At 43.7% G+C, this 64,557-nt stretch overlaps 1 protein-coding gene and 1 long non-coding RNA gene across 2 annotated transcripts; one reads left to right on the plus strand and one right to left on the minus strand.

The window, feature by feature from the left end:
• Nucleotides 1-17,906: 17,906 nt before the first annotated feature.
• Nucleotides 17,907-38,676, minus strand: ZNF202 (zinc finger protein 202). Its single transcript, XM_061440653.1, has 7 exons — nt 38,589-38,676; nt 23,430-23,924; nt 22,559-22,769; nt 22,116-22,204; nt 21,070-21,199; nt 20,411-20,530; nt 17,907-19,707 (listed from the first exon to the last, which is right to left on the minus strand). Exons 2-7 carry the CDS (start codon nt 23,829-23,831, stop codon nt 18,713-18,715), a joined length of 1,947 nt encoding a protein of 648 aa, XP_061296637.1. The 5' UTR covers nt 23,832-23,924; nt 38,589-38,676; the 3' UTR covers nt 17,907-18,712.
• On the plus strand, nt 23,880-36,235 carry LOC133261884 (uncharacterized). Its single transcript, XR_009741162.1, has 2 exons — nt 23,880-23,967; nt 35,935-36,235. It is a non-coding gene; the product is annotated as an uncharacterized LOC133261884 (long non-coding RNA).
• Nucleotides 38,677-64,557: the final 25,881 nt, after the last annotated feature.

A 64,557-nucleotide genomic window follows, 5' to 3' on the forward strand; every position in this document is an offset into this window, starting at 1 on the left:
CATATAGAAGCATTAAATAAATGTTGGCCGCTAGTGTTGGTTTCATTACAATCAATGTTACTATTATAAGATTGAGTCACATAAAAGTGCTGATATTTGAATGTTTTTATCTATAAAAGGACAATTTCTTTTTCTTTCTGCCATACCACTTGGCTTGTGCAATCTTCATTCCAGGTCCTCAGCAGTGAGGGCATGGAGTCCTAACTCCTGAACTACCAGGGAAGTGCAAGGACAATTTCTCATAATAAACCTCATACTAGTCAGTTTACACAGACAGATAACCAGGAATAAGAGTGACAGTATTATTTGTCATTTATTCTATGATGCTATTTGATACTTTAAGCAAGTCACATGGATTAGATCCATTAGACAGAGGAGAGGAGAAAGGCTCAGAGAGTTAACCTGGTCTGGTTCCTGCCCAGCTGGGATCTGCTGTCTAAATCAGACATTGATCCCTAGTCAAGAGAACCAATAGTGATGAGGATTATATTAGATAATGCATTAAAGTATACTTAGTTATGGACAGAAAGAAGGAGAAATACATCTTGTGGGACAGTTGGAGTACCATGGTAGATTCCTGTTAAAAATGGGAGAGGTCCATCTTCATCATCATCTTCATCATCATAACGATAGACAATATTTACTGAGGGTTTATTTTTTCCAGATGTGTGTATAAGTACTTTGCATTTATCAATTCACAATCTCATACAATAACTGAGAAAGAGAATATGATGGCTCCCATTTTACAGATGAGAAAACTGAGGCACAGAGGGGTCACACTGCCAATGAGGGGCAACCGAGGATTTGAGTCCCACTTCAGAATGATTCCTTCATTTGAAGTGCTCAGCAGAAGAGATGATTTTAAACACACACACACACAAACACATTTGAAGAAGGAGCAGAGAGATGAAAGGGATATACAGGCAATTCCAGGCATGTGGCCTTTGACCTAAGAGATCTCTTGTGGTAAGCTAGTTTTCAATTTATGGATACTTTATATGGCATCACTAACGAGCCTAAATAAGGACTCCAGAGGACAGGAAAGGAGTCAGAAGCCCTGCAAAGGTCTCAACTGGAAACCCAAGCACAGGGCTCCTCAGACCCACTTTGCAGTCACCTCCAGGAAGCATGCTTTGCTGCGACAGGTCCATGGGCCACTGGGCTGAGCTGTTCTTTGGGGAGAGGGTGGAGAGCTGGGCGCTTCCCGGTCCCAAGCGTAATGGATACAGGAAGGAAAATTAGAGAACAGGGATGAGGGACGTGATTGAGGTGGGGAACAGGACCCTTTTTAAAGTCTTTATTGAATTTGTCACAATATTGCTTGTTTTATGTTTTGGTTTTTGGCTGCAAAGCATGTGGAATCCTAGCTCCTCCACCAGGGATGGAACCTACACTCCCTGCATCGAAATGTGAAGGCGTAACTGCTGGACCACCAGGGAAGTTCCCACATCATTTTATCTTTCTGGGCCCATTTCTTCTTTTGTGAAATGTAAGGCTTTTTGTTTGTTTGTTTAGCGTCTCCGAAGCCTTTTGTGACTCTATCATCCTGTGATTCCGTAGCTTTGATAGAGCGGGCTGGTTACACTCCGGTGCCAATCATATCATGGGCTGTCCTGTGTCCCAGCCATGACTGTGGTCCTCTTTACTCCCCATGCCTTCATAAAGGCTGCCTAAGTTTAATCATGCTGAGTACTAGTCACTGCGATCCTATGCTGGGTTAGAGCATGGGCTCACTAAGTCATGTCAGTTGTGTCCGACTCTTTTGTGACCCACCAGGCTCCTCTGTCCATGGAATTCTTCAGGTAAGAATACTGGAGTGGGTTGCCATTTCCTTCTCCAGGGGATCTTCCAGACCCTGGAATTCCAGCCTTAAAACAGCCCTGAGAGACAGATGTTACCTTGACTTTACGGACAGGGAATTCTGAGGCTCAGTAAGTGACTCTGCCGAGACTACATAGCTAGCAATGTACTTTGGAAATCAATCCTGAATATTTATTAGAAGGACTGATGCTGAAGCTGAAGCTCCAATACTTTGGCCACCTGATGCGAAGAGCCGAATGATTAGAAAAGACTCTAATGCTGGGAAAGATTGAAGGCAGGAGGAGAAGGGGATGACAGAGGACGAGAGGGTTGGATGGCATCATCAACTCGATGGACATGAGTTTGAGCAAGCTCCCGGAGTTGGTGATGGACAGGGAAGCCTGGTGTGCTGCAGTCCATGGGGTCTCAGAGAGTCGGACATAACTGAGTGACTGAACAATAACAACCATGTACTTTTGGGAATTCAAATTGAGGCTTGCCTTGAAAATTTTGGTGTGTTTTTTTTTTTTTTTCCCCTGAAATCCAGTGATCTTTATTTCTGTGAGGCCCCACCAGGGTTGTCATGCGAGCACAACTGGGGCACTGCAGCTCAAGGTAGGAGATTTCTTCTCTCCCAGCTCAGAGCTTAGGGCCTCCACCCACCCCTCAGGGAGAGGGGATTTGGCTACCCCTCACCAGCCTGGGGGAGCTCAGTTGTTTATTAACAGCTTCTGTGTTTTCTGTGGGTTTCTCCTGGCCCCCAGGCCAGCACCGATTTTCTTTGGGAATGGTGGTGATGGCAAAGCAGTGTCTGAAGTGGAAGGAAGGCATAGGTTTGGCCCTGTAAACCACAGAGACCCCTGGAAGCCGCTCAGACAGCACTGACCCTGAGGCTGAGCTCTTTCTCAACTGCTGCCTGGAGTGGGCATTAAATAAAGCTTTGTATGCAAAGAAGTCACAAAGAATCACAACAGGTTACTTTTTTTTTTTTTTTAAACAACATAGCATTTGCATGTCACAGCAGTTGCTGTAACAGAAGAACAATCCATTATTAGCTCTGCTCTTCCAGTAGCTTTTTCTACTTGGAGGCCCCCTGCCCACTTCCCCAGGAGGCTGGCTGGAAAGCTCAGTTAGGGGGTGGAGGCACTTGCCCCATTGGGCAGAGCTGACATTCAGCCAAGGGGGTGGGAGAGTTCAAGCTGGTACCCTCTGAAATCTTGAAATCACTCACTCATTCATTCATTCATTTAAAAATGGCTCCTTGCTCCTATTCTCTCAGGGTCTGAATTAGGTACTAGAAAAGCTGGTGATGTACAAAGAGAGGCACAGTCCGTGCTTTCAGAAAACCAATATTATAGCAGGGAGATAGAAAGAAGTCAAGTAGACAAATAAATACATGTAACAATTAATACATATTATAAGGACATATATGTCTTGTAATTATAGTACATATTATAACAAAGAAATACATATTAATATTATACATGTAATTTGTTAGAGAAAATAAATTATAAGATGAGGCAAGAGGTGACAGAAATGCGATTAAGTAGGGTGTCAGGAGAGGTCTCCCTGAGGAAATGACAACTGGACAGACTTGGATGTAGTCGAGGAACGGCTGAGGAAACTCTCCCCCATGCCGGGAAGAGTGGTCCAGGAGAGGAACAGGAAGAACACGGCCTGCAGGTGGGGATGGGAACAGCAAGTTCGAAGAACAACAGGAAGCCAAGCTCGGAACAATTAAGGAATGAAGTTGGAGACACATTATGGACTATGGGAAGGGTTTGGGATTTTGTTTTAAATATGATGGGAGACTACTGGAACATGTGGAGAAGAGAAAGGAAATACGTGATGAGGTTTGTGTTGAAAATAGTCTCTGTGGTTATTTAGATTGCAAGAGGTCTGGGGAAAAGCTGGGAGACCGATTGTAACAGTTCAGGCAAGAAGTAACGGAGGCTTGGATGAGATGATGGTGGTCAAGGTGGACAGAAGTCACAGGAGTCAGAATTTTAAAAAACGATAGAAACTGTAACATTTGCTGGTAGATTGGCTGTAGGATATGAGAAAAGAGAGGTCAAGGATGACCCTGAGTTTCTTAGACTGAGTGAATGGGTAGTATATTCTACTAGGATTGGGAACATTTGGGGGAACAGCTGGTTTGGGGAGGGGAGCAGAATAGAGGTCAGGTTGGGGTGTGTTAGGACTGAGATCCCTGTTAGACATTCAACTAGCTATTCTATTCTAACGTTGGCTGTTTAGAGGGGAGACTACAATGGAGATTTAAGCTTGGGAATTATCAGTGCATCAGAGGTTTTAAAGCTGGAGGGCTGGATTATATCATTCAGGATATAGATAGATACAAGAATAGATACAGACAGAGAGAGGTCCAAGGACTGAGCCTCAGGCACTCTGATGCTCAGGAGGTGTATGAAGCTGACTATATGGAAGAGAAGACTGAAAAGAAGTAGCCAGTAGAGCAGGAGGAGATGAAGGAGTATCGTTTCCAGGAGGAAGGGCTCCGCTGTGTCAAGTGCTACTGCAATAGCATAAAGAACTGAGACATCATTGCTGGATCTGGCAGCCTACCTAAGGGTATTTTCAGAGGATGGTGAGGGAAAAAGCCAGATTGAACAGAGTTTAAGAGAGGAATTCTTTTTGATGGTGGTGATATTTTTAGTGAGTTGTTAGAGAGGGTTTTTTATTTTTAAATCTATCTTTCTCTAGTTCTAGGGCTTGAAAAGTAGTAGGCTGAGTAATGCCCACCCAAGGAGATCAAACCCGAAGCTCTGAAACTTGTGTTACTTTATTTGGAAAAAGAGTGAATACTATTTTATATGGTAACGTGACTAAATTGGGCTTCTCCAGTAGCTCAGCGGGTTAAGACTCTGCCTGCGATTCAGGAGACACAGGAGATGGAGGTTTGATCTCTGGGTCAGGAAGATCCCCTGGAGAAGGAATGACAACCCGCTCTAGTATTCTTGCCTGGGAAATTCCATGGGAGAGGAGCTTGGTGGGCGACAGTCCATGGAGTCGCAGGGTCAGACACGACTAAACACATGTGACTAAATTAAGTAGCTCATAATAAGGAGATTATCAGGATGATCCGAGTGGGTCTTTGTAAGATGGAAGTTTTAAACTTACAGTGTGGAATTATGGTCTCCATAACTAAGAGGTGATGGATTTCTGTTGTTTTAAGCCATCAAGTTTGTGATAAGTCCCATTTGTCGGTTTACGTAAGGTGGTTTCCCAGTGCTGCTTGCTTTCTGCTCAAAGTCGACTTTGATCAGCGATTCTCAGTCATCTGCCCGATTTGTCTGCATGTGGATCTGACCTGACTGGAAATGGCAAGCACGCCAGTCTCCCTCTCTACCTCCCCACCGCCAGCTGACAGTGACCACTCTAATCTCTCTGAATGTGCTGACTTTTCAGTGTATTGTGGGGAGGCAGCTGAGGCAGTAGGTGGAGAACAGGGCTAGGAGTCAGAACCCCATATAGCACAGCAGTTAAGAGAACAGGTTCTGCGGTCACCCTGTCAGGATTCAGATACTGGCTCCACCACTCACTTCTGGGGGTCTGTGGACAGTTATTTAATCTCTCTGGTTAAGGTCAGCTATTTACCAATTTGCCTTAACTCTATTCTTTGCTAGCATTAAATGAATGTTCACTGTCACTCAGCTTTATTTCCTTCAGAAAAAAAAATAAAGAATTGGACTAGACTAGATGAATGCCTTGGAGAAGGCAATGGCAACCTACTCCAGTACTCTTGCCTGGAAAATCCCACGGATGGAGGAGCCGGTAGGCTGCAGTCCATGGGGTCGATAAGAGTCAAACACGACTGAGCGACTTCACTTTCACTTTTCACTTTTATGCACTGGAGAAGGAAATGGCAACCCACTCCAGTGTTCTTGCCTGGAGAATCCCAGGGACTGAGGAGCCTGGTGGGCTGCCGTCTATGGGGTCTCACAGAGTCGGGCACGACTGAAGCGACTTAGCAGCAGCAGCAGCAGCAGCAGATGAATGCCTAGGTGGCGCTAGTGGTAAAGAACTTGCTTGCCAATGCAGGAGATATAAGAGACTCGGGTTCCATCCCTGGGTCAGGAAGATCCCCTGGAGTAGGTAATAGTAACCCACTCCAGTATTCTTGCCTGGAAACGTCCAGATAGTGGATCCCAGCGGGCTCCAGTCCATGGGGCCTCAAAGAGTCAGAACAACTGAGCGACTAAGCAGATGACGTGAGATGATTGCTACGCCTTTCAAACCCAGGATTCCATAGTTCCAGTAGGAAGCAAGGAAATTTTGCTTCACTTGTTTGGTTCAAACTGTTTCCTCCTTTTCCTTGAAGCTTTTGCTAATCTACATCCCCAAAGACAGACTTCATCCCTCCTCCTGGGCCTTGTACAGTGGTGAACCCATTAAGTAATGGACTAGACCTTGGACTATATAACCAGATCTGTCTAGGTTCTTTCTCTGCCACATGCTTATTACACACACTTGGACAAGTTACTGAGTTCTCTAAGTCTCAGCTTCCTGATCTGTAAACTGGGATTAGTAATTGCACAACCCTCTTCCCAGGTGGCGCTAGTGGTAAAGAACCCACCTGCCAATGCAGGAAACATAAGAGACCTGGGTTCTACATCTGGGTCAGGAAGATCCTCTGGAGGAGGGCATGGCAACCTACTCCAGCATTCTTGCCTGGAGAATCCCACAGACAAAGAAGCCTGACGGACTACAGTCCATAGGGTTGTAGAGAGTCAAGACATGACTGAAGTGACTTAGCATGCTCATATTGTGATGACTTTAATCATCATCAAAACCACAATGAGATCACCTCATACCTATCAGAATGTATATTATTAAAAAGACAAGAAATAACAAGTGCTGGCAAGGATGTGGAGAAAAGGGAACACAATACAACTTTATTTAACCATAAAAAAACCTACCATTTGCAACAACATGGATGAAACTTGAGGACATTACGCTAAGTGAAATAAGTCCAACAAAGACGCATGCCACGTGATACCAGTTATGGCGTGGATGTGGCATGCGTGCTCAGTCATGTCCAACTCTTTGCAATCCCATGGACTGTAGCCTGCCAGGTTCCTCGGCCCATGGAATTCTTCAGGCAAGAATACTGGAGCAGGTTGTCATTTCCTCCTACAGGGAATCTTCTTGACCCAGGGATCAAACATGAGTCTCTTGCATCTTCTGCATTCTCAGGCAGATCCTTTACCACTGAGCCACCTGGGAAGCCTGTGGTCAAAGAGAAAAAAACTTCCAATTACAAGAGGACTAAGTTCTGGGGGGTCTAATACACAGCATGGTGACTGTAGTTAATAAGACTGTATTGTATACTTGAAAGTTGCTAACAGAATAGATCCTAAAAGTTCTCAACACACACACACACTAGATAACTCTGTTAGATGATGGGTGTGCTAACTAATTTATTGTGGTAATCCTTTGGTAATATATACATATATTGAATCTTTACCTTGTATACCTTAAATTTATGCAATGTTATATGTCAATTATGTCTCAATAGGACTGGGGAAAAGAATTACTGTGATGACTGAGATAATACACATATTGACAAAATGCCTTGCATCTAATAAACATTCAGTGATGTTAATTATTGATTTCTTTTTGTTTATTGATGAATAACTTATATTTGATGAAGTACACAAATCTTTTATAGCTTAGTAAAATTTTACATCTATATATACCTGAGTATACAGCCTTGATCAAGATGCAGAATATTTCTAGTACAACAGATGGCTCATTTTCATCCCCTTCCTCTCAATATTACTCTGCTCCCCCAAATAACCAATATTCTGACTTTCACCCTAATGGATTAGTTTTCCTGTTCTTGAACATCACATAAATGTAATCATATAGTATATGCTCTTTGAGGTTTAGCTTCTTTCAGTCAACATTATATTTAGTGAGATTCATCCTTGTTGCTATAGGTAGCAGTTATTTTATTCTTCTTTGCTGTGTAATATTCCAATTATTGCATATGTTGTACACATATTATGCTATATTTATATTTTGTACTCTTGCTGGATGGGGCTTCCCAGGTGGCACTAGTGGTAAAAAAAAAAAAAAAAGTTGCCTGCCAATACAGAAACATAAGAGATGCAAATTCGATCCCTGCATTGGGAAGATCCTCTGGAGGAGGGCGTGGCAACCCACTCCAATATTCTTGCCTTAGAATCTCATGGACAGAGGAGGCTGGTGGGCTACAGTCCATAGGGTCACAAAGAGTCGTACATGACTGACTCAACTTAGCACCATGCATTAATGGATATTGAGTTCTGTTTTTTGCTACATAAATAACCTGCTATGAATATGTCTGTGCAACTCTTTGGTGCATGTAAGCACTCACTTCTGTTGGTTTATACCCAGAGGTGGAAGTGCTAGGTCACGGGATGTTTGTCAGTTTAGCTTTAGTGGATGGACCAAGCAGTTCTCTAAGTGGTTGTTGAGTTCACATTCCCCACAGCAGTGTGTAAGGTTTCCGGATGCTCCACAGACTCTTCATCTTGGTTTTCTAAGTCCTTTTCATTTTGGTCATTCTTACTGGGATATAATAGTATCTCACCGACCTTTTAAAAGTTATTTATTTTTGACTGCTCTGGTCTTTGTTGCTGCAAGCAGGCTTTTGTCTAGCTGTGGTGAGTGCGAGCTCCTCTCTAGTTGTGGTTCTCGGGCTTCTCCTGTCTGAAGCATGGGCTCTAGCGAGTGTGGGCTTCAATGGTTGGGGCATGTGGCTTAGTTGCCCTGCGGTATGTGGGATCTTCCCGGACCAGGGATCAAACTCATGTCTCCTGCACTGGCAGGCAGATTCTTAACCACTGGACCACCAGGGAAGTCCTCATTGACCTTTTAAAGCGCACTTTTGTGATGACTAGTAAGTACTTTTTCATACTTTTTGTATTTGCATCCTTGTTCATCCTTGTTCAGGTCTTATATCCCTCAAAATGTTAGCTATTATTTTTTATCATCATTATTGTGCTTTTTCATTATCTGCATATCTAACTACTCTCCCAATATATTATAAACTTTTTGATATCAAGGTCTATGTGTTATTCACTATGAATTCTTTGTGCCTAGCAAAATCCTCCCACTGGACATTTGCTGATTAAATTAATAAATGGCCATGACTCAATCTACCATGGGCTTCCCTTGCAGCTCAGCTGTTAAAGAATCCACCTGCATGCCAGAGACCTGGGTTCGATCCCTGGGTTGGAAAGATCCCGTGGAGAAGGGAACGGCTACCCACTCCAGTATTCTGGCCGGTAGAATTCCATGGACTGTATAGTCCATGGAGTCGCAAAGAGTCAGACACTTTTCACTTTCACTTTCAATCTATCATGATAAAATATCGCCATCTGGTGTCACTAGAGTTAATTACAAGTTGAGGATGCAAAGTCTGTGGGCTAGATGGATTCATTAGGCTTCCTATTTGAGCTTTCCGGAGAAGGCAATGGCACCCCACTCCAGTACTCTTGCCTGGAAAATCCATGGACAGAGGAGCCTGGTAGGCTGCAGTCCATGGGGTCGCTAAGAGTCGGACACGGCTGAACGACTTCACTTTCACTTTTCTCTTTCACGCGTTGGAGAAGGAAATGGCAACCCGCTCCAGTATTCTTGCCTGGAGAATCCCAGGGATGGCGGAGCCTGGTGGGCTGCCGTCTATGGGGTCGCACAGAGTCGGACACGACTGAAGTGACTTAACATTAACATTTGAGCTTTCCCTTGTGTGTGTTTGGTCAGTCATGTCCGACTCTTTGTGACCTCCTGGACTATATATCACGCCAGACTCTTCTGTCTATAGAATTTTCCAGGCAAGAACACTGGAGTGCGTTGCTGTTTCCTACTCCAGGGAATCTTCCCCACCTAGGGACTGAACCCGAGCCTCTTACATCTCCTGTATTGGCAGGTGGATTCTTTACCACTGCACCACCTGGAGCTTTCTCTTACATAGAATTTTTTTGGATGACCTTTTACATTGCCTCTGCATATTTGATTTAAAATTTTTTTCCTGGAACTTCCCTGGCAGTCCAGTGGTGTATACTCCACTCTCCCACTGCAAGGGGTATGGGTTTGATCCTTGGTCAGGGAACTAAGATTCCACATGCCATGTGGCTCAGCCAATGAATAAATAAAAAAATAATATAATAAAATAATTAATTAATATTTTCTGCATTTAATTTCTTCAAGGCTATTCAGATCTTGAAGGCCTTTTTCACTTTTTCAGTGATTACATTTTTAAAAGCTGAGTTGCATATCCATAAACAAGTCAATCAGAGAAGGCAATGGCACCCCACTCCAGTACTCTTGCCTGGAAAATTCCATGGGCAGAGGAGCCTGGTAGGCCGAAGTCCATGGGGTCGCTAAGAGTCAGACATGACTGAGCGACTTCCCTTTCACTTCTCACTTTCATGCATTGGAGAAGGAAATGGCAACCCACTCCAGTGTTCTTGCCTGGAGAATCCCAGGGACGGGGGAGCCTGGTAGGCTGCCGTCTATGGGGTCACACAGAGTCAGACATGACTGAAGTGACTTAGCAGCAGCAAACAAGTCAATCAGTTCTTACCATATTCTAGCCCTGTGACAGGTGCTAGCATATACCCAAAGTATATTCAAGAGACGAGGAGTTCATAGGCATAAAATGGAGATATTAAAAATCAGAGTGAAGTATTGTTAATAAATGTTTAAAAAACAGGTATTCATTCATTATTAACAGATATTTACTGAGCACTTACTATGTGCTCGGCACTGTTATAAGTACTGAGAACTCAAGGTGTGCGCTCCAAAACCTGACTGCTCTAAGAAAACCTATAGTGAAAATATATATTTCAAGGATTTGGGTTTAGATATGTTTTCCCTTGAATGTAAATGCCTGCAGAGAGTGGGCCACGTGAGGCCTCCAGCCTTTATTAGGGTTCCACATAGAACATCTTTTAACCTAAAATGGTCCTAGATAAAAACACTTTTCCAAAAAGCCTACTGAGGTGGAGGGCAGGTGTTCTCAATTCTGGTACTCCTCAATCACCCCCTGCCAAGAAGAGTGGTTGCAATGAACTGTCAGGCTTATAAACGTGGTGGTGTCCCTGGGCCCTCAGACACGGCCACACTGTTGGACAGCTTAGGCCTGGGGGTGACCTCCTTCTGAGAAAGGCCAGTGGGGGTGTCTTAGACTAGCTCCATTCTAAGCACATGGGATGCATATTCTCTCACACCTTTCTTATAGTACTTCTTTTTTAAAAATAATTTTCTTATTTATTTTTGGCTGTGCTGGGTCTTCGTTGCTGCTTGGCTTTTCTCTAGTTGCAGCAAGAGTGGGCTACCTGTGGTGTGCGGGCTTCTCGCTGCAGTACTTTCTCTTGCTGTGGAGCATGGGCTCTAGGGTGCACGGGCTTTAGCAGTTGTGGCTTCTGGGCTCTAGAGCACAGATTCAGTAGTTGTGGCGCTGGACTCAGTTGCTCCGTGGCACATGGGATCCTCCCAAACAGGGATTGAACCCATGTCTGTTGCATTGGCAGGTGAATTCTTTACCACTGAGCCACCAGGGAAGCACTCTCCTGGTACTTCTTGTGAGCAGATATTTTCCATAATTTCTTCACTTTGGACTGTCTAGAGGTGAGATTCAGATGTGGGCTTTGGGATGAAGGTACAACATGAGGTTCAGCCACATTAACTTGAGTTTTGTGATGGTGTTTGGAGCCAAGTCCTCAATTAACTGTCTTACTTTCTTCTCTGCTTCTGTCTCTCTTCAGCAACTTGGGGTATGCAGTAACTGGTCAAAGGAAATATTCTTGGTCCTCTTCCCCAAATAAGATCTTCATGAAACTGGTGTGTCCGAGACTATGTTTCCATCTTTTTATCCTCGATTATACTAGTTCCTGTATAGTTGTTGTTTAGTTTCTAAGTCATGTCTGACTCTTTGGGACCCCATGGGCTGTAGCCGACCAGGCTCCTCTATCCATGGGATTTCCCAGGCAAGAATACTGGAGTGGGTTGCCATTTCCTTCTCAGAGGGATCTTACTGAGCCAGGGATAGAACTCAGGTCTCCTGCATTAGCAGGCAGGTTCTTTACCTCTGAGCCACCAGGGAAGCCCTCCCATATAGCGGGTATGACTAAATCAGTCAGCTTTCACACATTCTCCTACACTTTTTCAGATACGACAGTACTAGTCAGTAACCACTTATTGACTTCCTACTATGTATCAGGAATTATGCTGTTGAGCAAATGAAACCAAGAGAAAAGTTACTTAGCAGATGATGATACACAGTTCAATGATGAAAGAGCCGTGTAAGAAGTTTATGAAGGGAATAGAAGTGCAAACTTCTGGGAGGGTGTGAACCACGAGTTTTCAAAATAGAAAGGAACCAGCAGGTGAGTGGGCCATGGACAGAATTGGGAATGGACAGAGGAGCTGAATGAGAGTAGGGCTTGCATCCTAGGGCATTCGTATTCCACCCTGAACATGCTGGGGAGCTGCTGAGCAAATTTTATGCTGATTTAATATTTTGAATGTTTTCCAGCAATCATGTAGAAGACGAGTTATGGAGGGGAAACAGTGGAAGCAATTAAGTCTGTTAGAATGCCATAGTAATGCACATGATGAGGCTTGCCTGCACCACTGCAGTGGGGATGGGGGCAAGAGGACAGGAGAGGAAGGCACAGATGTGGGTCACTAAGGATAACTGAGGATCAGCATTACTGATGGGACACAGAGAGGAGGCAAGATGAAAGAATCTGAGACGAATCACAGGTTTCTGAGTTAGGTGGATGGTGGCTGGTCAAGTTCAGGCAGAAGAATAGATTTGGAGGGCTTCCCTGGTGGTCTAGTGGTTAAGAATCTGCCTTGCAATGCAGGGGACACTGGTTCAATTCCTGGTCCAGGAAGATCCCACTGCTGCAGCACCACTAAGCCTGTTGAAGCCCGCAGCACCCTAGAGCCTGTGTTCTGCAACAAGACAATCTGCTGCAATGAGAAGCCCATGCACAGCAATGAAAAGTAGCCTCCGCTCGCCGCAGATTTGGGGATGCTGGCTTTAGTGAGGACACAATGCCCTACATTAGCTTATCATTTCTGAGAGCTCATGGGTTTCTGGTGTAATAAGAAAAAAGGCCCATGGCATCACGTTGAGTGGATCATGGTAGGCACCACGATCACAGTCACTGTGACAGTGCTCAGGCCAGAGTGCCAGAGGAGAAGAGACTGCCTCCCAGCCTGACTTCTTATGAGGGTTCCAGGTGCAAAGAAGTAGTGGCTCAAAAGCAGCCCAGATTTTGCACATCCACCTCTTGAAATTTGGGGGGGGGGCAGAATTGAAATTTTGAAGGCAGTGGGGAGATTTAAAAAGTCTGGGATCCCAGACATTTCCCTATTTCTTTCCACTTAACCTCTAGCTTTGCACATCTGGAGTCCCTGTGAAGGGAACGAACCTCCAGAAGGAAGAGTCGGCCTCTAGTGGTAATTCCTTAAACTGCAGAGTAACTTGCTCTCGGAGATTTAGATTGATTTGCAAGGCCCTGGGCAGCTCAGACTTTGGACTTTAGTCCAAACTGACGGTGTCACACATAGCACTCACTACCCTCAGGTTCCTTCTTCTGTTTAGACAGTCTTTTAGACTCTCCCTGTATATTTGTGTGACTTGGTCCACGGGATCTTTTATTAAGTCTTTCTTCAAGTGTTACCTTCTCTGTGGATCCTTCCTCCATGGCTTTCTCCCCTATCCCTGGAACTCTCCCTCTACCTTCCCTGATTAATGTTTCTTCTTGGCATTTGTCATCTGTTAGTACGCTCCATAAATTAGTACTTTATTTTGTTTACTATTAGTCTTTCTTCACCATAACATAAATTCCATGAAGGTAGGGATGTTTGGCTTTTTCTTTAACTGCCATTCCCTCATCTAGAATGGCATCTGCTACATGATAAATATGTACTTTTAAAATACTTTCTGGGGACTCCCCTGGCAGTCCAGTGGTTAAGAAACCACGATGCCACTACAGGGTGCGCAGTTTCGATCTCTGGTTGGGGAACTAAGATCCTGAGAGCTACATAACATGGACAAAATTAAAAAATAAATAAATAAAACTTTGTATGAAAGAAAGGGTAAGGAAACTCATCATGAAGCTCAGAACTACATGTTCTGAACGTTTAGATTATATTTTCTCTAAACATGTCCAGCTTCAACAGTTTATGGTTCACTGACTGTGTGGCCTTCTAATGAGTGGGCCCCCCTGGTAAACTCTAGGCAGCTTTTCATTGAGAAAATTCATCACAAGAATTTTGTTGGTCAGTTTAGTTACAGAACTTTCTATAAGTAGCAATTATGTACAATTACTTCCCTGTTCATGTAATAGTCTTCTCCATCATGAGAATAACTGAGTGAGCTGGTTTTTGTTTTGTTTTTGTTAAATTTAGATAGAATGGAAGAAGACTGCAGATAGCTGTTCTTTTCAATAGTTTTTTCCTGACCCCAGGCAATGGCTACTCTTCCACTATGTCCTCAGAAGATCAAAGCCTGGTTGAAAAGTCTAAACCCTCAGTGCATTCTTAAAATCAATCAGTCAATCAATAGAGGGACTTCCCTGGTGGTCCAGTGGCTAAGATTACACTCTCCTAATGCAGGTTCAATCCCTGGTCAGGGAACTAGATTCTGCATGCCACAATGAAAATTGAAGATCCCACATACTGCCATTAAGACCAGGTGCAGCCAAAAAAAAAAAAAAGACTTTCAGGATATTGAAATAAAAAATTAATAGATATCTAAGGGAAAGTGAGGGTTGCATCAGTTTAATGCAATCCATTCTGACAAAATGAGTTGAGTTTAGGTTTGAAGCTATAGGGGCCTCAAATGATTGGAGAAGGTTTAAGAAAAACTATCAAGCTCTGTCCAATCATCTTAAAGCTTGCAGCTCATGTAAGCTCAACAATCTGAGCTACATTGTCATTCAACTCACTCTGACAATATACTGATAGATCCTCAAATCTCAGAAGTTCTTCTAGCTGTTGTTAACCAACTCACTCTCTCAGTTCCCAAACTCAAACTTTCCTGCCCTTTCTGGGCCTATTTCTCTGCTTTCCCATCCCTCCTGCCAGTTTATAGCAGAACTTGCCACAGGAGAAGATGGAAACCATTTGGCAATGGATTCCCTTCACTTTACTTTCCCATGTCTATAAGCTGATCAGATTTTGTACTCACCTGAACATGTTTTACTTTTTGTCACAGAATACTTTTCCCATCCACTGTCCTTTCGATCCCATGCTCTTAAAGATTTGCTTCTCCAACTATCCCTCTTTTTTTTTTTTAAAAAAAATTTGTTTAAACCAGTTTATGGTATTTTAATATTTATCTATTTGGCTGTGCGAGTCTTAGTTGCAACATGTGGGATCTAGTTCAACATGTGTGAACCCAGGCCCCCTGCTTTGGGAGCAGTCTTAGCCACTGGACCACCAGAGAGGTCCTTATCCCTCTTTTTGTAGTTTTAATGTCTCAGTCTCCCTTTGCTCCTTCTCCTCAGTGTCTACAACTTGATAATATGTATAAATACACCTTCAAACACAGAGTCTAGAAATTAGCAGGTGGTTAATAAATGTTACTTTAACTTCTCTAATGCTTCAAGTCTCCCTTATCCTGAGAAATGCTGACATCCTTTCTTGACACTCAATGTCCCCAAACTGCCACACTTTTTCTTTCCTTTTCAAGCTTCTTATAGCATCCTGTATTTCCTTTCTTCACTCCTACCTGCTTATCCAATTTTCACCACACATTTCATAATCAATCAAATGCATTTAGTCTTCATCAACTTGACTTCTTGATGGCATTTGTCAACACTGAGCACTTTCTAACATTTTCTCCTCTTTGGGGTGTTTTTTTTTTTTTTCCTGAGCCCACTCTTTAACTCTTCTTCTTCACTTTTCTTTGTTGGATAATCTGCCTCCAATTCTTCCTTAAATGTTGAAAAGCCCAGATTTCTGTCGTTAGCAAATTTTTCTTTTTCCATGCAGTGGAGAAGAGGCTGAATATTCCTCGGTTATTCCTAAATTAATGGCCAAATGCTATTATCATTTTAATTTCTTAACTTTGTTAGCAAATCATTTCCAACAATCTAGTAATTTTCTAAGTTGTCAATTAATTTAGACTAGGTAGCTGAGATGGTAAAGAATTTGCCTGCAATGCAGGAGAACCAGGTTTGATCCCTGGGTTGGGAAGATCTCCTGGAGAAAGGAATGGCAACCCATTCCAGCATTCTTGCCTGGAGAATCCCACGGATAGAGGAGCCTGGCGGGCTACAGTTCATGGGGTCGCAAAGAGTCAGACACAGCTGAACAACTAAGCCAGAGCACGAGGGACTTCCTTGGCAGTCCAGTGGTTAGGACTCTGTGCTCCTGCTGCAAGGGACATGGGTTTGATCCCTGGTCAGGGACCTAAGATCCTGCATGTCCCATGGCATAGCCATAAATAAATAAATAAGGCTACATAAGGCTACTTTATATTTTTCTTCAAATAATCTTCAAAATCTTGCCTCTTCTTCCTCACAAACTTTTATTTAGTAAGGTGTTCAAGAATGCCAGGATTCAACTGTTTCCAGAATCTTGAAGGACCCCTCAGGAATGGCAGGGCGCCCTGGCCTCCAGCATCCCATTTTCAGCTGTACTGCCTGCTGCTCCTTCCAGGCTCTGGTACTGGCCCTGCTGCTATCAACTGTGGACCATGGTTCAGCTCATGTTCAGATTTAGGAGACAGTGTGTCCTTCTAGGAACCCTCAGAAAATAGTCATTTAAGGTGACCAGAGATGTAGTGTCAGCGTATGAAACTTTGCAGTGGGATCAGTGATAAATACACTCTTTGATTTTCCAATACCCTGGAACATATCTCAATCTTTCCTTTATGTGCAATTCTCTAGACAAGATTTTCACCTACTGCAGTAATGCAGACAAGGCAGCAAATTAAAAATCAACTTGCTTTTACCTCCAGAATTTTATCAACTTCCATAAATGTTATATAATCTAGGAGACATCACTTTTTTGGTGTTATGGCAATTCATCCAGACAAAGTGCAGGTAGATGTTAGACCAATGGCTCAGAAAAGCCTGCATAGCAGGACAGTCTCCTTTGCAAAGTCCAGACTCAGATCTTACCAGGATTCCACCTATAGCTGTGCTAACCATGCCAAGGCTTCTCTATCCTCATAGATAACTATCCTGTCCTCCCAGATCTCTCTGTGTGAATGATCTTCAGAAGTCTTGGGAACATGAAGTCCTGAAGACTGGTATGGGTGGAAAGCCCTAGAAACCAGGGATCTTGCCTGTCAGTGCTCCTTTTTAAGAAATTTCATATGTGCATGCTTCTAGGAGGACAACGGTCAACCAGAGTTAAAGCCAGTCAGCTGGAACACCATCACTGACCAGAACGAGAATCCCCTTTGCTGAGCTCTTGAGCTTGAGGCTCTGTCATCTCACTACCCATGCTCTCCGGGTGAACACTGGCACACAAGAGCTCAAGAAACAGAGCAGAAGAAACCAGGCACAGAAGACAGTCTCCCTTTTCATGCTTTAATCCCATACCCTGTGCTCCATGGACGGAGGGAATGGTCTCCCCAGTCCTGGCCATGCTCAGTCAGAGCAGATGAGGTTCATAACTATTCAGCCTCAGCTCCACAGAACCTCTACCAGACAACAGAGACCCTTGGGCCATGATATCCTACGCTTTAGTTCTTACATGAAAATGAAATCATGTAAGAAAAAGCCAACAATGCAGACATGAAAGCCATTTACTCCTGGTAAATTCTTCAGGGTCCCAGGTCTCCCTAATGTCAGAGGGTGAGGGAGGGAGGATGAGGGTGGGGAGTCAGAATAGTCTGGATGGCCTTGGTCAGCAGCAACAGCTCTTTCTTAATTTTCCCATAATTTGAGCTTAGATCTTCTCCAGTTTCCTTCATGTAAATAAAGTGAGCCTGTCCACCATGATTCTACAATCATTAAGGGTGCCTCTGTCAGCTGATACCATTTCAAAAATCCCCTCACAAACCCATGTGATGAGGATAGGGTGGGTGGGCTTGTATATACATGGAAATGTAAATGATTTCACCATGATTTTAATCAGGCTTTACTGAATCCCTCAGCACCCAAATGCTACATCCCACTTGTGGCAGAATAAGTGCCAGGGACAAAACCAGAAAACTGGGAGGCCCAGGCACAAGCCTTCTCACAGGAGAAACCCACGAGGAAAGAGGCTGCTGCCTGGGCCCCCCTTTCAGGCAGTGTCTGGCACCTGGTGTCATTTTAACCTTGGAGAGGAGAGCAGCCTGACGAGGTCTACATGAAGCCACCTTCATGTTTCTGCCCATCAAATGCTACTCACACCTCTCCCCAGAATGAAAGGAAAGTGCATGGTGAGGAAGTGAACCAGTGAGAGGTTTTTACAGGCAATCTATGGGGTCAGGCGCGGTTCTCCTGCCCTGACTTCAGGGCTGTGTGCTTTAATGTTAGAGCCCAGGGAGGACGGCATCGTAAAGGCTGGTCCCTCACCAACCCTGAGGATTGGTCCTGGGCCACTTCAAAGCTGAGACTGTTGTCTTCAGGATGGGGGCAAGTATAATAAGCCCAACCTCTTGTGTCTTCACTCCCCCTGCTTCACACCTGCCCGGTGGAGGCGGGAGCTTTTTAGCCAAGGAGAGGCCTCATTTCAGGCAAACTTTGGGAAGAACATCTCCTCACAGTGTGGAGGAAGGCTGAGAGGTCCTGCCAGGAGCTAATTTAGCTGCGGGAAGGTATCATCAGACTTAGGCAGGTCAGGCAGATGCCCTAGACAAGGTCGCCTCTAGCCGACAAGAGGGCCTCTCCCAGTCTGTCCCCAGGAGAGGGCTGAAGGCAGGTGTCCCTGCGTGCGGCCCTGGCTAGGAGGCCTTTTGTGAATGGGTCCTCTGGTGCCTGATTAAGTGGTAGCCTCTGCTGAAGCTCTTCCCGCATGTGGGGCACGTGAACGGCTTTTCGCCTGTGTGTGTCCGCTGGTGCCTGATGAGGTGGTCCCTCCGGCTGAAGCTCTTCCCACACTCGCTGCAGCGGCAGGGCCTCACCGAGGCGTGTCCCCGCAGGTGCTTGGCGAAGGCGGCGCTGTGGCTGAAGCAGCGCCCGCACTCGCTGCACAGGTACAGCTCCTCGGCCGCGTGTGTCTTCCGGTGGGCCAGGTACCTCCTGTGGTCGCTGAAGTCCTCGCCGCATTCCCCGCACAGGTAGGGCTTGCCTCCGAGGTGGATTCTTTGGTGGGTGGTGAGCACGGATTTCTGGCTGAAGCTTTTGCCACAGATGGTACAGAAGAAGGGCTTCTCGCCCGTGTGCGTCCTCTGGTGCCTGACGAGGTCGGAAGTCCAGCGGAAGTGCTTCCCGCAGTCCTCACACCTATAGGGCTTCTCCACGGGTGGGGTTCTCTCCGCCTGGACCAGAGGGGCGGCCTCACCCAGACTCCTCCGGTTTAGCGGGTATTTGTGAGGAGCGTTGGTCCTGTGTACCTTTTGGTGCCTGGCGAGATGGGAGCTCCGTGTGTAGCTCTTCCCACACTCCATGCATTTATAGGGCTTCTCTCCCGTGTGAGTTCTCAGGTGTCGAATGAGGTGCGAGTTACAAGTGAAACTCTTTCCACACACAGGACAGTTATGATGTCTCCCTAACAGCAGGTGGACGGGCATGGTTTCCTGAAGGTTCGTTGAACTACTGACTTGAGACATCTTTGTGCCTAATCTTCTTTCATTAAGTCTACCGGGATCATCCTCAAAGACTATTTCCCAGTCTGGAGTTTGGTGAATTTCTGTATCTCCTGACACAGACCTGTGTGGATCCTCCAAACTCAGATCTTCTTGCCCAGGACACTCTTCTTCGTCGTCACTCCCGTCTCCTGTAGAAACAGAGAGGAGAAAGGAGGCGATTACAGATGTAGAAGGTGTGCCTTCTGCACAGTGGAGAGAGTTTTACATTGTTCTGAGAGGGCAAGACCGTATAGAGAGAATATCATGTTTCTCAACTGCAGAGGCTGGAAAAAAAGAAGTAACTGGTCAACTGAGTGCCTGTTGTATGCTGAGAACTTTCTTACATGTTATCTCATGCTGGCAACAGCCTTCATGTGGACAAACATTATTATCCTCCTTTCACAAATGTGGAGGGACTTCCCTGGTGGTCTAGTGGTTAAGAACCCACCTTTAAATGCAGGGGATGTGGGTTCAGTCCTTGGTTAGGAAACTAAGATCCCACATGAAGTGAGGCGACTAAACCTGTGCATCACAACTAGAGAAGTCTGTGTGCAGAACAAATGTGGAGACTAGGGATCAAGAGTTTGTGTAAAGGCTTAAAAAATGGTATAGCTGCAATTCCAAAAGTTTCCTTTTTTTCCTGTCACCATTTTGTATTACAGAGCCCTGAAACCAATGACAGGTGTGAAGAGGGGAGAAAAGAGAGAATGTTTGGCTTCAGAGGGAGACAGTGGTGTTGGCTGAGCCGTTACAAGAACCAGAGAGGGGCTCTCCAGAGGGCGAGGGAAACACTGACCAGAGGAACTGCCAGCCAGGGGGTGAGGGTGGGGCAGATCCCCTATCACTCCTCACCTGTATAGGTAAAACTCAGAATTTCTGGCTCTTCAGGCTCCTGAGGCTCTGGGACGTCTGGGACCAGAGGCTCTTCTTCTCTGACATGGGAGATCTCGTCTAGTCTGGGGATTGGAAAGGCTGCTCAAGAGAGGGAAACAGGACATCACGATTGGCTCAACAGTCCCCTGTGTCAAGAGCAGATCTTTTCTGTTCGGTAGACTGAAGAAAAATCCCATAGGCAGGCCATTCAAACCTTCCGTCTCTTTGGCTTGAGCCCGATGGGAACTGTATCTCTTGCCTTTCACTGGTAACTCAGTAATCACAAAACTGGCAGTGTTACCCTCTTTTCCTATATTCAAGTAAGTAGAATACTCCAAACTTTTATTGCTTGCTTCAAAACTGATATGCTTACCTATGCACACTAAACTAAAACTCACACTAAAACTATAATATTACAGCTCTATTTTCTTGTTCGAGTTTCCAACTACTTTCTAGGCATTTTCTCTTCCCTTTAATTTTGAAAGCTATCATCTTCTTCAGCTGTCCTTTCATGTCACCGGTAGGGTCAGTGTAAGAGAAGTGTAGTATGTGCAACGAAAGTCTAAGACACCCTCAGTTTCCAACAAGAGGAAGATCTTTGTGCTCAGGACACTCTAGAAACACTTGAAATTCCTTACACAGGGAGACCACGATTCCACAGTCGTCTTCCAAGACGTATTCCCCATAGAACTCTTTCTGGGTTGGATCCAGATCGCTCCACTGGTCCTGGGAGAAGCATACGGCCACATCCTTGAAAGCGACCAAGCCCTGAAACAACACAAGGATTCCATTACAATGTGATGCTTCATGGAGCCTCATATCTAATTCCTGGAAGGAAGGTCTTTGATACAGGCACAGTCCATCCAAGAGACAGAGAAACTCAGATGGGACACCTGGTTCCTTTCAGGACACCTGTGTTTCATTTTCTGTTGCTGCTTCCCAAGTTTCTGCTCTTGCAACTGACCCTCTTCCTGTTCCCTCCAATCCAACCACTTTCCCTCAGCCCCAGACTACACTGTTCTTCCCAAGGATATTATTTACAATATGAGAAAGGTCTTGGAAGTCATCATTCTAATGGAATCTGTATCTCTGCAAAAATTCATCTTTTCTAGGAAGTTCTTCCTAACTGCCCTTACCCAATCATGTACCACTTATACAGTCTACCTAGCATCAACAGGACTTCCCTCTTCAGCTCTACAATCTAAAAACAAGGATGAGCTCTATTCCTTTATTCTCCAGCCACTCAGCTTAGTTTCAGGGCTCCTGACCTGGTGAGCTCTTCTTGAATGCCATGGCCTGACTGAAAGAGAAGAGAACAGCAACCAAAATCAGAAACTGATTTTGCAGGCCAGTCACCCTTACAAATGACTATCAAGTTTATTTCTTAAAATCAAAAACAAATCCTCCTTTGACAACTTCAAAGTTGTACCAGAGTTTTCCCAAAACAACCCCATTTTGTTAGTCCCTCAGGTCAGTGGCAAATCAAGCAGCTCTGGAGCCTGCAGATCCAACTGAGATGTTCTCCGTGAGATGCAGCTCCTCCCCTTCCAGACATGCGCGGAACTCAGAGCTTAACCTGGCAATGGACAGTGGAAGCCTGTGTCCTGTCTGATCTGTTCAGCGTACGGTTAATGCTCAATGGTTCCTCGAGTTCCCTGCGATGCAGACAGAAATGAGGGCGCACCTGTGATAGAGCAGTGAGAAGGGCGACCATCTCAGAGTTTCCAGAGTTCCTCTCTTCAGGAAGGGCTGGGTTCTGGAGCACTGGAACCTCTAAGAAGACAGGAAGGGGAGATCAGTCACGTGCAAGGCAGCCCTATAACCAGCAAAGAGCTGAGCATTCCCCATGGTCTCTGGTGGGAAGGGTGGGGTCGAGACACTGGCCTAAGGGCAGTCTGAGTCACCCCAAAGCTGCTACCTATAACGTTATGGGAATGCCAGGGGAATAACCAAGAGTTCTGCTGGCCACAGTGGCCCTGCTCTCGCAAGACTATGGCTAGTACTGCCTCCTTTCAACACCCTGCATCCTGTGGCTTCCTCCACTCATGCTCTACCAGCCTCCCCATCTGAGAGCAACACCCCCACCCCTCACTCAGCCATGACCCCGGCTTCCTGTGGGCTTCCCACCGCTCTCCTGCAGGGGCTGGAGCTCCGACTCCTGGCACAGGGTCTGCTCTTCTGACGCCCCCAGATCTGGGCTCTGTGTGGTATCCTCACGGAGCTCCTCGGGGGTCAAGGTCTGTGCAGGGTCCTGCAGCTCACTAGGTGACCCGGGCTCTGCTCCTGGAGGCACTGTCTCCTCGGACAGGACTTCCTGGCCGTGAACATGGACAGTCACCTGGGAACAATTCCAACTTCCAGTCACCGCTGAGTCAGGATAAAGTCCTGGGTGTCACAGAGCTCACATCAGAAGAAGCTGCCATCAGAAAACTCCCAGGGGGGCCCAGGTAAAGGGGGGAAGTCCAGTCCCCCTGGTGTGTGCGAGGGGAAGCTCAGGTTACTGTCGCCAGAACAACGGGCGGGGGCGGGGAGGGGGGCGCGGGACATTCAGATACCGCCCTGTTTTCTTTTTTCCCTCAACCCTGCCCATCACTGGGGCTCTGAGGTGCCATCCTTCCCATCACCCTCTGCTGTCTTAGGAGGGGCTTCTCTGACTGAGGGGCTGAGAACCTCTGAGGAAGTCAAAGAATTCTCTACCCCCACCCCCACCCCCACCAGGAAAATGAGGTTCAATACCGAAAGGGAAAAGGAAAGCGGTATCACCCTTGGTGATGAAGCCGCAAAGATGGCCTCCCCAGGCAGGTGTTTCAAGAACCAGGAAGTCACACACACACACACACACAAACACACACTCCACTGTCCCATGGGGCATATGGATCTAGGTGCAACCCAAGGGCAGAGTCAGTTAAGTTTACGAGGTGATTTCTGTGAGCCCTAGCCATCCTTCCAGCCGGTAGACCCCCTCCGCATCACACAGATCAGGACTCCCCCTCCTCACCCACCGCCTTGGTCTCCTGGGCTGTTTCTGCAAACCCTCCACCAGGGTCACGGCCTCCTCGCCGCTCTCGGGCCGCTGGCCCCGCACCCAGCTCTGCAGCTCTCCGGGCAGGACAGTGAGGAACTGCTCGAGCACCAGCAGCTCCAGGATCTGCTCCTTCGTCCTGCGCTCTGGCCTCAGCCACTGACGACACAGTTCTCGGAGTCGGATGAGGGCTTCCCGCGGGCTGGCTGCTTCCTGGTAGCGGAAGCGCCGGAAGTTCTGGTGTGACGTCTCAAGCACAGGGTCATCCCTCTGTGAGACAGACTCCGGCCGACAGGGGAAGTCATCTTCCAGTTTCACCATGAGAATTCCCTCTTCTTCCCAAAGATCCTGGTCCTCCGGCTCCAAGGCAGTAGCCATTGTCTGGCTCTGAGGTGGCCTCAAACCATCGAGAGCTCACAACGTTCCCCCTCTATCAGCCTAGGCGCCTCCAGGAGTTTCCTCCCAAGGAACCTGGGGTAGAGAAGTGAAGACAGACAACAGGCTAAGCATGAAGGTAAGCACAGGAGTCACAGTTCTGAGCTCAGTCTTAATCCTGTACACATAACAGTCCCGAACTCAAGTTCCCTTTCCCCTAATCTCTGTAACATCCTCTGTACCTAGACCTAGTTGGAATAGGGTAATCCATGCCTGAAGGTATGTTCTCCCATTCCTTTTCCTAGGCAAGGATCACACCTCATACAAAAACAGAAAAAATACTGCATTTCTATTTCATAAAATCTGTTAACCTTAAAGGAAAACAGTAGGAGAAAGGACATTTAAAACTGCCTGCTAATAATGTGGTATTGATTACCACCTGTTTTACAAACACACACACATGCTGACATATACATGGGGATATATGTTCCAAGAAGCGACACATCAATAGGCCTGAAGTAGAGAAGACTTAATGGAGGTTCAGTGAACTGAATCACACTCTGTTAGCAATTTCTTCTGTAAAGTGGGGACTCTCAGAGATTTGAGGGGAGGACTGTATGAGGGAACAGTGAGGAAAGCCACAGAAACAGTGGCTGGCACACAGGCACCCCCTGAAGCGACCTTCCTCTTAAGATGTCTTTAATTGGAAGAACTACAGACCCTCAAACCTGAATGCTGAAAACTAAATTCATGATTCTTACTCCCAAATCCACCCCTCTTCCTGGTATCCTCTGTTGGTTGAGATCATCACTTTGTTAAGTAAACACTCAACTTTATAATCTTTGGATTCAATGTTGATTCTTCCCTGTTGCTTATAGCTCATTAAACCAGTTCTGCCTCTTAAGCCTCTAAGTCTGTTTCCTCCTGCTTGGGCCCTCACCTCTTGCCTGGACTATTGCCACGACTTCCTTATTGGGAGTTCTGTAGCTCTCAGCTATGAGCAGAGTGCAACAAATTCACCAGTTGAGCTTTTGCAGAACACAGAATCACACATCATTCTTCTGGACACTCTGATTCAAGTCAGTCAAGACAACTGTATCTCTAAGAAATGCTACATATGGTTCTGATGTGCACCCTAGTTGAGAAACACCTAAGGCATCTATGATTAAGATTGAGAGTCCTGGAGTCAGCCAGCCAGACTGTCAGGGTTTGAATCCTCACTCTACTGTTTATGAGGTGTGGGGCCCATGGTCAACTTGTATCCTCCTTCTGCCTGTTTTCCCATTTCCAGAATGGAGGTAAGGATGGAATCCATCTAACAGGGTTACTATGAGGAGTATCTGTGAAGTGCTTAGAAGAGCGATGGTGCCCCAATGTTAACTATTATCTTTCTGAATTATAGTTACAACGGCATCACCCAACATTTTAAAATAGTTAACTTTGTAAGTAAGATCAGTTCCAAAATCCTTAGCATGGCACATGAAGCCCTTCACAACCAGCCTCTGTTTACGGTTCAGGGCTCGTATCCTCCCCTTTTCTCTGTGGCACCTGCTATAATGAATGCATTGCTCACCTCCCTACAGTAGGCTGTCTTTACAAACCTCCAAGTCCCTAAGAGTCTGTTCCTTATGTATGGAAAACTCCCACCCCTGATGCTGCACGTGTTCTCTTATTTCTTCTTCATTTCCGGGATTTACAGTTCAGGTCTTAATCAGTTTTCTGGATTACTGCAGCTGCCTCTACACATGAGCTACCTGTCTCCAGGTTCATTACCTTTAAGTTACCATTCATCGTTATCACCAGTGAGTGCTCTTCACAAATCTGGTCCTGTCCCTTCCTTATTTAAGATACTCAATCACTCCTCTCTTGTTTTGTAACTGAAATATGAACTTCTAAGGATTATGTATTAGGTTGACCTTCATCTTGTTACTCCTTTGCCTTCCTCTCCTTTCAAACACACACACACACAGAGTGCATGTGAAGCACACAAAAGCTCTATGCTCTTTGTCCTTTCCACATGCAGTTCCTTCAGAATCTTGGCCCTTCATTAGGTTAAACTTGTCTTTCAAGACATAGATAAGGCTTCATGTTTTCTGAGATGCTTTCTTTGAACCCATTCCCTGGCCCTTAAGCATGGTTAGGAATCACTGCTTCCCTAGCTATCTGAGCACATCTGTATCTCAAATCTGCCATATCACCCAGCCATCGTGTATCTTTCCTGTGAAACTTCTTGAAGTAGGGAGCTATGCTGTAGTCAATCTCCAATACCCATAAGAAATGGCACAATAAATACATCTAGATGAGTAAGGCTCCACTTTGAAGTCTCCTTCCTACATTAACAGGATTAAAGTCTTTCCTACTGTAAGTTTCTATTCTCTTTTATTCACCAAATCTCGTTAAATCTATGTTCTAAATCAAATTCATCCATCTCATCTCCTTTGCCATTCCCTTAGTCAAAGCTTGATGACCCAGTAATCCCTATAACCACAGAGGCATGTGTGTGGGATGAAGTACCAGGTTCAAATTTCACCAGTGTCCTCCTGGTGGCTGCCCCCACCACCACTCTCCATGTGCAACCTGAGGGGTTCTTCATGTCCCCATCTTTTTCTGCTTCACTACAACTGCCCCTGGAGAAGGAAATGGCAACCCACTCCAGTGTTCTTGCCTGGAGGATCCCATGGACAGAGGGAGCCTGGTGGGATACAGTCCATGGTGTCGCAGAGTCAGACACGACTGAGCAACTAAGCATACATGCACAACTGCCCCAGGTTCACCTCAATGTCAGTAATCCACTCTTTTTAAACTTTTTGACCACACCACATGGCATGTGAAGTCTTAGTTCCATGATCAGGGATTGAACCCATATCCCTTGCATTGGAAGGGTAGAGTCCTAACCACTGGACCACCAGGGAAGTCCTAGCAGTTCATTCTTAACAGCTATAACATGCTGTCTAATGTCCAATGCTGCCCATTAATGACCAAATTATTCATTCTTAAAATCTGTATCTCAAAGCAGTTTTCATTCAGGCTCACTTCATTTTTCCATTACCTGAAAACATGTACTATGTAATTTCATGGTCTGTTCTAGAAAGTTCCATAATTAACAGATCTCCCTGGGCTAATTTTCCTACATATTAAATCTGCTCTACCTCATGGTGGTTTTTCTTTATGAGCAGTTTGTAATTTTTTTAATGCTTTTGCCCATTTCCTTTGGGAGACCTGAGAGCCCTAGGTTATAAAAGTGAGCCCTTTGAATGAAATTTCATTTGCTTCTACCCAAGTACTAGTGGTTTCAGTGATCTTAATTTCTCAGAGTATTTCCTGAATCATGCTGACAGTGTGTTATTTAGGCCTAAGCTTCTGACCCAAGGCTATAAAGGTCTACACTTCCCTCGCCCTTCCGTGTGATCAGTAGACACACTTTCACAGTAGCTTTCCAGGCTCCAGGCTGGCAGATGGTTCAACTCCATATTCCTCCCCTGTCCCTACCAGTCCCCCACTCTCATATCACATTGTTGGGAGTACAGGTATTAGAACCCCAAATACTAGAAGCCTTTATTTTGGTGTGAAATTTCCTTGGGCTGTGGTGGAGTCAAGAGTGACTCCCTCCTCCAGCTTTTATTTCTGGAACCTACACATTTGCCTTTAGCTTTGGGGAAGGGAGGTGGATGAGTGCCAGCATCCCCAAATGGACAGGAGCCATGTCCACGTCAGCTCCACCTGCAATACTTCAGTAAGGTCTGTCTTTTTTTTTGATGTGGACTGTTACTTCTGTTTTATGTTTTGTGGGATCTTAGCTACCCGACCATAGTTTGAACCTGCACTCCCTGCACTGGAAGGTGAAGTCTTAATCACTGGACCACCAGGGAAGTCCCTGACTAAACTTCCTAACATATAAAATCAGCCAACAGCTCCACACTGTCCACAGGAAAAAATCTGAACTCCTTGTAATTTGACTCTCGAGGCCCTGCAAGACCTGGCCCCTGCCCCTGACGGGGCATGACTGCTACTCCATTGTACGTTGCTGCCTGCATGTACAGCTCTCTCCCTTTTCTGTGCTCTCACTGGGTTTTTGTTCCTGATGCTGTTGACACTCCTTGAAATACCCTTTCTACCCCCTTTACTTGGTCAATTGTACTCATCCTTCAGACCTGCTTTTCCTGGACACCTTCCCTGGTTCTCCCAGACTGTTTGCACAGGAACCTAGACCCTGTATCACAGCACACACATATATCTACTTTATGCGTGGTAAGAATCGTTCACACTCCTGTTTAATTCACCAGACCACGAAGCTCTGAGGACAGGGCTGGAGAGCACCCAGCTCAAGGCTGTCAACAGGTTCCCAGGCAGACACCATGGTAAGTCTTTCTCCAGAAGGACAGATCCAGTGTCTTATCAATTTTTATTCATTCATTTGTTCAGCAAACTATGTGCTAGACAGATGGATAAATAAGGAAAAAACACTTGTTATTTGGATTGTGAATAAAACAGAATACTGTCAGTGGTTCCTGAAGTGAGGAAACCACAACTCATCACAAGGAATCTTCAGGTTGCCCTGGGAGAATCCACATATAAGTCACAAGAACTGTGTGTTTGGAAAAGAAAAACAAAGTTATTTTCCTCTGAAGATTTGAATCAATTTTAATAATCACAAAACCAGACATAAAGTAATTTAATGCAACTACAACAATGACTGATGCTTTCAAACTGTGGTGAGGATCCCTTGGATAGCAAAGAGATCAAACTCGTCAATCCTTAAGGAAATCAACTCGAATATTCATTGGAAGGGCTGATGTTGTCGCTTCAATCCTTTGGTCACCTGATGCGAAGAGCCAACTCACTGGAAAAGACCCTGATGCTGGGAAAGAATGAAGGTAAAAGGAGAAGAGAGTGGCAGAGGATGAGATGGTTAGATAGAATCACCAACTCAACGGACATGAGTTTGAGCAAACTCTGGGAGACAGTGAAGGACAGGGAAGCCTGGCATGCTGCAGTCCACAGGGTCACAGAGTTGGACATGACTCACCAACTGAACAATGATGATTTATCAGGACAATGCCCCCCCACATCTGCAAGGCAGGGGAAGAAGATGGTATTGATACACAGGGTCTCCAGATTAATGAAGGGATTTCTATTATTAATATCTTAAAAGTCCAAGAACTTCCCCAGCAAAGCCGGCCAGGAACTCTCATGTTTTCATGTAGCACAGTCCACAAGATTCCCTATTACAGAGTCTATGTGTTACAACAGAGGGTGATGCTCTTACAGGGCTTTGCTTTCCCCAAAAAGAGAACATAGTAGCACCACATTAAATCTGATTTATTTGCTTGTTTTGTATTTATTTTGGCAAGCTAAGATGAGATGGAGGCAAAAGGTCAGCAACAGCAGGGACTTCCCTGGTGGTCCAGCAGCTAAGAGTCTGCTCTCCCAACGCAGAGGGCCTGGGTTCTATCCCTGGTGGGGGAACTAGGTCCCACATGCAGCAGCTAAAGATACTGCGTGTCACAACTAAGACCTGGCACAGCCAAATAAGTGAATAAATATTTTTAAAAAATCAGCCAACAGCAGAATAAGGGAAGCAGAGCTGTCCTTGTTGGGACAGATGGGAAGGGAGGAGGTGGGCAGTGCTGTGGGAAGAGTACCAGATTCAGTATCCAGAGATGTATGTCTGGGCCCACATCCCTACGAACCTGGGGTTTCCTGAGACAATGGACACGAGTGCTTGTAAAGGATGAAACTCTCTGCAGACAGCCACGCCCCTAATACACAGGATTCACTGAGGTCTGTGAGAGCTTACAAACTAGTGTGCTGTGCAAATGTTACATGTCAGTACTAGAGACAGAAAATGGACATTGTATTTTATTCTGCCCTTTATGGGATGGGCTACCCTGCGAGTCTGCCTAGGAATTCGTTGCCTTTGCTATTCTAATGCCTCCCCTCAGTGTCTGTCCTTGGAATGGCTCTACAGTGATAGCTAAAAACCCCAAACCAGGATGCTACAGAGAGACCTTGAGGCCAGGCCAAAAAAAGTGGAAGACCTGGTTTCAGAAGGCTTGAACATGATGTCTGCAGAGACGCTTCATGCGCCTTTGCCTGGGCAGGCCGCATGACCTAGTCTCTTCAGTGTTTCTAAGATGTATGGGGCAAGACTGGGGAGGAGAGGTGGAGAGGCAAGACCTTTCTTCCGTCTTTGGCCCAGCTGTCTCTGTCCCTGAGCGAGTCCCATGCTAGTGAGCTTCCCAGGTGGCTCAGCCGGGATAGAATCCACCTGCTAATGCAGGAGACTCAAGAGACAAGGGTTCAATCCCTGAGTCAGGAAGATCCCCTGGAGGAGGAAATGGCAACTCTAGTATTCTTGCCTGGAGAATGCCATAGACAGAGGAGCCAGGCTACAGTCCATGGGGTGGCAAAGAGTCAGACACGACTGAGCACACATGCATGCACACACACACACACACACACACACACACACGCCCTAACTCAATCCTACTGACAAGAACACAACACTACAGGCGGTGAAAAGATACCTGGGTCTCTAGCTTAAAATGTTACTACCATGTGGGTGGTCTGTAGTCCTACAGCATCTAATCTAAAGAATGATAGGATCTACTAGATCTATTTACTGGCAAATAATCTTCAGAAGAAAACAGTGATCAGAGGTTCAAATGATGACATTCAGCTGATACTTAAATCCCTCCCAGTCTGCCTTCTCTGTATGACACAGGTCCAGAGCCTGGAGATGTGAATGTCTGCTCACTGGGGCTAACCAGACCTTGCCACTGCTCCTCCTGTTGTTCTAGAAATCAGCCAATGAAGATTGTTCACTGCCCTTTACTACTCCTGCACTGTTCTTTAAAACTAAAGATTACCCACTAAGATCCTCCTCCTGGAAAGATTCTTCCACTTTACTGTTAGTTATTCTTATGCTAATGCCCAACCACAGTCTACATATAATGGTTAGGGGCTCCGGAGCCTTAGTCTGGACCCCTCTCCTCATTTATTAGCCAGGGGATACTCCTTAAACCTCAGTCCAAATTTCAGAATGTTGGCTAACACTTCGCACCTCACATGGTTGTTGGAAGGATAAATCAAGTCACACACTGAGTTGCTCAGCACAGAACTTGGTATATGGCAGATGCTCCATATATTCTGTTCTCTTTCCTTCAAATTACCTTAAATCCTTTTGGGAAGAAAGCAAGATTTAAATGATAAGCAAAAGTCCTTTATTTCATCATAAGTCCAAGAAAAAAATGTAAATGCACAGATTTAAAATCTTGGTCTGTTTACTATTACATCTAAAGTACAGTGTCTAGGGAGTTTTCTGGGCTTCCGTGGTGTCTCAGACAGTAAAGAATCTGCCTGTGATGCAGGAGACCCAGGTTTGAATCCTGGCTCTGGAAGATCCCTGGAGAAGGAAAATGGCTCTCCAGTGGAAAATACCCACTCCAGTATTCTTACCTAGAGAATCCTATGGACAGAGGAGCCTGGTGGGCTACAGTCCCTGAGGTTGCAGAGTTGGACATGACTGAGTAACTAATACAAGGGAGGTCCCTGGCAGTCCAGTGGTTAGTCCATTTGGTGCTCTCACTGCCATGGCGCAGGTTCAATCCCTGGTCAGGGGACCAAGATCCTGCAAGCCACTCAGTGCAGCCAGAAAAAGAAAAAATAAAGTGTTAAACCAAGACGAGAGTCCTTGTTTTGAAAGCACTTACAAGCGAAGATTAAACAAGGTCCTTGGGACACAGGATGCAAACTTAAAGATAGGTTCTCCTGCCTAAGACCACGTTAGCAACGCTTCTACTTAAATCACAGTTCTGTCCCCTCCCTTGAACAGGAAGAGGCAACCTGAGGCAAATCCAGCCGTACAGGCATACCCCATTTTACTGCATTTCATCTTTATTATGCTTCAGAGATGATCTGCTTTTTTGTTTGTTTCAGTTTACAAATTAAAGGTTTGTGGCAACCCTGCATGGAGCAAGCCATTTTTCCACCAGCATTAGCTCACTTGATGTAATTACATTTTGATAATCCTTGTAATATTTCAAACTTAATTATTTTTATATTTGTTATGGTGATCTGTGATTAGTGATCCTTGATGTTACTACTGCAATTGTTTTGGAGTGCCACAAACTGCACTCATATAAGATAGCAAACAATCAATAAATGTGTACTTTCTGACTGCTCCACTGACCAGCTGTTCCCCCATCTCTCTTGTCCTACTCCCTTAGACACAATAATATTGAAATTAACAAAATTAATAACCCTACAGTGGGCCCTAAGTGTTCAAGTGACAGGAAGAGTCACATGTCTCTTGCTTTAAATAAAAAATGAGAAATGATTAAACTTGATGAGAAGGGCACATTCAAAGATAAGACAGGACAAAAACTATGCCTCCTGCACCAGTTAGCCAAACTGGAAAGCAAAGATAAACTTCTTGAACAAAATTAAAAGTGCTACTCCAGGGAATTCATAAATATAAGAAAGTGGTGAAAGTTTTAGTGGTTTAGATAGACTATCAAACCAGCCCATCATTCAAAGGATCGTTGAATCCTTCCAGCCAAAGCTTCAACCAGAGTATGGCCCTAGTCCTCTTCAATTCTGTGAAGGCCAAGAGAGGTAAGGCAGCTGCAAAAGAGAAGTCTGAAGCTAGGAGAGATTAGATCATGAGGTTTAAGGAAAGAAGCCATCTCCATAAAGTGGAAGGAGAAGCTGCAAGTACTGATGAAGAAGCTGCAACAAATTATCCAGCTGTAGCTAAGAAAATTCATGAAGGTGGCTGCACTAAACAGCATATTTTCAATGTAAACAAAACAGCCTTTTACTAGAAGTTGCCATCTGGGACTTTCATAGCTACAGTGTGTATATTCAGTCATGTCTGAGTCTTTGCAACCCCATGGATTGTAGCTCATGAGGCTCCCCCGTCCATGGGATTGTCCAGGCAAGAATACCGGAGTGGGCTGCAGTTTCCTACTCCAGGGGATCTTTCCAACTCAGGGACTGAACCCACATCTCTTCCGTTTCCTGCATTGGCAGGCGGATTCTCTACCACTGCACCACTGGGAAGCCCTCATAGCTAGACAGAAGTCAATAATTGGCTTCAAAGAGCAGGCTGACTCTCTTGTTAAGGGTTAATACAGCTGGTGACTTTCAGTTTAAGCCACTGCTCATTTGCTATTCTGAAAATCCTAGGGCCCTTAAGAGTTATGTTAAATCAGCTCTGCCTGTGCCCTATAAATGGAACAACAAGGCCTGGGTGACACCACATCTGTCACAACATGGTTTGTTGAATATCTTAAACTCACTGATGAAACCTATTTCTAAGGGAAAAAAGCCTTCTTTCAAAATATTACTTCTCATTGAAAATGTACTGGGTCACCCAAGAGCTTTGATGATGTACAAGATTAATGTTGTTTTCATGCCTGCTCACACAACAACCATCCCATAGCCCATGGATGAAAGACTAATTTTGACCTTCAAGTCTTATTATTTAATAGCAAGAGAACTAGAATCAGAAATGGAGCCTGAAGATGTGACTGAATGCTATAATCTCATGATAAAACCTTCATGAATAAGAAACCTCTTCTTATGGAAGCAAGTGTTTTCCTGGGATGGAACCCACTCCTGGCAAGGTGCTGTGAAAACTGTTGCAATGACAACTAAGGATTTAGAATCAGCAGGGTTTGAGAGAAATGACTTCAATTTTGAAAGAAGTTCTACTGTGGGTAAAATGCTATCAAACAGCACTGCCTGCCACAGAGAAACTGTTTATGAAAGGAAGTCAACTGAAGCAGTAAACTTTGCTGTTGTCTTATTTTAAGAAACTGCCACAGACACCTCAACCTTCAGCCAACAGCAGCCCGATCAGTCACCAGCCATCATATCAAGGCAAGACCCTCCATCAGCTAAAAGATTATCATTTGCTGAAGAGTCAGATGATGGTTAGCATCTTTTTTTTTTTTTAAGCAATAAAGCCTTTTAAAATTAAGGTATATACATTTTTTTAGACATAATACTACTGCATACAATTGATTACAATACAGTGGAAACAGAATTTCTTGGGAAACCAAAAAAATTCATGTGTTTTTACTGTGGGATCTCCTTTATTGCAGCCATCTGGAGCTGAACCTGTATACCCAAGCTGAACCTGTATACCCATCTGCAAACCTAACCCAGAAGGCAAAAGAAATGAAAGGGAAAAACTTCAGACTTCTTGCCTTCTAACACATCATGATCAGTGTGCTTCAAACCATGTTTAAAAACTATTTAAGACAGTCTTGCCATTTAATTTTTTCTTCCTTCATTAGACTCAACATATAAAGACATAAATATCTCCTGCCCCCAAATTTTGTAGCCTTTTGTGGTTAGGATCAAGGTCTAAAAATGTAATTGAGAGTAAATATAAACATGATAACTGTAAATAAAGCTATAATAATTGCAATAATTCACTTTAGTTTTAATTAAAGTGTTTCCTCGGAGAAGGCAATGGCACCCCACTCCAGTACTCTTGCCTGGAAAATCCCATGGGCGGAGGAGCCTGGTAGGCTGCAGTCCATGGGGTTGCAGAGTCAGACACAACTGAGTGACTTCACTTTCATTTTTCACTTTCATGCATTGCAGAAGGAAATAGCAACCCACTCCAGTGTTCTTGCCTGGAGAATCCCGGGGACAGGCGAGCCTGGTTGGCTGCTGTCTATGGGGTCGCACAGAGTCGGACACGACTGAAGTGACTTAGCAGCCAGTGTTCTTGCCTGGAGAATCCCAGGGATGGGGGAGCCTGGTGGGCTGCCGTCTATGGGGTCGCACAGAGTCGGACACGACTGCAGTGACTTAGCAACAGCAACAAAGTGTTTCCTTTAGGTAGTCAAAGCTATGGTTTTTCCAGTGGTCATGTATGGATGTGAGAGTTGGACTATAAAGAAAGCTGAGTGCCAAAGAACTGATGCTTTTGAACTCTGGTGTTGAAGACTCTTTGAGAGTCCCTTGGACTGCAAGGAGATCCAACCAGTCCATCCTAAAGGAAATCAGTCCTGAATATTCATTGAAAGGACTGATGCTGAAGCTGAAACTCCAATACTTTGGCCACCTGATGCAAAGAACTGACTCACTGGAAAAGACCCTGATGCTGGTAAAGATTGAAGGCGGGAGGAGAGGGGATGACAGAGGATGAGATGGTTGGATGGCATCACCGACTCGATGGACATGAGTTTAAGCAAGCTCTGGAGTTGATGATGGACAGGGAAGCCTGGGGTGCTGCAGTCCATGGAGTCGCAAAGAGTCAGACACAACTGAGCAACTGAACTGAACTGATAGGTATGTCCACAGGCCTAGGAGGCACTCCTGTCCCACTGCTGACAGTTCTGCCTTCAGAGGTAGACAACCTGTGTTCTTCCTCCTGGAGATATATCATCTGGGACAAGTCACATCAACTCATCCTGAAAATGGGGATTTTCTACCTAAAGGTAGAGGAGCTGGATCATTTAGAGAAAGCTATCCAGCTTTTTGATGGTAACAGAGGAGGAGCTTTGAAGGGTACAAGGATATGTGGCCTCAGTACTTGAGCCATAATTTATTAGCTTAGCTTGAAGATAGTGAGAGGAATTTACTCAAGAGTTGAGAGGGGCCAGAGACCAAATACAGGTCGTGAGTCCACAATTAAACATCCTGCCACCATGAGCCTAGTGGTTAACCTCCAACATGAAGCTGGGCTTTTTAATCTTGCAGGTTTTTACTCAGAGGTGGTTAAAAGCCTAAATAAAGCAGGCCAATCTATATGCCTCAGTTTAAAACTGAACATCAAAAACTAATCTGAAGTAGGAAAAAGGTGACCACCCAACCTGACACCCACCCTGATGAGGGCAGCAGCTATTATCCGGCCAAGAGTTAAACTAGCCAAATGCATTTAATTCACTACAATGAATATGGTCAATGTCCATCACATAGAGGAACCATTATTTAATGAGAAAAAAAAAGGATAATATATTTTGTAAACGTAGTCTGACCTGAGGTGTAAATATGGATAATTCAGAATAGTTAATTCAAAAGTCATTCACTATGTTTTTAGTTTTTAATTAATATTCTGTCAAGATACTCCCTGCTCTGTATCTAGGTGACTTCCTCCTGGCTTTGCTCAAGGCTCCCCTCCATATGATGAGATGATGAAGGATGGGACCCACGCCTGCTGGACCAGAAGCATCGGAGTAGTACCAGGTTTCCACTCAGGCTACATCACGGCCCTAAAGTAGAAGTAATCACAGGATGCCATTCTTGTGCTGTTTAGTGTCTGTCTCCCACTGTGAGCCCCATCCCTGAAGGCAAGGGCCTCCTTATATGTTTTGATATTTCCAGTTCTTAACGTTTTGGCAAACTTGATTAAAAAAGATACTCAATAAAAACTGTGATGAATTTAATTAAGTGGCTCACTTCTCTTCCTCCAACTTGAATATTCAGTTGTAGTTCAGAATCAGTGGGTACCAGGGCTTCTGGGGACAGTTACAGGAATTTGACATCAGCATTTATTTCAATCCCCTGCGGAGAATCAGGTGGCATAGTCATATACTAGTTTGTTACAAAGAATTAGTGGAGAGACGCTTCTTCAAGAGAGGAGAAAAGCAGGGGATGAAGTTCATTCAGCCCAGAAATATCTACTGAACATCAATTGTGTTTCCCACACAATTCAAGATGCTGGGCAAAGAAAGAGGAAAAAAAGCACAGGCCCTGATCCGAAAGAATTTAATGTAGTTAAAAAACAGCAGGGACTTCAGTATACTAGTAACTCACAGCAAAACTTGAGAATATGGGTATAAGCTATGTGATCAAAATTAAAGCTCCTATTAAGAGAAATTAAGAAAATCAAGGGGAAAACTCAATATTTCACCATCAATTCAGCTTAAGATAATGTTGCACTTGGCTACAAAGGACATTTTCTTAATTTTACAAATGAAAGAACTCAGACCTAAGTGGTTATATTACCCACATAAGATCGTGTTACTAGTTTCAAGCACAGAGGTGCTCACACACAGCTATTTTGATGCTCAAACCACTGGGACGTGTGAAGAAGTTTGGCCAAAGGCAGTGGTTCTCATTCTGAGAAAGCCAGGTCAGCAGCACCAGCACCAGAGGACTTGTTAGAAATGCAAATGATCAAGCCCCAGCTCTGACTTACAGTAACTCTGGGGGTGGCTCCAGGAACCTGTGGGGCTTCCAGGGGATGACGATGCTTGCTAAGTCCGAGGACCAGTACCAAAAGCAAAGGAAGGAAATCTAGGATACGAGCAGAAGGCGTCCAACTTTTGCAGTGCTGCCCAAATGTAAGGCAGAAAAGTGTCTAGGACCATTATATGTTTTACGCTTCTGCCAAATAATTGGAAAAATAATGTTGTAAACCTGTAACTTACCTCATCTGTATAGTTTATAATGCTCAAGAGTCCCTCATTTAGTAGAAAACCCTTGATATACCCTTGAAATGACTGTCTACTGAAATAGTATATATAGAGTGCAAAAGTGGTACAGCAGGAGAAGAAAGGGGGAAAGACCAGGAATCCCAGGTGTTTGGTCCTAGGAAGAAAAGTTCCTGTCCTCCCTCCACCCCTGCCAACCTTCTTAAACGGGACAGTAAAAGCAGAAAGTTACCCAAGACAAACGCCTGCAAACCCTAACAGCTCCCCTGTCATATATCTCCCACTAACAAGCCTCCCATGGCTGCCCCACACTTTCTAAGTGGCTTTCTGGCTCAAGGCCCATAGAGCAGATTGGAAGAGAAGTTGGAGGGATGAGCGACTCCACTAGCTTTCCTTGTGGCTTCTGAGTGAGGCTGCCCTGGGTGTCACCAGCAGAATGTGGCCAGACAGAAAGCAACAGTAGTAAGTCTAGCCTCTAAGTAGACCCTGGATGTGCTAAGATGTGGGAGCACCCCAGGACCAAGGCAGACAGGGTTATCAAAGTGACCAGGAGAAAAGAACATCCGTGTCCAGAAAAATTAAAACCTGGCTAACTTTCCGAGAAAACGAAGCAAATCCATGGCAGACAAACTAACAAACTTTTAGTGAAACCAGACAAAAAGCCGGGCCCGGATACTCCCACTGAGGGTAGCGCTAGGTGGTGTCGAGAAGTGCCAAAACTGGCTGCTAGGGGCTGGAGGAGGGAAGTTGCAAATGAAGACAGCAGTCACTGGCTTGAGAGGAGGTTCGGGTCGGTCACAGTGAGCTGAAAAGGCACAGACCAGATGGTCTCCAAAGCCTCCGATGATCACGGGTAATAAAATCACGGGTGAGTGTATCTGCGTGTGCTGCAGCGGAGTTAGCGGTTGGCAAAGTGATGGGGCTCGCCAGAACAGGGAGCCTTCGGGAGGATTGCTCTAACCAGGTGAGAGACGGGGTGAGAAAAAGCCGCCGGAACTGAAGGGGCCTCGACCACTCCTCCCTCGGTTTCAGGGGCAAGGGGGCCGTTGGCGCGGAAGCAACGGGAGGTACGAACTAACTGCGTTTCTGCAGGCCTCAGGAGGGGCCGGAGGGCGGTGGCTGCAAAGAAAGAAGCATGGATCGCCATCCACATCCCTGGAGGTTCTTGCTTCAGCCGCCAAGACACACCGGGACCACCACGCCTCGGCCCCCTCCACGCACTGCCGCCACCCCTTCCCCAGGACAGTACGATTCCCCCGGGGTTCCAGGGGGGCGGGGTCTCCGACCCCTCCCTCTCCTCGCCGCTTAGCCCCGCTCAGCCCGCTCCGGCCCGGCCCGGCCCGGCCCAGCCCCCAGCACTCACGGCTCCAACAGCTCGGGCGGCTCCTCCCCTGCCCCGGCTTCTCCCCCACCCACTCCCGGCAGAGGCAGTGCCGCCGGATCCGAGCCGCGCGGGGCCCGGCGGGTCGGAACACGTGGGGCCTTTGCGCCCGGAACCGGAAACTGCCCTTCGCCCCGCCTCCTTGCCGCCCAGGGGCCTTTCTAGGCGCTGGGAGGATTGCTTGTTTCTCTGTGCCCCCTCGTTCTAGGAGGCCTCTTGTTCACCCGGACGCGAACCCGATTCAAGGGTGTCTGCCCAGCTCTCCTGCCCCGCTCTGCAGGGGGACGGGCTATGGGGTTGTAGGGGAGTGCATTTACACTCGTGCCCTTGCAGTAGGGGCCTCTTTTCTTTTTTATGTTTCGGCTGTTGTGTTCGTTTTAATTCTGATACCTGTATCTTTACCTGTTTTTCTTGTTTCCCCCCGCTCCCCCCCCCCCCCCTTTCTTTGCATTATCAGGGAAGCATGGTAGAAAAGAGCAGTTTGGGGGTTGAATACTGCCTCTTGTAGCTGCCATCAGTTGTAGGGATTCGGACAAATCCACCTCTGAACCTCAGTGTCCATCTTCTTTAATGGGCCAGATAATACTGTTACTGTAAGGGCTAAATGGTATCTTGTATGTGAACTGATTGGAGCTTAGTAGAAGCTTGCTGGTCTGCTGCTTGGTGGCTTCAGTCGTGTCCAGCTCTTTACTATCCTCGTGAACTGTAGCCCTCAAGTCTCCTCTGTCAGTGGAATTTTCCAGGCAAGAATACTGGTGTGGGTTTCAGTTTCCTACTCCTTTTGTGTGTACGCACATGTATGTGTCGGAGAAGGCAGTGGCACCCCACTCCAGTACTCTTGCCTGGAAAATCCCATGGACGGAGGAGCCTGGTGGGCTGCAGTCCATGGGGTCTCGAAGAGTCAGACACGACTGAGCGACTTCACTTTCACTTTTCACTTTTCACTTTCATGCATTGGAGAAGGAAATGGCAACCCACTCCCGTTTTCTTGCCTGGAGAATCCCAGGGACAGAGGAGCCTGGTAGGAGGCCATCTATGGGGTCGCACAGAGTCGGACACAACTGAAGAGACTTAGCAGCAGCAGCGGCAGCAGCACATGTATGTGTGTGTTCGTGTTGGAGTCATCAGTTTGCCATTTTCTCCTAGTGGTGGGGCCAGTGTGAGGAAAGCAGGAGAGACTCCCATCTTGAAGCCTGTCATCCATCTTAAAGCAAGATGTAAACTGGGCCCGAACCCTGCCCAAGAGTGAGGAAACCGTTGCCAATGAAAATCATATCTCCTGGAGACTTACCTTCCTACAGATGGCAAAGGCATATTATAGTTGAGGCCAGGCTGCCCATCTTAGATTAACCATGAAGACATCCCTCCTTGATGCAAAATCATTGTTTCCCTCCCTGCCCCCCCCCCCCCACAGTTTAACCTTAATTTTTTGTTCTCCTAGCACCTACTGTAAAACTCAGTCATATACAACAAAGAGGTTGCTAACATGTAACCAGTCATGTGGGGGCTGGGGGGCGTGGTATAAAACTGGGCCTCTCAGAAACATCAGGGTCCTTGTTGGGAACTGATTCCCCTTGGACCTGCTGGCGTAATAAACTGTACTCCACTGTCCTCAGTGTCCTCTGAGGTGTGTTTTGTGACTCCGGATTCCACAACATTAGCAAGGGGTCTTGGACATCTGTTTATTGTACATACATTTCACCCTTATTCCTGCTGTCTTTCTGCATGACATTCCACAGTCTGAATAGCCATTCGGCTAGTGATAATATATGTTGTTTATAATTGTTATCATGGACAGTGTTGTGTCAGTCTGATCGTGAGTTGGAAAAGAATTTCCGGACACAGAGTATTTCAGAAAGGGGGTAAGTTTATTAAGAACAGGGAGCAAAGATAATGAGGTCCCAACATATGCAGCGAGCGGACCTCGTGACCGACCAGAGAGAGCCAATGCTTTTCGTGGGTTAGTAGCCAATATTTATAGTTTCAACACGAAGAAAATCCTGCTGGGAAGGTGGCATTAGGTGATTGGTTAGGGTGGGTATTTTTGCCTAATATAAAATACCAGGGGCCAGGAAGCTGCCTGGTAGGGATCAGGGGTCTTTCGGCAACGGTTGCTATGGGGCTCATTCAATTCCAAAGATAACCTTGGTGCTGGGCCCTCCATCTGTGGCCTCAGTCTGGGACTCCCAGACAATACTGGAATAAACATACTCTACATGCATTTATGCAACAATGTCACTAGCGTTCTCACAAATGCTGAGAAATGTATATGCTTAATAGCTGTGTATGAGAATCTTTCCTTCCATATCCATGTGATTACTTTATGTTGCCAAATTTGTATATTTTGATCCATCTGTTGGATAAAAGTGACATCTCCTTGTTTTACTTTTCTGTAATTAATATTGTTAAAAAGCAAGAAGCCCCAAATAGGGTCATTTGCACCCCAGGATAGCAAACCAAGACTTAATCAAAGTTTCAACCGTTCCCAAAAATGTGACCTTTAAAACAGTCAATCTGAAATTACTTCATCAACACTAGTGAGGTCATCTGCATGATAAAGATCCTGCAGTACCTTCCCTTCAAATAAGGCACCCTGGTCCGAAAGAACCCTTTTTCTTTTGTTTGCTCATACAGCTCAAACAATCTATATATATCTTCCTATATACTTAAAATCATCTCTGGGTTACCTGTAACATGTAATCGGATGTAAGTACTTAGGAAATAGCTGTATGTACAATGTAAACGCTATGAAAATAGATACTTGGGTGCAGCAAATTCAAGTTTTGCTTTTTGGAAGTTTCTGGATTTTTTTTTTTTTTTTTGGCCATGTAGCATGTGGGATCTTAGTTTCTTGACCAGGGCTTGAAACCACACCCCCAGCTTTGGAAGCACGGAGTCTTGGACACTGGACCACCAGGGAAGTCCCATCTGGAATTTTTTTCTGAATATTTTTAATCTGTGTTGGTTAAATTCTTAGATGCAAAAAACAGATATAGAGGGCCAACTGCATGCTCCTCTGTCTATTAAAAAAACAACAAAGGAAACTTTGGGCCAACCCAGTACTTGCCCCAGGCCCCAGTTAGTGATTGCTTTTTTTCAAAGGTTCAAAGGGGCAGTGAGGGGCTTGTTCCTCTGCTGGTTTACCTGGTAACTAATGAATCCACTTGATGTCATTTCCCCCCAACCCCCTCCCTGCCTTGGGAATGAAGACTGCCACCATGTCCTGCTCACTGGGCCTATACTTGGTGGGGGTGTTGCTCCAGCGACTGGCTTCAGATGTGTAAGATCCCCCATCCATTAAACTGTTAATGTCTCTGTTGTTGACTCCAGGCTTTTTCTTTGTTCTTAAAGCTGGGCAAGTGCAGGCCTTATAGACCTGTGGGGTGCAGCCCAACACTGAGTTAGATCTAGGATAAGGAGAAGTTTTGCACAAATAATGTAGCTAAAGGCAAAGGAGAAAAGGAAAGATATACCCATTTGAATGCAGAGTTCCAAAGAATAGCAAGGAGAGATAAAACCTTCCTCAGTGATCAATGCAAAGAAATAGAGGAAAACAATAGAATGGGAAAGACTAGAGATCACTTCAAGAAAATTCGAGATACCAAGGGAACATTTCATACAAAGATTGACACAATAAAGGACAGAAATGATATGGACCTAACAGAAGCAGAAGATATTAAGAAAAGGTGGCAAGAATACACAGAAGAACTATACAAAAAAGATCTTAATGACCCAGATAACCACGACGGTGTGATCACTCACCTAGAACCAGACATCCTGGAACAAGATGGCAAGTGGGCCTTAGGAAGCATCACTACCAACAAAGCTAGTGGAGGTGATGGAATTCCAGTGAGCTCTTTTAAATACTAAAAGATGATGCTGTGAAAGTGTTGCACTCAATATGCCAGCAAATTTGGAAAACTCAGCAGTGGCTACAGGACTGGAAAACGTCAGTTTTCATTCCAATCCCAAAGAAAGGCAATGCCAAAGAATGTTCTAACTACCACACAATTGTACTTATCTCACACGCTAGTAAAGTAATGCTCAAAATTCTCCAAGCCAGTCTTCAACAGTACATGAACCATGAATTTCCAGATGTTCAAGCTGGATTTAGAAAAGGCAGAGGAACCAGAGATCAAATTGCCAACATCCGTTGGATCATCAAAAAAGCAAGAGAGTTCCAGAAAAATATCTACTTCTGCTTTATTGACTCTGCCAAAGCCTTTGACTGTGTGGATCACAACAAACTGTGGAAAATTCTTAAAGAAATGGAAATATCAGACCACTTTACCTGTCTTCTGTCTCAAGAAGCAACAGTTAGAACTGGACATGGAACAACCAACTGGTTCCAAATTGGGAAAATAGTACATCAAGGCTGTATATTGTCACCCCGCTTATTTAACTTATATACAGAGTATATCATGTGAAATGCTGGGCTGGATGAAGAAAAAGCTGGAATCAAGATTGCCAGGAGAAATATCAATAACCTCAAATACACAGATGACACCACCCTTATGGCAGAAAGTGAAGATGAACTAAAGAGCCTCTTGATGAAACAGGAGAGTGAAAAAGCTGGCTTAAAACTCAACATTCAAAAAACTAACATTATGGCATGTGGTCCCATCACTTCATGGCAAATAGATGGGGAAACAATGGAAACAGTGATAGAGTTTATTTTGGGGGGCTCCAAAATCACTGCAGATGGTGACTGCAGCCATGAAATTAAAAGATGCTTGCTCTTTGAAAGAAAAACTATGACCAACCTAGACAACATATTAAAATGCAGAAACATTGCTTTGCCTACGAGGTCTATCTAGTCAAAGCTATAGTTTTTCCAGTGGTCAAGTATGAATGTGAGAATTGGACTATAAAGAGAGCTGAGCGCCAAAAAATTGATGCTTTTGAACTGTAGCATTGGAGAAGACTCTTGAGAGTCCCTTGGACTGCAAGGAGATCCAACCAGTCCATCCTAAAGGAAATCAGTCCTGAATATTCATTGAAAGAACTGATACTGAAGCTGAAACTCCAATACTTTGGCTACTTGATGCAAAGAACTGACTCATTGGAAAAGACCCTGATGCTGGGAAAGATTGAGGGCAGGAGGAGAAGAGGATGACAGAGGATGAGATGGTTGAATGGCATCACCGACTCAATGGACATGAGTTTGAGTAAGCTCCGGGAGTTGGTGATGTACAGGGAAGCCTGGATTGCTGCAGTCTGTGGGGTCACAAAGAGTTGGACACAACTGAGTGACTGAACTGAACTGAACTGAATGTAGGATCATGAAGCCATCGGGCTTCCCTGGTGGCTTAGGGAAGAATCTGCCTGCAATGCAGGAGATGTAGTTTCAATCCCTGAATTGGCAAAAAACCCTGGAGAAAGTAATGGCTGCCCACTCCAGTATTCTTGCCTGGGAAATCCCATGGAAAGAGGAGCCTGATGAGCTACAGTCAACAGTCAACAGGATCTCAAAGAGTCAGACACCACTGAACGAATAACAACAACAACATGAAAGCTATCATCTAATTGGTTAAAGGGAGGATTGCAAAGTCTTCTTTGGGAATGGTCATTGCTGTGATTTACATCATAATTATGGATACAGTTCTTTAAAAAACCCAAGATGATATAGCAAGCACTTTCATATGCATAAATCTGGGCGTTGGAAAATATTTTTTTTCAACATCGTATTAAAGATTGTGAGATGTTGAATAGTGAAGGATCCTGCTCAACCTCTAGCTCTGCATCTCCCCCAATTTGAATACTGAGCCCTGCTTTGAATAACTAATATACTGTGGAACACATCATGGAAACACTTGTTCATACTTAAGTGTGTACACTTTCAATAGTGCTCAGACGCTTCAGTTGTGTTTGACTCTTTGCAACCCCATAAACTATAACCTGCCAGGCTTCTCTGTCCATGGGAATCTATAGGCAAGAATACTGGAATGGGTTGCCATGCCCTTCTCCAGGGGATCTTCCCGACTCAGGGATCGAACCCACGTCTCTTATGTCTCCTGCATCGGCAGACGGGTTCTTTACTGCTAGCACCACCTGGGAAGCCCATGTACATTTTCAGGAACAAATTAACTCAAGAGCTCATTGACAAGGATTTGGCTCGGATAGATCCAAGGAGTTCAACCTCGTCATTAGAGTTACAGACAGTAGAAAAATAATTAATATTCAGGGATCTGAGTAGGAGGTTGTTTATGATATTGTTTGGGTGGGTCCTTGAGTAATTTCTTTCTCTCTTGGAGAAAGCAGGGATATGTACATTTGGGGATGACATTTAGTTCTTGAGCCCCAAGACACAGTAGGGTGAATGTGAAGCCTCAGGCTCTGGCATGTTGAGTCTGTGGCCAGGGCTCCTTTTCCTCAAGACAGTGCTCCAGCTCCTGCAGGTACTTGCAGATAGAAAGCACTCTCCTTGGTGGTTGTGGGGGCTGCCATATTGGTGAAAGAATCTCAAGTCTGAGGCAGGGCCGCTTAGTCTTCTTGCAGTTCATTTCTTTAGTTTTTTCTTTTGTCTGCTCCCTGTAGCATGCAGGATTTTAGTTCCCCCACCAAGGATTGAACCTACACTTCCTGCAGTGGAAGTTCAGAGTCTTAACCCCTGGACCACCAGGAAAGTCCCTCATTTCATTCTTGATGCTCAGATGTTGAAGTGTCACCATTGGAAAGGCTTTTCCAACTGACATTTCCAACTCCTAGAATTGATTCTCTGGCAGAATACAAAAAAACTTTTTTTTTCAGCAGAAGCAGTACCAGCACAGTTTGGTACACAATACAAATATATCAATAAAGCATGGAAAATGCAAGAATCACATTGGTGTTTATTTTGAGTTTCGTGAATTGAAGCCTGAATGTACTCTCACATTTGTTTTTCTTTCCTTTATAGGATCTGTCAAGGTAGCTTCCCTGGTGGCTCAGAAGGTAAAGAGTCTGTCTGCAATCCAGGAGACTGGGGTTCAATCCCTGGGTTGGGAAGATCCCCTGGAGAAGGAAATGGCAATTCACTCCAGTATTTTCCATGCAAATCTCATTCATTATTTTCTCATTCCTTACTGAGGAGCCTAGTGGGCTACAGTCAACTGGGTCTCAAAGAGTCGGACACAACTGAGCGACTAACACACGAGGTGTTTTACATTACCTTACCCTCTTGTCTGGGCTTCTCTGGTGACTCAGTGGTAAAGAATCTTCCTGCCAATGCAGGAGACACAGGTTAGATCCCTGGGTCAGAAAGATCCCCTGGTGGAGGAAAAGGCAACTCACTCCTGCATTCTTGTCTGGAAAATCCCATGGACAGAGAAGCCTGATGGGTTATAGTCCACGGGATCACAGGAGTTCGACACAACTTGGTGAATCAACAGCAACAACAAATATGGACATCTTGTTCATATGTGCGTTTGGTAATGTAGGAGACTTTACTGAAGGCTTGAGAAGAAGACAGATGATCATTTTGGAAATGTGACCTCAAGTTGAATGTTACCATCTCCATTTTTTTTTTTTCACCTCGCCAAGGGGCATGCAGGATCCTAGTACCCTGACCAGGCGTTGAACCCCCACGCCCACTGCAGTGGAAGTTTGGAGTCTCAATGACTGGACTCAGTCATTGGCAGGAAAGTCCCAAGCCATCTCCCTTCTTAAAATATGCTGGAGGCACCCCAACTTAGGAGAATTTTCACTAGTTTCTTCCCACAGAATTTTCTGCTGTATTCCATCTTTTTGGCTCTTCCCCCCTTCTTTCCTTTTTCTTCCTTTCCATCTAATTAATTAATTAATTTTTATTTTGACTGTGCCGAGTTTTCCTTGTGACATGCGGGCTCTTCATTGTGGCTCGTGGGGGTTCAATAGCTGTGGCATGCTGGGCTTCATTGCCCTGTAGCCTATGGGATCTTATTTCTCCAACCAGGGATCAAACTTGTGTCCTCTGCATCAAAAGGTGGATCCTTAACTGCTAGACGACCAGGGAAGTCCTTCCGCATCTCTTTTCCTTCTTTACTGTTTTCCTCTCTAGAGAAGCACTACATACTATGCTTATTTTCTCATTCAGGGCAATTTAAACCATTTATTGGTGATAGGGCTCCTGATAATATTCATGCCCTTTGCCTTCAAATGACTCATTTCCTCTGCCCAGCCCCAAGACAGATCCTCTCTAAGAAAAGCAGGTAATAACATCTTTATCTCAGTACACTTTGTTTTGCATTTGCAATTTTCAGTTCAATACTAAAAGAAGTATGCAATAATCCTTTTCCAAAAATCACAATTTTAATGAACTTGAAATGACAGTCTTTTTTGCTATTGCAAAAGGGACATATATAATGCAGTAAGTTCCCTACATATGAACCTTCAAGTTGTGAACTTTCAAAGATGTGACTGTGTTCGCGTGTCTAATCATGTAAGTTCGTCCATATGTCTGGAGTACATTGTCAAGTGTATGCATCTCTTTACATGTGGTTATGCTTTACTGTAAAGTACTGTATAGAGTCCTGGAGAAGGAAATGGTAAGCCACTCCAGTATTCTTGCCTGGAGGAGTCCATGGACAGAGGAGCCTGGCCGGTGACAGTCCGTGGGATCGCAAAGAGTCAGACATGACTGAGTGATTAAGACACACACACACGCAGACACATTGCATACAGGACAATAGTGCAGTATCTTTATTTCAAGCCTAGGATATCTGGAAGCAAGTGTAAAAGCAGCGGTGGTGTAAATAGTGCTACTGTACTTTTCAAGGTACTATATACTATAAGATTAAAAATGTTTATTTTTTCCATGTTTGTTTTTTATGTGTTACTTGTGTGAAAAGTTTTATATACCTATTACTGTACAGTACTGTAAAGCCGATTGTGTTAGTTGGGTAACTTTGTTGGACTTCACGAGCAAACTGGGCTTACTTACAAATGCATTCTTGAAACAGAACTTGTTTGTATATAGGGGACTTACTGTACTTAATATTACAAACTGTGACTCATCTGTGTCATCATTCTCTAGAAAACTTTTTCTGCCAGATGTCTTGCCTCAGAACAGGGTTAAACCAATGTTTGTCACTTGCCTTAGAGGATCTTACAGGCTAACTCTAACGTAAGATCTTAATGTAACCGGGAGGCTGAGCTTTGCAGCAAGAAAGACTCAGCAGTTACATTGGCTCTGAGACTTCTACTCATCTCCTAAACACATGGCTTACCTGGATTGAAGCATAGAAACGGGCATACTTCAACTGGAAATTTTCACCTTGATGCCCTCAGGATTTGGTACTACGTGGGAATAAACACCTTTAGGTTTATCTAAAAATTTGTATTATATCAAGATAGAAGTTGCCATACTGAGGCATTATCAAGCAAAAACCTGGTTCATTTCAAACAGTTTTGAAAGACCCCTAAATTGATCAAGAGACTTTAGGTGGGGAGACTTTCCTGGTGGTCCACTGGTTAAGATTCTACACTCCTGATGCAGGGGTCCTGGGTTCAATCCCTGGTCAAGGAACTGAGATCACACGTGCCATAACTAAGAGTTCACATGCCACAACTAAAGATCCTTTGTGCCACAATTAAGGCCTGGCACAGCTGAATAAATAAATAAATATTTTTAAAAATTGGAGGGACAATGGATACATGTATATGTATGGCCAAGTCCCCTTGCTGTCCACCTGAAACTATCACAACAGTTAATGAGCTATGTGAAACTGTCAGTCACTCAGTTGTTGTTGAGGTCCTTTAATGGACCGGAACCTGGTGGTCCGCAGTCGTCGATAAGAAAGTAAAGGAGAGAAAGAGGCTGCTATTCCTTGGTTTACGCAGAAAGCCAATAAAGCCCCTGCACGGGGCTTGCTCTGTTCACGGAGGCCTCAGGCGCCCTCTCGATGGGGTGAAGGCACAAAGCGCCTTCTCTAGAGGGTCTTAGAAGCCTGGGCAGGAAAGTGAACTCAGAGAGCCTCTGCACTCTGCACTGAAAAAGAGAGAGAGAGAGGAAGAAAGACAGACACGGGGATCAGAGCTCTGATGGAGCAAAGGTGTTATAATCAACATGGTGTGGGTATATATACTGTCTTACAAAGTAGTTATTCTCAGCAAAGATAAAGATTAAAATTCCAGACTTACAAAACATAGGCAATCCATATTAAAGAGAGAGATTTGTAAACAATCACTTTTACCGTATGGTTCACAAGAAGGAAGAGGGTACTTATCACCATATAGAAACACTAATGAAGGAAATGCCTGGATTCCTCAGTCCCCTGAGAGGCTTGCCTCTCCTCTTAATTCCTGAATATTCAGGAATTAAAAAGGAGCAGAGAATTCCTGACAGATCCAAAACAGCACACAGGAAGCCTCCTGTTAAATGCTTGCTGACAAGTTGTGTCCAACTCTTTGCAACCCCATGGACTATAGCCCTCAAGACTCCTGTCCATGGGATTCTCCAGGCAAGAATACTGGAGCAGGAACTGTTCCCTTCTCCAGGGGATCTTCCCAACCCAGAGACCAAATCTGGGTCTCTGGCATTGCCAGCAGATTCTTTACTGTTTGAACCACCAGGGAAGCCTTAATGAGCTAGAGTCCCACATAAAATAAAAAGGTAAAAGAAAACAGATAATTCTGATTCTATTTAAGGTCCTTCATGACATGCCCTTCCTTTACATGTACATACACACCAAGCACTCCTTCCTTACTCATAATTTGGCTTGTTCCTTTGCCAGATAAACCAAATTTTAATGGACTTAGAAAAGCACTTCTGAGTAGTGGAAAAGTACTTTTTCACCTTTATCAGATCAGATCAGATCAGTCGCTCAGTCGTGTCCGACTCTTTGCGACCCCATGAATCGCAGCACGCCAGGCCTCCCTGTCCATCACCAACTCCCAGAGTTCACCCAGACTCACGTCCATCGAGTCAGTGATGCCATCCAGCCATCTCATCCTCTGTCGTCCCCTTCTCCTCCTGCCCCCAATCCCTCCCAGCATCAGAGTCTTTCCCAATGAGTCAACTCTTTGCATGAGGTGGCCAAAGTACTGGAGTTTCAGCTTTAGCATCATTCCTTCCAAAGAAATCCCAGGGCTGATCTCCTTCAGAATGGACTGGTTGGATCTCCTTGCAGTCCATGGGACTCTCAAGAGTCTTCTCCAACACCACACTTCAAAAGCATCAATTCTTTGGCACTCAGCCTTCTTCACAGTCCAACTCTCACATCCATACATGACCACAGGAAAAACCATAGCCTTGACTAGACAAACCTTTGTTGGCCAAGTAATGTCTCTGCTTTTCAATATGCTATCTAGATTGGTCATAACTTTCCTTCCAAGGAGTAAGCGTCTTTTAATTTCATGGCTGCAGTCACCATTATAATTATCTGTCCATCATCCACACAGTTTTTTTTAATGAACACTATATAGAGTGGTATGGGGCTTCCCAGGTGGCAGAGTGCTATTGGCCAATGCAGTAAATGTGGGTTCCATCCCTCAGCTAGAAAGATCCCCTGGAGGAGGAAATGGTAACCTACTCCAGTATTCTTGCCTAGAATATCCCATAGATAGGGGAGCCTGGTAGGCTGCAGTCCATGGGGTTGCAGAGTCTGAAACCATGGAGCACACTTATCTACAAACACCCAGCTGTAGGCTCGTAAGAAGTAAATCACACTCTCATATTCTGAAAGAAAATTCTTAACTTATAAATATGTTTAAAAAAACTGATTTTATATACACGTGTATGTATTTTTATATGTAAAAATCATTGCTGTTGTATATTAGCAATGAGATACAACTTAAATAACAGAGCAGATGTTTTTCTAAAGAACCTTGTTCCAATCTAATTCAGATTCATTTAAGTAAACTAAAAAATATTCAAAATTAAATGAATAAAATTGCTTAGCAAGTGGGGAAATGTACTAAACTTTAATTCAAAGTTCCAAGACCAACTGAATCAGGGCCTAATACATAGAAAAATATAATCAATGTATTTTGGATAAAGATTTGTAGACACAAACTTATCACAGTGAAAAGGCTAGGAAATGCTAGGGATAACCAACTGGAAACCCTTGGAAAACATTCCTATCAAAATTGTCTGTTGTAGCTAAGTATCTTTCTATACCAGGGCTTCCCTAGGGGCTCAGATGGTAAAGAATCTGCCTGAAATGCAGGAGACCTGGGTTCAACCCCCTTGGGTTGGGAAGATCCCCTGGAGAAGGGAATGGTTACCCACTCCAGTATTCTTGCCTGGAGAACCCCATGGACAGAGGAGCCTGGTGGGCTACAGTCCATGGGGTCACAAAGAGTCAGACATGACTGAGTGACCAACACAACACAACAATCTTTCTATGCCATGGAAAACATTCCTGTTTGTATATGCAAAATTTCATAGATTTGGAGCACTTTCCTTCTGTTCCACTAAAGTTCAACAGAAAATAGTAAAATTATTTCTTATCTTATTCATGCTATTCTTTCATATGGTTCTTCTTTAAAATGGGTAAGATAAACTGCTCTGAAATGAATCAGCCAATTTCCAAAGTATGCAGGAAATTTAACATAAAGAGGTAGGTCACAGCTGATTGATAGTTTGCTTAATTCTATCTCTATATGAGAAAGCATGAATTCTCTGAGGGTTCAGGGTAGAAAAATACTTCCTTCACTCCCATCTCTTTTCTAAAGAGTTATTTTTTGTCTGTAATGTCACAAATGCCAGTTCTCTTCCATGAAACTATGAGAGTCAGAGATGTATTTGAATTTCTATTAATGGCTAGTATAGCTGGCCATGAGCCTAGTCCCTCTACACAGAGTAGCTAGAGGTTTATTGTCATTCCCCATACAGAAAACAGTGGCATTCTCTCCTGGCCAAAACAAAATTTCTAAGGGCTAAACATTTCAGAATTTAAGGAATTAGACCTATTTATTTCACAGGCACTTATTGAGAGCTTACTATGTTCCAAGTCCTGCTAGGGGATTAGGGAACCTCTTATTTAAAAAAAAAAAATTCTTTTTAAAATTTTTTGGCCACACTGAGAGGCATGTGGGGTCTTATTTCCCTAACCAAGGGTAGAACCCATGCCCTCTGCATTGGAAGCACCGAGTCTTAATCACTGGATCACCAGGGAAGTCCCCAGGGAGCTTATCATTTCGATAGGGAGAGAGCCCACATTCAATTACAACATAACCCAGTGAGTGAGTGAAAATGTAGAGTTGTGCACAGATTGTTTTGGGAACAATCAGAAGAGAAGATTTGCCCAGCCTGGGTAGGGATTAACGAAGTTTTTCCAGAAAGGAAGGTGCCTAAGCCGAATCCTAGAGGAGTGCAATAGGAAGAGAGTTGGGTGTGGAGGGGAAATGCATTCCAGACAAGAACTCAATCAATGCTTGCAAAACAGAGCTGGAGCAGAGAATCCAGACTGAATTGAAGCTGGAGTCAGGCTTGTCCAGGCACTTCTGATAAGCTAACACAGGTGGGACAAGCCTCCTGTAAGTCCGTTTAAAAGATGGATTCATGAAGGTTTTTGCGGGGAGGACCTTGAATCAGGGAGTTTGCTAACACGGGACAAATGTGTGTGTGTGTAAAACATGATATCAGCCTTCCTCTCCAGCACACATGCACATTTACACTCTATAGAGAAAGGGGCTGCCAGTGGTGAATGAGCTCTTTCAAGATGCTCCAGTGACAAGGTCAGGACCTTGAGGGTAGCATCCAAATTCCTTAGTGTGCCGTTCAAGGCCACTGATGATCTTGTCTTACTAACCTCATCTTCCAGCCTGAACTTCTGCCATTTTTTTTTTTTTCTTTTGCTCTATGCTTATTGAATTATCCAGGTTCAGAGTTTGGCAAACCCTGGCCCTGTTTTTGTAAATAAAATTTTATAGGGCCATACTCATTCTTTTTCATATTGCCTTTGGCTGCTTCTGTGCTCCAGTGGCAGAGCTGAGTAATCACAACTGAGAACAGATGGCCCCCAAGCCTAGAATATTCACTGTCAGGCTCTTTACAGAAACAGTTTGTTAACCCTTGCTCTAATTCCCTGAATGTGCCAGCCTCTCTATCTTTTAAAAATATTTATTTGGCTGCACTGGGTCTTAGTTGCTGCAGCATTCAGGATCTTCAGTTGCAGGATGCAAACTCTCAGTTGTGGCATGTGGGATTGAGTTCCCTGACCAAGGATGGAACCCGGGTTCTCTGCATTAGGAGTGCAGAGTCTTAGCCACTGGACCACCAGGGAAGGCCCAGCTTCTCTCTTGTCTCCAAATCACTGTTCATGCCATTCTTTTGCTTAGAATGCCCTTCCCCAATCTCTTCGTTATTTGACTAAGTCCTGTCTGATTTAGGATCTCAGCTGAGGAACCACCTTCTGGGAAAACTTCTCTGACTTTTCATCTCTGGTCTAGTAAAGATGTTATTCTAATCTTCTTGTGCTTGCATAACACCCTGGGGCTTATCTATATCTGAACACTTAGAAAATTGTATTAACTGCTTCCTTTGCTTCCTCTGTAAACTCTAAGGCCCTTGAGGGCAGCAATATAGTATCTGTAGGACCTAAGCATAGAACTTGGGATGAAATAAGCCCTCAAAAGATGTTTTCTTAATGCTTATTTAAGTGGAAAGTTTGTTGATACCATGTCCCCTGGTATCAACAAACTGATATTTGCATATGTTTCCAAAATGCTACCATCTCTATGCTGGTAGATGTGGAGATGTGTTTTAACAGGGACTGTTTGCTGAATAATTTGTCAAGTCTGCTGCTGCTTCTAACTTTTCTTTTGTAAGTTTTTCTGCATGTAAAGCTTTCTGCTCCATCTTTCCTGATCAAGGCTATGGATTTCCTAGTATGTTTTGGATATTATCCTAGCTCTCCAGACTTCCCAGAGTACAAATATTTTTCTTAACCCATTTAATGCTCAATGGCTTGAGATGGAATTGAGTCATTTTTCTCCCAAGCTATGTTATTGCAATCAAGCATCTTTCAAATTTCTTAATCTTTTCGTAGTCTCAAAAGAAGACTAAAAGTAGAAAAATATTAATATATTTCTTTTCTGGATTTGAGCTAAGGGCAATATGTCCCAAGCTTTGGGGGGGTTTTGTTGTTTGTTTTGTTTTGTTTGCTTATTCATTTTTTTGAACTTTTTATCTTGTATAACTGATTCACAATGTTGTGATAGTTTAAGGTGAATAGCAAAGGGACTCAGCCATACATATATGTGTATCCATTCTTCCCCAAATCCCCGTCGCACCCAGGCTGCCACATAACCTTGAGCAGAGTTCCTTGTGCTGTACAAGAGATCCTTGTTTGTTTATTCATTTTGTTTTTTAATTGTTGATAAAGACCAACTTCAATTTTTTTAAAGACTTCGATCATACTATCAAGCTGAGGATGTTCAGTTGTTTACAATCTTAAAGCAGGGGCACTCAGGATATAGACTATAAACTGCACAAGGGGAAGTGCATCAAAAAATCACTATTTGGGGAATTCTCCTAAGCTGAGATGAGAACAGAAACTAGTTTGAAATTCATCCTAGGAATAGATGATTTTGGGTAAGATGTAGTGAATTTAGACCTTCATTTTACTTAGGAAGGTCCAAGTCTAACTCTTCATTCTGATTTTCTGCATGAGACTGAAATTCAGTTATTGGAATTTATAGCAAGGCTTCAAGGCATCAAGGCTACTGTATGCATTCATTCTAGAGAAGAGCAGACTTTTACTTCCAAAGAGTACTCTTTTCCTCTCTTTAGCAACACAATACTCACAGCACTAAGGATTCCCAGGGAAACACTTTGGTCCTGAGATGTGTCCTTGTCCACAAGTAGACTGAACGAAAAGGAGAGACTGCTTTAAAGGCAGTCTAATTGGAACAGAAAAGTTTCCTTCTTCTTCTGCACAAGGAAAATGAATCATTCTGGGATTTAAGGCAAGTGCTGTTATGCATCACTGAATTCTATTCATAAAGCTTTTAAGAAATGGCGAGACTTCTGTAGCATTTAGGGAATTGTATTGAAAATTATTAGTAGTAGATCAGTTCACACTGATCTAGATCAAGAGTTCCTGCTGAAAATAATGATTTGTTACTGTGGCATTTTTATTGATTCCTCTGGGACATCAGTCTCCATGGATGTGCTTCACAGACTTCCAGGAGAAAAAGGAAAGTGAAGTCACTCAGTCGTGTCCAACTCTTTGCGACCCCATAGACTGTAGCCTATTAGGCTCCTCCTTCCATGGGATTCTCCAGGCAAGAGTACTAGAGTGGGCTGCCATTTCCTTCTCCAGGGGATCTTCCTGACCCAGGGATTGAACCCAGGTATCCCTCATTCCAGGCAGACGCTTTAACCTCTGAGCCACCAGGGCTCACTAAAAGTTTATTTGTAAGTCAAGCTGAGGAATTTGCAGTTTTCTAAATCCTAACTGGTACCAGTCATCCTTATACTCCTGAAGTAATTAATCAAAGTCTAGGAAGCAATGATGTTATGTGTTTTAGATCTTGAATTTCTCTATTTCTCCAAGAAGAGAGATCAATGGTCTCTTAGCAACTAAATGAGATCCTCTGATGAACTGAACTAATCAAGGGTATATGATTAATAATATGAAAAAATGGCCAGGTATTAAGAAATGCAAGAGTAAGAGAACTATATTTGATTTTCTTATGAACCATCTTATGGGGATAAGTGAAAAGACAAGACCTTAAATTGTTGAGGGTCATATGGAGAGTTGATGGAAATAGCATGTATATTGCTGATTGTTGGGGGAGACTGTAAAAAGAGGAAAATAGGGTTGGAATTATAACCTAAAAAAAAAAAAAACTTTAGCGAGGTATAATTTACATAGAATAGAGTGCAGTCATTTTAAATATGCCATTTAACGAATTTTGGCAGATGTAGATGCCTATTTGGGTTTCCAGGTGGCTCAGTGGTAAATAATCCTCTGTGATGCAGGAGAGGCGGGTTCAATCCCTGGGTCAGGAAGATCCCTTGGAGGAGGAAATGGCAACCCACTCCAGTATTCTTTCCTGGACAACCCCGTGGACAGAGGAGCCAGGTGGGCTGCAGTCCATGGGGTCACAATTTTGGTTTCTCTGATGGCTCAGATAGTAAAGAATCTGCCTGCAATTCAGGAGACCCAGGTTCAATCCCTGGGTTGGGAAGATCCCCTGGAGAAGGGAAAGGCAACTCACTCCAGTAATCTTGCCTGGGAAATCCCATGGACAGAGGAAACTGGAGGGCTGCAGTTCTTGGGGTCACAAAGGGTGGGACACGACTGAGTGATTAACACTAGCATGTGCCTATTTAACTACCGCTTCTATTAAGTTTTAGAAACTTCAAAGCACTCCAAAAAGTATCACTGTGCCCATTTGTGGTTGGTCTAATTCAACGCTCTGTCATACCACAATCACTTACCTGATTTCTATATCTATAGATTTCTTGGCTGTTGTATGGTTTTATATTAATGAAATCATGTAGTATATATACTCTTTGGTGTTTGGATGCTTTCACTTAGCAAATTACCTTTGAGATTCATCTATATTTTTGAATATAAAAAGGTCATTCCTTCTAATTGCTGAATAGTATTCCACTGCATGACTATATCTCACCTTTTGTGTGTGTGTTTGTGTGTATGTGTGTGTGTGTGCGTGTATAGTGAGGAGGTGGGGTATGGATTTTAGTTGTTTGACCAGGGGTTGAACCTGGGCCCTCAGTTGTGCAAAATCCTAACCACTGGACCACCAGGGAATTTCATATATCACACCTTTTAAATTCACTTACCAGTTGATGAACTTTTGAGTTGTTTCAGTTTTGATTATTATAAATAAAGTTGTGGTGAACAGTCATGTTTATTTAATCTAATATGCAGAGTACATCATGTGAAATGCTGGACTGGATGAAGCACAAGCTGGAATCAAGATTGCCAAGAGAAATATCAATAATCTCAGATATGGAAATGACACTACCCTTATGGAAGAAAGCAAAGAGGAGCTAAAGAGCCTCTTGATGAAAGTGATAGAGGAGAGTGAAAAAGTTGGGTTAAAACTTAACATTCAAAAAATGAAGATCATAGCATCCGGTCCCATCATTTCATGGCAAGTAGATGGGGAAACAATGACAGACTTTATTTTCTTGGGCCCCAAAATCACTACAGATGGTGACTGCAGCCATGAAATTAAAAGACACTTGCTCCTTGGAAGAAAAGTTATAATCAACTTAGATAGCATATTAAAAAGCAGAGACATTACTTTGCCAACAAAGGTCCATCTAGTCAAAGCTATGGTTTTTCTAGTAGTCATGTATGTATTTCCAGTGAGAGTTGAACCATAAAGAAAGCTGAGCACCGAAAAATTGATGCTTTTGAACTGTGTTGTTGGAGAAGATTCTTGAGAGTCTCTAGGACTGCAGGGAGATCAAACCACTCAATCCTAAAGAAAATCAGTCCTGAATATTCATTGGCAGGACTGATGCTGAAGCTGAAGCTCCAATACTTTGGCCACCTGATGCGAAGAACTGACTCATTGGAAAAGACCCTGATGCTGGGAAAGATTGAAGGCAGGAGGAGAAGGGGACGACAGAGGATGGGATGGTTGGATGGCATCATTGACTCGATGGACATGAATTTGAGCAAGCTCTTGGAGTTGGTGATAGACAGGGAAGCCTGGCCTGCTGCAGTCCATGGGGTCATAAAGAGTCCTACAGGTCTGAGTGACTGAACAGAACTGAACACACATGCAGGAATGTTTTGGTGAGTATATGTTTTTATTTACTTGAGGTTAATGATTAAGACAGAATTTCAAATTATGAGGTAAGTATATGTTTAATTTTTAAAGAAAAAGCCTACTGTTCTGCAATGAGGTTACACCATTTTACAGTTCCATCAACAAACGTTTGAGAGTCCCAGTGGCTCCATATTTCACTAATATTTATTATTGTTTTTTTAAAGACATATTGGAGTATGGTTTTTCTTTTTATTAATTTAATTTGCATTTCTGTGATGACTAGTGATGTTGAACACATTTTCATATGCCTATTGACTGTTCATATACAATTTCTTATGGAGAATTAGTTTAAATCTTTTTCCTATTTAAAAATTAGATGAATTTTCCTCTTATTGTTCTCATATGAGCCTTAAATTCTAGATACAAGTCCATTGTCAGATGAAAAATTGAGACTATTTTTTCCAGTCTCTAGCTTACTGTTGATTTTCTTTCTTTTTTTTTCATGTGCTGTGAGGCATATGGGATCTTAGTTACCTTAGTTCAATCCAACTCCAGGAATTCAACCTTTGGCCTCTGCAGATGAAGTGCAGAGTCTTAACCACTGGACCACCAGAGAAGTCCACTGTTGATTTTCTTTATATTTTGATATACAGAAGTTTTTAATTTTTGAGATCTAATTTATCATTTTTTTTCTTATTATGGCTCATATTATTTTTCTTTGGATTTTTCAAAAAAAACTTTGCCTACCCCAAGATTGCAAAGATTTTCTTCTATGTTTTCATTTAGATGTTGAAGTCTGTGGTCTATTTTGAGCTAATTTTAAACATTACTTGTGCTGAAGGTCTAATGGCAAATTTTTTCTCGAGCTTTGGTTTGTTTGAAATCTATTACATGTCCTTCATTTTGAAAAATATTTTTGCTGTGTAAAGAATTAAATAGTTCATTATGCCTCCCAAGTCATTTAAAGATATTGTTGATTGTCTTTTTATTTGCATGGTTATAGTGAGATATCAGCAATATTATGCATATGTATAATTTAATCTGTTTGCTTTAAATATTTTTATTATTGACTTTTGGCAATATAATTATGATATATATAGGTGAATTTTCTTTTGTTTGTTTTGCTTGGTATTTGCTGAGCTTTGTGAACCAGTGAATTTATATTTTTCATTCAATTTTGAAATTTTCTTGTCACTGTCTTTTTTTTTTTGTCCTCCAATTACATGTACATTAGATTGTTGGATATTGTCCCAAAGGCCACTGAGGGTCTATTCACTTTGTTTCTATCAATGACTTTTATCTGTCCTCTGACATATAGCTTGGATAGTTTCTACACTTAATCTTCAAATTTTATTTTTATTCTAAAGCGTTGTATTAGCAATTATACCAATCCAGTAAAATTTTGCTCCAGCTCTCTGTGCTCTTCAGTTACATTTGCCTCTTTTTTTGTATTTTTCATTTCCTTCTTCATTATGTTCAAGTTTAAAAAAATCGTAGAACATATTGTTGTTGTTGCTCAGTTGCTAAGTCTTGTCCAACTCTTTGCGACCCCATGGGCTGCAGCACCCCAGGCTTCCCGGTACTTCGCTCTCTCTTGGAGTTTGCTCAAACTCCTGTCCTTTGAGCCGGTGATGGCATCCAACCATCTCATCCTCTGTTGCCCCCTTCTCTTCCTGCTCTCAATCTTTCCCAGCATCAGCGTCTTTTCCAATGAGTCAACTCTTTGCATCAGGTGGTCAAACTGTTAGAGCTTCAGCTTTAGCATCAGTTCTTTCAATGAATATTCAGGGTTGATTTTCTTTAGGATTGACTGGTTTGATCTCTTTTCTGTCCAAGGGACCCTCAAGAGTCTTCCTCAGCACCACAGTTCAAAAGCATCAATTCTTCGGCATTTAGCCTTCTTTATGGTCCAACTCTCACATCCATACGTGACTACTGAAAAAAACATAGCTTTGACTTTATGGACCTTTGTTAGCAAAGTGATGTCTCTGCTTTTTAATATGCTGTCTAGGTTTGCCATGGGGGGCTTCCCTGATAGCTTGGTTGGTAAAGAATCCGCCTGCAATGCAGGAGACCCTGGTTTGATTCCTTGGTTGGGAAGATCTGCTGGAGAAGGGATCGGCTACCCACTCCAGTATTCTGGCCTAGAGAATTCGATGGACTGTATAGTTCATGGGGTCACAAAGAGTCGGACATGACTGAGCAGCTTTCAGTAGGTTTGTCATAAGTTTTCTTCCAAGGAGCAAGCGTCTTTCATTTTGTGGCTGTGGTCACTGTCTGCAGTGATTCTGGAGACCAAGAAAGAAAATCTGTCGCTGTTTCCACATTTTCCCCATCTATTTGCCATGAAGTGATGGGATTGAATGCCATCATCTTAGATTTTTGAATGTTGAGTTTTAAGCCAGCTTTTTCATTCTCCTCTTTCACCCTCATCAAGAGGTTCTTTAGTTCCTCTTCACTTTCTGCCATTAGACTGGTATCATCTGTGTATCTGAGACTGTTGGTATTTCTCCTGACAATCTTGATTCCAGCTTGTGAGTCATCCAGCCTGGCTTTTCGCATGGTGTACTTTGCATGTAAGTTAAATAAACAAGGTGAGAGTATACAGCCTTGAGTATTTCTCTTATAGTTTTTCTTTGCCTGGGCTTGTGGAGCTTCAGCCTAGGCACACACATACAGCTTATTATTTTCAGCTATAAACTACAAAACACTCCTTTGCAGATTTCTGAAGATTTTTCTTTACATAGATACTTCCTTTTTTGTACTCTCTTCCTTAACTGCTTCAGCCTCCTTCAACCCTGAACTTTGTCTCTTTACTTCAGTGATACTGCTATATCCTGCCTGGGTTTGCCCTCTGTACACTGGTTGCTAATAAACACCTCCAGGTGGAGAACCCTGGCTTTCTTATGGCTCCACTAATCAATTTCCCTTGTCTTATAGATCAAATATCCTTGATTTCTTATTGTCCAGTGTCTGAAAATTGTTGTTTCATATATTTTATCTAACTTTCCTTAAGTGTTTTTGATGGGATCATTAGTAGAGTTACTTTGTATGGTTATTTATTGAATTCTTCCAAAAATTAAAAAAAAATTTTTTTTATTTGGCTACACTGGGTCTTAGTTGTGGCATGGCATGTGGGATCTAGTTCCCTGACCAGGGATGGAACCCAGGCCCCCTACTTTGGGAATACAGAATCTTAGCCACTGGACCACCAGGGAAATCCTGAATTCTTCCAAAATTTATTGAATGGAAACTGGAAAGTGCAGTGATCTCCAAGAGATAATTTATTCAGAATTGGAGAGATTTGAGAGAGTTCAAAAGCAAGTAAGACAGCACTAGGAGGGGAGAAGATTGTGACTTTAGAGAAGGATGTTATGTAGCAGGAGTTAAAAAAAGAATCACATAACCTATTTATGTGTGCAGTTACTTTATTGCTGTTATTATTGATATTCTTTACTTGTCATTTCTCAGAGTATCCTTGATCAAATATTCTGCTTTCTTTTTTTTTTTTTCTCTCTCTTATGGGAGTTTTATTATAATATCACTTACATTTGGATATCCATCCATTTGGACTTAATTTTCTCTGTGGTATAAGGCTGGAATTCAAATTCATTATTTTGCATGTGGATTTCTTATTTTCCTAGCACCATTTGCTAAAACAACGTTCTTTCCCTTCAGTTGTCTTGGCACTTTTGTCAAAAATTAATGTAGTACAAATAGGTGGATTTGCTTCTAGACTCTTGATTCTATACCATTGATCTATGTATTTATGCTTAGGCCAGTTCCATGCCATCTTGGTCATTACAACTTTGTTATAACGTTTGAAATTGGAATACGTGAGTCCTCCAAGTTAGGTTTTCTTTTGTGAAGTTAAGGTAGTCTCTGTCACTGATCATCCTCTCAATGTCTAAAAAGTATACAGTTAGAATATTAATAGGGATTACACTGAATGTCTGGATCAATTTGGGGAATATTTCAATCGTGACAATATTGTCTTCCAATCTATGAACACAGAATATCGTTCCATTTATTTATGTGGATGTGTGCTTGATTGCCTCAGTCATATCCAACTTAGCTTTCTTTGGCAACTGCACCTCACTTCCCTCTGCCTAATTAACTCCTTTTCCTCTTCTTTAAGAAAGCACAATTCTCTACCTTAATAAAACATTGATCTCTTGGCTATCTTGGATTTATTTTATTGTATACTTTCTTAAATAATATGTATTTTAGTTTCCTGAGATTTGGTTTCCACTTCATAATTTTAGTGAATTTATATATTATACCTAAGACTGTTCTTTTTAATAATTTTTATTTGATTTATTTTTGGCTGTGCTGAATCTTCATTGCTGTGCAGGCTTTTCTCTAGTTTTGGCGAGAGGGCGCCACTCTTCATTGTGGTGTGTGGGCTTCTCGTTGCAGTTGCTTCTCTTGTTGCAGAGCATGGGCTCTGGAGCACGAGGGCTTCAGTAGTTGTGGCTCCCGGCTCTAGAGATCAGGCCCAATAGTTGCGGCACATGGGCTTAGCTGCTCTACAGCACGTCGGATCTTCCCACATGAGGGCTTGAACCCATGTCTCCCGCACTGGCGGGTGAATTCTTCACCATTGAGCCACCAGCGAAACCCCCTTAAGGCATTCTTAAATTTTCTTATTACCTTTCAAACCCAAAAGGATTTTCTTAGTGCTCATTAAAAAAAAAAAAATCAATCTGTATTAATCAATACCACTGACTACTTCCTTTTTGGAGCTCCTCCCTCCTGTACACATTCTCATTTTCTTGGTTTCTTTCTTCCTCCTTCACCTTATCTTCTTAAGGGGAGAACCTCAGTTTTTCTTAACCTATTCTTTCTTTCGAGCAGTAAGTCCCCATAATGACCAAAACATATTCAGTTAGATAACTTAAGTGAGAATTCTTTTGATCCTTGTGTGGAATAAAGTAATGACACCCTATTGATCTCATATACATGTTTTGATTAGGCCATCCTTTTGGTTTGTAGTATTCAGCAAACTTCTCATCTATCTTTCAAATTTTGGACATTTAAATTAGATTTCTAGATCATATATCTTGATGTAATTTAGGTCTGTGAGCTGCAGTGGGAAGCAACTTAAAGTCCATTCACAATTGAATATTTATAAATATATCTGGGAGCTAAGGTGGTCCTCAATGAATTATAGAAAAGCAGTCTGTAAATTCTCAGAGAGAACTTACCATGTATAAGAAATCTGGTAAGGTAGGAGTACTTTATCAGTGGGAAAGTTTGAGAGGATACAGTGAGGTTCCAGGTACAGGATGGAATGGTGCTTGTCCCCTGTCCCCACCCAGTCATTCTTCCTTTGCCCTCATCATGTTCTCTCCTTGAGTGCTTGTGTGCTTGGGAAATAGAGGACCAGGGTTAAATGGAAAACTTTGTTATGAGAGAACCAAATAGCCCTAGGAGTTGTTTCTCGGAATTGTTAGGGAACAAAAATATTCCTTGTACCCTTTCTATGTTCTTTCAGTTCGGTTCAGTCCAGTTCAGTTGCTCAGTCGTGTCCGACTCTTTGCGACCCCATGGACTGCAGCACACTAGGCCTCCCTGTCCATCACCAACTCCCAGAGTTTACCTAAACTCATGTCCATTGAGTCGGTGATGCCATCCAACCATCTCATCCTCTGTCATCGCCTTTTCCTCCTGCCTTCCATTTTTCCCAGCATCAAGGTCTTTTCAAATGAGTCAGCTCTTTTCATCAGGTGCCAAAGTATTGGACTTTCAGCTTCAACATCAGTCCTTCTAATGAACACTCAGCACTGATCTCCTTCAGAATGGACTGGTTGGATCTCCTTGCAGTCCAAGGGACTCTCAAGAGTCTTCTCCAACACCACAGTTCAAAAGCGTCAATTCTTCGGCACTCAGCTTTCTTTATTGTCCAACTCGCACATCCATACATGACTACTGGAAAAACCATAGCTTTCTAGGTTCTTTGAATGGTCTAGTAATCAAATTGATAGAAGAGAGAAAAATAACCAGAAGTTTAATAACATGTATACCTTCTGTATATATGGGAGAGATCCAGGACACTGAGTAGTGAAAGTCGCTCAGTCTTGTCCAACTCTTTACGACCCCATGGACTATACAGTCCATGGAATTCTCCAGGCTAAAATACTGGAGTGGGTAGTTGTTCCCTTCTCCAGGGGATCTTCCCAACCCAGGGATCAAAGCCAGGTCTCCCACACTGCAGGCGGACTCTTGACCAGCTGAGCCACCAGGGAAGCCCAAGAATTCTGGAGTGGGTAGCCTATCCCTTCTCCAGCGGATCTTCCTGACCCAGGAATAGAACTGGGGTCTCCTGCATTGCAGGTGGATTCTTTACCAGCTAAGCTACTAGGGAAGCCTGTTAATTCACCAAAATGGCCAGAGCTACCACCGTAAACACCCTCTTCAGCTAAACACAAAAGATGTTGAGGGGAACCAGTTAAGGGAGGTTACCAGTGGCTCAGTGGTAAAGAATCTGCCAGCAGATCAAGAGACTGCTTGCAATGCAGGAGACTCGGGTTCGATCCCTGGGTAAGGAAGATCCCCTGGAGAATGAAATGGCAACCCACTACAGTATTCTTCCCTGGGAAATCCCAAGGACAAAGGAGCCTGGATGGCTACAGTCCATGGGGTTGTACAGAGTCAGAAAAGACTATACTCAGTCAGAAAAGACTCGGTGAGTGAGCGTGCACAAATGTAAGCCTTCCTGCCAGCTTTTGGACCCAGAACTGTCTTTCTCAAGGATGTGCCAGCCATCTTTTTGAAATGTAAACAGCAAGCAATATAGGGCTCTATCTATCTCACAGTTCCTGTGGGAGGGTAGAAGCCTAGCTTACTTGGGTGCTTAGCTCAAGTTGCAAAACTCTGTCCTGTCATAGAGATATGAGATGTTTGTTTTTCCTCTGGATAAAGCCAAGTAGCAAACACAGATGGTCACACCAGTTACTGGATGAATCTAGGAAGAACTGTGTCTTACAAAGGGTGCTGGCAAATCCTCCTACTTTGAGACTAGTTACTGTTTATCTTGAAAATATATATGTAATGGATAGTGTTTGCCTAGTTATATGAAAGGTTGAGGTTTCTTTCTGTCTTTGCAAATTCTTAGCGGGTTGCCTGTGATATGCATCACATTCTGGTTTAATGCTTATTTTCTTTAATTGGAGTATACTTGCTTTAATACAATGTTGTGTTAGTTTCTGCTGTATGACAATATGAATCAGCTATATGTATAAATATATCCCCTCCCTCCCGAACCTCCCTGCTACTGCTAAGTCACTTCAATCAC

This window comes from Bos javanicus, chromosome 15, assembly GCF_032452875.1.
Source record: "Bos javanicus breed banteng chromosome 15, ARS-OSU_banteng_1.0, whole genome shotgun sequence".
Classification (NCBI taxonomy): Eukaryota; Metazoa; Chordata; class Mammalia; order Artiodactyla; family Bovidae; genus Bos; species Bos javanicus.

Coding starts and splice junctions, on each gene's coding strand:
- ZNF202 (XM_061440653.1), bottom strand. CDS start 23,831: ATGGCTACTGCCTTGGAGCCGGAGGACCAGGATCTTTGGGAAGAAGAG. Junction 21,200..22,115: donor TTCTCACTGCTCTATCACAG/GTGCGCCCTCAT, acceptor GTGTTGTTTCAG/GGCTTGGTCGCTTTCAAGGA. Junction 20,531..21,069: donor TGGAATCGTGGTCTCCCTGT/GTAAGGAATTTC, acceptor TCTCTTGAGCAG/CCTTTCCAATCCCCAGACTA.